The sequence below is a fragment of the Balaenoptera ricei genome, chromosome 5 (assembly GCF_028023285.1).
Source record: "Balaenoptera ricei isolate mBalRic1 chromosome 5, mBalRic1.hap2, whole genome shotgun sequence".
NCBI classification, from domain to species: domain Eukaryota; kingdom Metazoa; phylum Chordata; class Mammalia; order Artiodactyla; family Balaenopteridae; genus Balaenoptera; species Balaenoptera ricei.
In genome coordinates this window covers 45,006,086-45,078,013 of record NC_082643.1, presented here as the reverse complement: position 1 = coordinate 45,078,013, position 71,928 = coordinate 45,006,086, and the positions used below count along the sequence as shown (strand labels likewise).

The 71,928-nt window shown below is 40.3% G+C and overlaps 2 protein-coding genes across 7 annotated transcripts; one reads left to right on the top strand and one right to left on the bottom strand.

The window, feature by feature from the left end:
• Window positions 1-27,847: 27,847 nt before the first annotated feature.
• On the bottom strand, window positions 27,848-35,817 carry HNRNPDL (heterogeneous nuclear ribonucleoprotein D like). 6 transcript variants are annotated; one of them, XM_059922764.1, is made up of 8 exons: window positions 34,606-35,814; window positions 33,644-33,812; window positions 33,383-33,544; window positions 32,747-32,878; window positions 31,788-31,958; window positions 31,352-31,444; window positions 30,875-30,979; window positions 28,398-30,193 (listed from the first exon to the last, which is right to left on the bottom strand). In XM_059922764.1, the coding sequence occupies exons 1-8, from the start codon at window positions 35,046-35,048 to the stop codon at window positions 30,152-30,154; spliced, it is 1,317 nt and encodes a 438-aa protein (XP_059778747.1). In that variant the 5' UTR covers window positions 35,049-35,814; the 3' UTR covers window positions 28,398-30,151. The 6 variants fall into 6 exon arrangements, with proteins under 6 accessions (XP_059778752.1, XP_059778747.1, XP_059778748.1 ...); XM_059922765.1 differs by lacking the exon at window positions 30,875-30,979 and adding an exon at window positions 32,485-32,599 and having other exon boundaries at window positions 34,606-35,807; XM_059922766.1 differs by lacking the exon at window positions 28,398-30,193 and adding an exon at window positions 32,485-32,599 and having other exon boundaries at window positions 30,893-30,979; window positions 34,606-35,808.
• ENOPH1 (enolase-phosphatase 1) lies at window positions 35,435-71,272 on the top strand. The gene is made up of 6 exons (XM_059922771.1): window positions 35,435-36,273; window positions 58,631-58,732; window positions 60,180-60,382; window positions 62,492-62,624; window positions 64,542-64,665; window positions 70,156-71,272. Exons 1-6 carry the CDS (start codon window positions 36,190-36,192, stop codon window positions 70,293-70,295), a joined length of 786 nt encoding a protein of 261 aa, XP_059778754.1. The 5' UTR covers window positions 35,435-36,189; the 3' UTR covers window positions 70,296-71,272.
• Window positions 71,273-71,928: the final 656 nt, after the last annotated feature.

The following is a 71,928-nucleotide window of genomic DNA, read 5'->3' as shown; positions in this document are numbered from 1 at the left end:
GTTTGATGAGACAATAGACCATATGTCACTTTCCAACAAGGTACTCCAGGAAGACCACATACCTCTCCATGGGCCACAGCAGGGACCAAGGCTGCCTCTGCACTCTTCCTCAGGAAGTTGCCAAACATCATTCTGTTAACAAACACTTCATTGTAGCCTCCTGTTTGGCAAGCAGCCTGATAGGCCCAGCACAGAATCTAACAGTCTAACCACTCTTCTTTCTGGGTCTAGGAACCAGTACCCTTACACTGTCTACTACTTGTGAAGCTTTTTAATTTTATTTTGTACTATATTCTTATTTTTACTTTAAAGTAGTATTAAAGTACACAAGTAATAAATGAATACAGTTTCACCCTAAACATCCAGACAAACAGAAGAATATAGAGTAGAAAAAGTCCTCTTCACTCTACCACTAACCCACTCCCACTCTCTAAAAATAGACATACGAACTTTAGAGTGGTACCACCATTCTTGAATTTTGCCACTAAGATCTTTTCTGGTAGGTCCTCTCTTTAAACTCTGTTATTCTCCAGAATTTTCTCCTTGGTCCTCTTCTCTTCTTACTACAGATCCCTTGCTTAGTGACTTCATCTGTAGATGAGGTACACTCATAACTTCAAATACTATCTCACTTTGATAACTTTTTTTAATCAGTGTGATTTATGATCACTCAGTGCAGTGTATGATCAGTTTCACAGTGGCCCACAAGCTGCTAGGCTATTCGTCTTTAGAAGCAAACATCTAAATTGATCAAAAAAGAAATTTTGTTTTTAATTTTTGAAAATTGCTCACATCCTTCCACCTTTTTCAGTCTTCACTCTTCTTTACCTATACTGGAAAAGTTTCTTCAGTGACTTCTTGATCTCTCTAACAGAGAATGTTCTAGGATATTTTGTAAATTTTCCCATAATCACAGCTCTGAGCCCAGGTGATTGAATGTCCAAAATCGTGTAAAGAATTGAAAGCTGAAAGGCTGAATGTATAAGATAAATTTATTTATTTGCCACATAAAAGTAGCAGATTTTTTTAGATTCATGTCCTATTTCAATACCTTTGCACCATGAGAACTGTAAAAGCAATTCCATCAAACTATTTTTCTTTATTTGAATTTTTATTGAGATAATTTTAGATTCACATGCAATTGTAAGAAATAACATAGAAGGATCCCATGTACATTTCAACAATTTTCCTCCAATGACAACATTTTGCAAAACTACAATATAAATTAGAACCAGGAAATTGCCATGAATACAATCCACAGATCTTCACATTTCCTCAGTTTTACTCTGTGTACGTTAGCAGTCCCCAACCTTTTTGGCACCAGGGACTGGTTTCGTGGAAGACAATTTTTCCACGGATCGGGGTGGGGGGATGGTTTCAGGATGATTCAAGCGCATTACATTTATTGTGCACTTTATTTCTATTATTATTACATTGTAATATATAATGAAATAATTATAAAACTCACCATAATGCAGAATCCAGTGGGAGCCCTGAGCTTGTTTTCCTGCAACTAGATGGTCCCATCTGAGGGTGCTGGGAGACAGTGACACCCGAAGTGTGTTGCTTGTGTCCAGTCTACTCTGGAATCTCGTTTTGGTTGCTGTCACTACAGAAAACCCTGCTTCACAAGGATAGGATGTTGGAAATGGAAGCAGGCTTTTCAGTGCTTTTGTGGCAATCTCTGGATATTCCTCCATGACTTTAGTCCAGAACGTATGGAGATTTGAAGTTGTCTCAAACATACTTTTAAGGCCACTGTCATTTGCGATCTCAAGCAGTTGATTCTCTTTTAGCATGGACAAAGTCGATTCACCTGGCTTATTCACAAATGGGTCCCGGGTCCATTCCTTCCCAGTTCGGGGGTCTTTTGTGGTTGGGAAGTAATGCTCAAACTCTTTTGAAAGCTGAGATAGGGGATCATGCACCAGCTGGGAGAAAGAAGGCCCTGGCTCAGTCTCTTTCAAAATCTCTGCCAATGTTTGAAACATGTCAAAATTCCCAGTGTTCACTCGTCGCCCCCATAATTCCAGTTTGGCTTTGAATGCAGCCACTTTATCTGCAGACTTGAACACAGTTGTCGTTTTCCCCTGAAGTGACAGACTGAGTTCGTTGAAAGGTTGAATATGTCACACAAGTAAGCAAGTTTTGCGACCCATTCTGTGTCACTGAAATGTGCGACCAGTGGTGACTGTTTTTCTAAAGAAATCTCTGGAGTGGCTCTTGTAACTCAAAAACTCTGGCCAGTGATCTTCCTTTAGAAAGCCATCTCACTTCTGTGTATAAGAGAAGATGTGTTGCTCTGTGTCCATCTCCTCACAGAGCTGCACAAACAGACATGAGTTAAGGGCGTGTACTTTACTGTGGTTGATAATTTTAATCACATCCTGCAAAACGTTGTTAAGTTCAGATGACATTTTTCAGCTAGCCAGCATTTCTCTATGGATGACAAAGTGCGTAGACTCACATTCTGAAGCAACCTCTTTGACCTGAGTAGTGAAACCAGAAAGTCGTGCAGTCGTGGCAGCCGCTCTGTCCGTGCATATACCAACACAAAATGACCAGTTCAGTTTTCCTGATACGTAATCATTCAAAGACTTGAATAGTTCTGCAGCTGTGGTGTTGGTTCACAACAAAAGTGCACATAACATATTCTCATGCACATCCTCCTGAAAAATATATCGAAGAAAACCAAGCGTTGTTGCCTTGTTGTCAACATCGGTAGACTCGTCAACCTGGATTGTGTACCATGGTGACTCAGTAATCCTCTCTAACAATTGTGCCTCAATATCCTCTGCTATTTCATCAGTTCGTCCAGTTATGGAGCTAGACGAAAGAGGAACGTGTGCCACCTTTTGAACTGCAGCCTCTCCTAAAGGTTCATGACAAATGTCCTTAGCAGCAGGCAGGATCAACTCTTCACCAATGGTAAAGGGCTTCTTAGCTTTAGCAATGCGGTTAGCCACCAAGAATGATGCTCTCAGTGCAGACACATTTGATGAAGTGGTGGCCTTCAATAATTGCTTCTGTCCTTCGTGTTCACAGCTTTTTCTTTTGAAACACTCCAAAGACTTGTCTTTTAATGCAGGGTGATTGGTCTCCATGTGGTGAAGTAGTTTTGAAGGTTTCATGGCTTCGTTGGATAGCCAGTCACCACATATTATACAAAGCAGGCTTGGAGAATGTGAATCACCTGTTGCAATGAACCCGTAATTTAAGTAGGACTCTTGGTATTTTCCTTTAAATGCAGCTTTCTTTCTTTCTTTAGATTTTATTTATTTATTTATTTATTTATTTATTTATTTATTTATTTATTTTTGGCTGCATTGGGTCCTTTGTTGCTGCACGCGGGCTTGGCTGCATTGGGTCCTTTGTTGCTGCACGCGGGCTTTCTCTAGTTGCTGTTAGCAGGGTTTACTCTTCGTTGTGGTGCGGGAGCTTGGCTTCTCTTGCGGAGCGCGGGCTCTAGGCACACAGGCTTCAGTAGTTGTGGCTCGCGGGCTCTAGAGCGCAGGCTCAGTAGCTGTGGTGCTCCGGCTTAGTTGCTCCACGACATGTGGGATCTTCCCAGACCAGAGCTCAAACCCGTGTCCCCTGCGTTGGCAGGCCGATTCTTAACCACTGCGCCACCAGGGAAGCCCCCTAAATGCAGCTTTCTTTCTGTTGGCAGTCTTAGAGTCTTCTGCTGTCTCATCATTGGTTCTTTCCCCCTTTTCAAAGAGGCTCTCCAGAGATGTTTGTTTTTTACTCATTTTGGCTAGGGTTAGCTTGTGGGCTTACCAAAACTGTGACTGAGACAAGTGCGTAGTTGGGGAAAGACGCGCAGATGGAAGTGGTAAATAAAATAATGGGCGGGCCACGCGCAGACTAAAATAAGTGTCGGATTCTGACTTAAAGCCTGCCACCAGACGCAGCTGTACAATTGAAGTACATCAACTCACTTGCCACTATAAAGCCTGCCACCAAATGCAGCTTAATTGTCACTTGCCACTCACAGATAGGGTTTGTTTTTTTTTTAAAGTTTGTGCCCCAATTTTTAAAAAATTTTTAATTAATTAATTTATTTTTGGCTGTGTTGGGTCTTCGTTTCTGTGCGAGGGCTTTCTCCAGTTGCGGCAAGCAGGGGCCACTCTTCATCACGGTGCGGGGGCCTCTCACTATCGCGGCCTCTCTTGTTGCGGAGCACAGGCTCCAGACGCACAGGCTCAGTAGTTGTGGCTCACGGGCTCAGTTGCTCTGCGGCATGTGGGCTCTTCCCAGACCAGGGCTCGAACCCGTGTCCCCTGCATTGGCAGGCAGATTCTCAACCACTGCGCCACCAGGGAAGCCCACTGATAGGGTTTTGATATGAGTCTGCAAGCAATTGATTTATTATGGTCTCTGTGCAGTCAAACCTCTCTGCTAATGATAATCTGTATTTGCAGCTTCTCCCCAGCGCTCGCATCACCGCCTCAGCTCCACCTCAGATCATCAGGCATTAGATTCTCATAAGGAGCACGCAACCTAGATCCCTTGCATGCTGGGTTCACAGTACGATTCACACTCCTAGGAGCATCTAATGCTGCCGCTGATCTGGCAGGAGGCGGAGCTCAGGCGGTAGTACGAGCGATGGGAAGCGGGCGTAAATACAGATGAAGCTTCGCCCAATCACTCGCTGCTCGCCTCCTGCTGTGCGGCCCGGTTCCTAACGGGCCATGGACAGGTACTGGTGGTGTATCCACCACCATGGTAAAGAGTTCCAGCACCTCGTGCTAATCCCTGACCCCCAAATCACCATGCTGTTCTCCATTTCTAAATTTTATCATTTCAAAATATTACATAAAGGAATAACACTGTCTGTAACCTTTTGGGATTGGTTATTTTTCACTCAGTATAATGCTCTGGAGTTCCATCCCCAGGTTGTGGCGTGTATCAGTAGCTTATTCCTTTTTATTTTTGCATGGTATCCCATGATATGAATGGACGACAGTTTGTTTAAGCCATTCAGCTGTTGAAGTACATCTGAGCAGTTTCCAGTTTGGGGCTATTACAAGTAAAGCTGCTATGAACATCCATGTACAGGTTTTTGTATGAACATAAATGTTCATTTCTTTAGAATAAATGCTCAAAAGTGTAATTGCTGGGTCGAACAGTACTTGCATGTTTTGTTTTATGAAAAACTGCCAAAATGTTTTCAGGGTGGCTGTACCATTTTATATTCTCACCAACACTGTCTGATGATGTACTTTTTCTGCATCCTCACCAGTATTTGGTATTATCACTATTTTTTATTTCGGCCATTCTGATAGGTGTGTAGTGATATCTCATTGTGGTTTTAATTTGCATTTCCTGAGGATTAGTGATGTCATACAACTTTTCATGTGATTATTTGCCATCTGCATATTTCACCTGTTTCGGTGAAATGTCTATGCATGTTTACAGGGAAAATACTCCTTGTGTTTTTCCTCTGCTCTACTACTACTACACTCACATTTAAACACTCCACAACAGTTCTGACACCAAGCCTAATGGAACAAAACTCTGTTTCCTCTTTTACTTACATTCACAACACTTCTGTGACCAGAGGTGTGTGAGTTTTCCCTCAACACCAAGCAATCCTCAGATCCTCCTGACACCAGATGGGTGTCCTACAATTTAACTCAATTCTGACACTGTCTACCTGGAGGTAGCTTCAAATCCACAGGTTAAGGGTTCAGACCCACAGGACTGCCCCCGCCTCCCCCACTTCAGATGCCAACTACAAGTGCAGGTCTTTACCTCTCTTCTGACCAACCGGCTGTAAATCAGTTTCCCACAACTCCCTCTTCAGGTTCCATTAAGCCGCTAGGGCGGCTCACAGAACTCAGGATAACAGTTTACTTACTAGATCACCAGTGTATTATAAAAGGACACAGCTCAGGAAAACCAGATAGAAGAGATGTGTAGGACAATGAGGGAAGGGGCACAGAGCTTCCATACCCTCTCTGAATGTATCACTCTCCCAGTGTCTCTATGTTTTCACCAACCCAGAACCTCCCCAAACCTTGTCCTTTTGTGTTTTTATGGAGGCCTTCTCTTGTAGGCATGATGGATTAAAGTATCAATCATTTATGATAAATTCAACCTCCAGCCCCTCTCCCCTCCTTGGAGATCAGGCCGTGGGCAAAAGTTCCAACCCTCTAATCACATGGTTGTTTCCCCTGACAACCAGCTCCCATCACGTGGTTATCTAGGGGCTTTCCAAAAAAAAAAAATCACCTTATTCACACAGGTGGGTAAAAGGGAGTTTTTATGAATAACAAAAGATACACAGTTCACCTTTATTGTTCTAAAGCTATTTCAGAAACTGAGGACAAAATAGTAATTATTATAACAAAAGATGCCCCTATTACTCTAATCACTTAGGATATTATAAGGGTTTTGGGAATCATGTGTCAGAAAGGGACAAATATGTATTTAGTATTATAAGTCACAATATCATGATGTCTTTTATGACATATTCTAATTTAATTTTTTTTTTTTTTTTTTTGGCCATGCCACGTGGCTTGCAGGATCTCAGTTCTGCAACCAGGGATTGGACTTGGGCCACGGCAGTGAAAGTGCAAAGTCCTAACCACTGGACCACCAGGGAACTCCCTAGTTCTTTATTTTTTATGACTGAACTGTGGTCTTTATAGTCTTTATATATTCTAAATACTAGTCCTTTTTCTTTTGTGTGGCTTGCAAATATTTTTGGATCCATTGGATCCTTCATACATGCTGTATGCTGTGTATGAAGGTCAAAGACAGAAATCTATGAGAAATTCACTCTGTAATCACAGATTTGGAGTGTCCCAAACCAACCCACCTCTCTCTCTTTCTCTCTCTCTCTCTCTCCCTCTCTCTCCCTCACACACACACATCACACTTTAAACATCTCTCTTTTTGTATTTTTTATTATTTACATTAATATGGCTTTTCATAAAGTTTTCTAAATATAGACCCAAGTTTACCATTGTAAACTTGACACTTTATTCTGCTATGTCCTGCTTTTCTTGTCTGTCAATAGAAGAGTTGAAATAGCTGGCAAAATTTTTTTAAATATGTCTATTTCTGATTAAATTTATTTAAGTTTAATGTTGTTTGCTATTTTTCAAACAGTATCAGTAAAAGCAGTGGGTTCTTTTTTTTTTTTTTTCGCCAAACCATGTGGCTTGTGAGATCTTAGTTCCCCAACCAGGGACTGAACCCAGGCCCTGGTAGTGAAAGAAAAGAGTCCTAACCACTTGGACAGGCAGCAGGGAATCCCCTAAAAGTAGTGGGTTCTGAACTACCAATCAAAAGTACAGCTCTGCACTATTTACAATAGCCAGGTCATGGAAGCAACCTAAATGCCCATCGACAGACGAATGGACAAAAGTTGTGGTACATATATACAATGGAATATTACTCAGCCATAAAAAGGAACGAAATTGAGTCATTTGTTGAGACGTGGATGGATCTAGAGACTGTCATACAGAGTGAAGTAAGTCAGAAAGAGAAAAACAAATATCGTATATTAACACATGTATGTGGAACCTAGAAAAATGGTACAGATGAGCCAGTTTGCAGGGCAGAAGTTGAGACACAGATGTAGAGAACAGACATATGGACACCAAGGGGGGAAAACTGCGGTGAGGTGGGGATGGTGGTGTGCTGAATTGGGCGATTGGGATTGACATGTATACACTGATGTGTATAAAAGTGATGACTAATAAGAACCTGCAGTATAAAAAAACAAACAAAACAACTAATACTAGAGTTTCATTGGGTTATTTGTATGGAAATATGTTAATATAAATGTTTCAGACATTACATGAAATCTCTAAAAATCTTATATGTTCTGGTATAATGTTATAAGTCATAATTCTAGTTATTACTTTAAAATGCATATCTCAGAAATAACTAAATTTCCTTGTCAATTGCATTATTATGAACTTTCATCAAATCTTTAACCGTGGTCATTTTTAAGTCTTTTGTCATTTACAGACAGTTCTGGGTGTACTCTGATGCTTTTGCAAATATGTTGCTATAAAAGGGTTTCATCTTCAAGGAATTCATGGAAAAGACTCTGACAAGTACAGGTTTCTGGTAACTGATTGTACTGCTGAACTGAATGAATAAGCATTTTCAGAACTCTAATGAAAAACTGATGAACTCATAAAAGTGCTAACAAAAGATCAAGATGAAAAAAAAAATTAATTACATGGGACTGAGTGAACTGATGAGGATGATTATAATTTTTGTGACTTTCTGTTTGAATTAAAAAAAAAAACTCCCACAAGGACTCAGAGGCAAAGAATATACAAATCAATTTTCACTGCAAAGTAAAGGAGCTGTTACAGTGGAGGATTACTGGACTGAGTGTCAATATTATGACATAGTATGAGTGTGTTTCGTGTTTGGTAATTGCAATCATTGTTGCTTTTGTTGTGGTCATCCATTTACAATGCTTGGTGTCAGTCTATTTATCTCTTGTAAAAATAAAATACAGTGTGTGTGTGTGTGTGAAAAATAAAAAGTAGAGCTCTGCATATATATGTATATATTTTTAATGCAGTTTATTTCTATATTTTGGCTGCACCACGCGGCTTACAGGATCAGTTCCCCAACCAGGGACTGACCCTGGGCAGTGACAAGGAAAGCCCAGAATCCTAACCACTAGGCCACCAGGGAACTCCCATTTGCTTTTATATTTTTAACTTTCCTGGTCTTGTTTCCATCATCTGAAAAAATTAGGGTTGGAATAGTTTATTTCTGGAGTCGCTGAAGAGAAAAAAAATGTTTGGAATATCTATCAAATATGACTTGATAAGTTTATCTTATCAAAATCTTTTCAGGAAAAACCCCAAACAAAATGAATAGAAATCATGTGGCCCAGGAATTTCCTTGTTAGATATCTACCTTGTGTACTGAAATACAATTCAGATGAACCACTCAGAATTAGTGTTAGACTCCGAAGGTTAAAAGCACAAGCCCTAACAAGACTGCCTGAACTTCCGACACCAGATGCAAGTTCAAAGGTCCTCAGGCCACTCAATCTTCTGACTTACTGGATACAAACTCAGGAGTGCTCGGTGTCCAGAGCACGTGGGCTCTGTAGTTTCAGGCACACGGGCTCTCTTGTTGAGGCGTGCGAGCTCAATAGTTGTGGCACGCGGGCTTAGTTGCCCCGTGGCCTGTGGCATCTTAATTCCCCGACCAGGGATCGAACCTGTGTACCCTGCATTGGAAGGTGGATTATTTACCGCTGGGCCAACAGGGAAGTCCCAACAAAATGATTTTTTTCTGGTCAATTCACCTTTAAGATTTCTCAAGAGAGGGGGGGAAGAGAGAGGAGACAGAAGGAAAAAAAAGTGAAAGGGAACCAGCTTTAGACAAATATAAAACTATCATTGGAGAAAGCCTAATAATCTTTCTGCTGCAAGGAGAGGAAAAATATTTAGATTTACAGAAACCCATTTCAAAACACATGCACACATACACACACACACACACACACACACACACACGAGTCCTTTTAACTGGTTTAAACAGTAACTCAGACTCTTGACAATTTTATCAAGTCACAGAATAAAACAGCCAATATTTATTAATCCCCTCAGAATGGAAATTAAGGATGTTTGAGGAGGGAGGGAGTTTTTCTTTAAACTAAATGATCTTTCACACAAATAAGATAGACAATCCCCTCAAGAGACTTTTGAGGGTTTTTTAATATTCATTTATTTATTGGGTTGGGCCAGGTCTTAGTTGCTGCATGCGGGATCTAGTTCCCTGACCAGGGATCGAACCCGAGTCCCCTGTATTGGGAGCGCGGAGTCTTAACTACTGCGCCACCAGGGAAGTTCCAAGAGAGGGTTGTTTTTTCCTTTTTCTTTTTCATTCTAAGGTGTCTCTAGAATGAACAATCTTATTTATGTCAAAGTTCTTCAGAGTAGCCAGTACAATTCCAAACCATCTACTATGAAGCTATGTCAGGAAGTAGTGCAAGTTTATTAGCGGGCAACCCATGAGAAGTTGGCTGATAGTTGGTCAAAAATGAAAATAGCACTTATAAGCATTTTAGGCCCTAACCCCAAGGATTAGGTGCCTTGCCTACTTACTCAAGAAACCAGCAAGACTCTGAAGGCCAAAGAGATAATAAAAGTCCAGATTCAGCACAAAAGCCGCACAATCAAGGACAGAGAGGCCTCAGCAGGGGAAACTCAAGGGGTCTCAGATGTGCATATTGTTACTGAGTCGAGATCCTGGTTCGTGGCAGCGAAGAGCTTAGCCATACCTCGATGGCAATTGTTTTAGTCCAATCAGCCAAAGACCATCAGGGACAAACCTGTATTCGAATACACATGTTGAAACAAGAGGGACTGCACACTGGAGAAACTATGGGGTGTCTCACTGAACAGAGGAAAAGATAAGAGTTACAGGATTGGAGGGAATGCTGACATGTAGGTGAAATTTAAATGAAATTCAAATGTTTTAATAGGATCAAAACAAAGAAGTGTTGTATGTAAAGGTGGCAACATCAGATCTGGCCTGCCAAATTGAACAGGCTCTTGTTTCCTTGGAAACTACAAAGCTGTTTTTTTTTTAAATTTTTTGGCTGCGTTGGGTCTTCGTTGCTGCGCGTGGCCTTTCTCTAGTTGCCTCGAGCGTGGGCTACTCTTCGTTGTGGTGCGCGGGCTTCTCATTGCGGTGGCTTCTCTTGTTGCGGAGCATGGGCTCTAGGCACGTGGGCTCAGTAGCTGTGGCTCTCGGGCTCTAGAGCGCAGGCTCAGTAGTTGTGGCGCACGGGCTTAGTTGCTCCGTGGCATGTGGGATCTTCCTGGACCAGGGCTCAAACACATGTCCTGGCAGACTCTTAACTACTGCACCACCAGGGAAGCCCACTTCCATTGTTTCTATTCAGAAGTCAGCAATAAGCCTTACTACACCTTTGGAAATAATGCTTCTCTCCCCAGCTGCCGGTTATCTTACTCTCTTATTAGTTATTTTTCATACTTTTAAGTGGAAATTTCAAACATGCACTAAATTAGAAATAATCGTATTATGAATTCATGTACCCACTACACAATTAAAAAATTATCAGTGTCATTCCAAACTTGTTTTATTCTACCTCTTTCTTTTTATGCTGTAAATACCATATACCATATCATTTTAGCATAAATATTTTTGTATGTATCTCTAACAGGTAAGAACTTTCTTTAAAAGATAACTAAATACCATTGTGATGTCCATGTTTAAATTTCCCTTAATGTGTTTAAAAACTGTCGTGTCAGAGTTGATAGTTCAAATCTGTTTTCAGTAAAGGTGTATACTTTGTATTGGATTGATGTACCTTTTTTTAGTCACAACTTTAAAGAGATATAATTCACATAACATAAAATTCATTTTTTAAATGTACAATTTAGTGGTTTGTAGGAAGTTTACAGAGCTGTGTAGTCATCACAACTTTAGAATTTTTTCTTCAAAAAAGGAATCTCATACACATCAGCAGTCATTTCCTACTGTGTCTTCTTCTAGCCCCTGGGCAAGTATTAATCTATTTTCTGTCTTTATGGATTTACATATTTTGGACATTTCATATAACTGGGCATATAATGTCATATAACTGGGCATATAATATCATATAGCATTTTCATATATAATATTTATATAACATGTGACCTTTTGTGTCTAGCTACTTTCACTTGGCATGTTTTCAAATATCATCCATGTTGTATTCTGTGTCAGTACTTTATTACTTTTGTGGCTAAATAATATTCTATTGCACAGATATACAACATTTTGTTTATCCATTCATCAGTTGTTGAACCTTTGGATTGTTTCCATTTTTCAGCTATTATAAATAATATTGCTATGAACATTTGTGTACAAGTTTTTGTGTGGACATGTTTTCATTTTTCTTGGTATTTACCTAAGAGTAAAATTGCTGGGTCATAAGGTAACTCTATGTTTAACTTTTTGAGGAAATGTCACATTGTTTTCTAAAGTGGCGCCACAATTTTACATTCCAACCAGCAAAGTGTGAGGATTTATTTCTCCACGTTCTCACCAAAACTTGTTATTGTCTGTCTTTTTGATTTGGCCATACTAGTATGTTCAAAGCAGTATCTCATTGCACTTTTGATATTTGCATTTCCCTAATGACCACTGATAATCAGCATCTTTTCATGTACTTTTTTTTTTTTTTTTTGGCCACTCTGGGTGACTTGCAGGATCTTAGTTCCCTGACCAAGGATTGAACCCAGGCCCTTGGCAATGGATGCATGGAGTCCTAACCACTGGACCACCAGGGAATTCCCTCATGTACCTTTTGACCATTTGTATATCTTTTTTGGAGAAATGTCTATTTGGATTCTTTGCCCATTTTATAATTTGTCTTCTTTTGTCTTTTTGTCTTTTTTTTTTCTTAGATGTGTTTCTTTTATATTCTAGTTACAAGTCTTTCATCAGATATATGTTTTCCAATATTTTCTCCCATTCTGTGGATTGTCTTCACTTACTTGATGGTGTACTTCGAAGCACAAATGTTTTTAATTTTGATGAAATCCAATTTATCTGTTTTTTTGTTTTTTGTTTTTTTTTTTGCACTTGTGCTTTTGGAAAACATTGCCTAATCCAAGATGGTAAAGATTTACTCCAATGCTTCTATATTTTCTTCTAAGAATTTTAGTTTTAGCTATTACATTTAGATCTTTCACCATTTGCATATTTGCATACAATTTTTGTATATGTTATGAAGTAGGTGTCCAACTTCATTTTTTTGCATGTAGATATCAAATTGTCCCAATACTGTTTGTTGAAAATTCTACTCTTTCCCCATTGCATTGTGTTGGCAACCTTATCAAAACTCAATTGATCATAAATTTAATAATTTATTTCTGGACACTCAACTCTATACCATGGATCTATGTCTATCTTTATGCCAGTACAACACTGCCCTGATTACTGCAGCTTGGAGGAAATTTTGAAATCAGGAAGTGTGAATCCTCCAACTTTCTTCTTTTTTCCCCAAGATAGTTGGGCTATTCTGGGTCCCTTAAATTTCCAGAAAAATTTTAAGCTCAGCTTGCCAATATCTGCAAAATGTCCAGCTGAAATTTTGATAGTGATTACATTAAATTTCTAGATCAGTTTGGAGACTATTGCCATTTTAATGATATTAAGCCAAATCCATGAACATGGGCTATATTTCCATTTATTTAAGTCTTCTTTCATTACTTTCATCAATGTCTTATAGTTAGCTATTTACAAGTCTTACATTTCTTTTGTTAAATTTATTCCTAAGCATTTCATTCTGTTTTGATGCTATTGCAAAAAGAATGTTGTCTTAATTTCAGTTTTGGATTGTTCATTGCTAGTGAATAGAAATAAAATTGATTTTTGTACATTGATCTTGTATCCTGCAACCCTGCTGAACTAATTTATTCTAATATTTTTGTGGATTTTCCATATACAAGATCATGTCATCTGCAAATATAGTTTTATTGATACTTCTTCCTTTTCAACCTGGATAAATTTTATTTCCCTTTCTTGCCTAGCTGGCCTGGCTAGAATCTTCAGTACAAGATTGAATAGGAGTAACAAGAGCTGACATCCTTGTCTAGTACTTCATCTCAGGTGGAAAGCATTCAGTCTCTTACCATTAAGTATGATATTAGCTATGGGGTGTTTTAGACAGTATCAGGTTGAGGAAGTTCCCCTCTAAATTAGCCTGCTTAGGCTGCCATAACAAAATACTATAGACTGGGTGGTTTAAACATTAGGCATTTAGGGACTTCCCTGGCGGTCCAGTGGGTAAGACTCTGTGCCTCTGATGTAGGGGGCCCGGGTTAGATCCCTGGTCAGGGAACTAGATCCCGCATGCATTCTGCAACTAAGAGTCCACATGCCATAACTAAGAAGTCTGCATGCCACAACTAAAAGATCTTGTATGCTGCAACGAAGTTCTTGTGTGCCCCAACTAAGATGTGGTGCAGCCAAAATAAATAAATAAATATTAAAAAAACAAACAATAGGCATTTATTTTCTCATATTTCTGGAGGCTAGAAACCTAAGATCAAGGTGCCAGCAGGATTGGGTTCTGGTGAGGCCTCTTTTCCTGGCTCCCAGGTGACCTCCTTCTTGCTGTGTCCTGACATGGCCATTTCTGTGTTTGTGTGTGTGTGTGTGTGTGTGTGTGTGTGTGTGCATTTAGAAGGAGGGAGAGATTGATCTCTGGTGTCTCTTCCTTTTCTTATAAAGACATCAGATTAGGGTACTACCCTATGACTTCATTTAACATTAGTTACCTCCTTAAAGGCCCTATTTCCAAATACAGTCACATTGGGTGTTAGGGCTTCAACATGAAAATTTTTTTGGTGGGAGGGGACACAATTTAGTCCATAACACCTATTATTCCTAGTTTGTTTAATTTTTTTTTTTAATCATGAAAGTGTATTGGATTTTGTCAAGTGCTTTTTCTGGTGCATTGAGGTTATTATCTAGTTTTTGTTCTTTTGTATATTAATAAGGTACGTTACATTGGGATTGATTTTTAGCTGTTAAACCAACCTTACATTCCTGGGATAAATCCCACTTAGTCATAGTGTATAATCCTTTTTACATGTTACTGGGTTCTGTTTCCTAGGGTTTTGATTTTTTTTTTCTTTTTGAAAGAATGTGTGTGGGGAATTCCCTGGCATTCCAGTGGTTAGGACTCCATGCTGTCACTGCTGAGGGCCCGGATTCAATCCCTGGTCAGGAAACCAAGAGCCCACAAGCTGCGTGGTGTGGCCAAAAAACAAACAAACAAAACAAACAAAAAACCCCATAAAATAAAGAATGTGTGTGTATATATTTATAAGAATTATTGGTCTGTAGTTTTCTTGTTATATCTTTGTCAGGTTTTGATATCAGGGTAATATTGGCCTCATAGAATGAGTTAGAACGTGTTCCCTTCTCTTTTGTTTTTTGGAAGATTTTGTGAAGTATTAGTGTTAATTCTTTAAATGTTTGGTAAAATTCACCAGTGAAGCCTATAGTTCTAGGGTTTTCTTCATGGAAAGTTGTTTTTTTAAATTATTAATTCAATGGCTTTACTTGTTCAGTTTTTCTATTTCCTCTTGAGGTAGTTTCAGTAGTTTTTGTCTTTCCAGGAATTTGCCTGTTTCAACTAGGTTATCTAATTTGTTCATCGTATTCCCTCATTGGGAAGTTACAATGTCACAAAGCTTACTGTTCTGAGATTCAGTCATTAAAAAAAAAAAAAAAAAGCTCCTTGGACTGTTGCAAAACTTTATTTCCAGAGTTATGAAAAAGTTGATTTTCACAATTTTTTGCCATTGTTCTCATTCCTTTTATGGAGTCGTGAAATTTTGGATGTCCTCACTCTGCTATTCTGGCACTTATTCTGATTAATTCATCTATTATATATCCATTCCTCACTCTCTTGAGGTTTTTTTTTTTGAGCTAAAAATGAATTTAATAAAGACTATTTTAGTACCTTAGCCTCTCCAGGAGAGTTGGAAAGCCACACTTGGGAACTCTCATCCAGGAACCATTTCCAAAATCACACCGCAGAACTGGCTCCATAAAGCCACCCTGTTTCTACTGCTGCTTCTCCAGCTATCCACAGATCCTGCTGCTTTCAACACTGACGCCATCAATGCTAGTTACTGGATGCTGCCGCTAGAACATCACTGCTCCTTTGGAAAAGTAGCTACCACCATGGCTGCCACCTGCCCTAGCATTGATTCCACTAAATCAATTTGATTCACTAGTGTTTGTCTCAAAGTCTAATGTAGGAGAATTCTGATTGATAGAGCTGTGGTCATATATCTGTGCTCTGGCTGTAAGAGAGGCTGGGTAAGTTGATTTTTAAAATATTACGTTGGGTGGTACTCTTTGCTTCTTACCAAGACTCGTATGATGGGAATTCCCCAAACATGGGACGGTAGTCTCCATTTTCCATAAAATACTTGCTATGTCATAATTAAAGAAAGAATAGTGATTTGCACTTTAAATGCTGGCTTACCATAATACATGTTGCTTACCATAAGTCTTTAATCTTAAACCACCTCCACTCCCCACTTATTTCATGTCATTTATTTTTTGAAGAAGTGGGACATTCTAATAGTTGAATTTTCCACATTCTAGATTTGGATTGTTGCATCCTCATGGTAGTTTAACATATGCCTCTGTTTCTTGTATTTCCTGCTTACCTGTGGTTGGATATCTAGATTTAGCTCCTTTTAAGATTTTGTGTTTGTGGTTGAATATTTTGGTTTCACCATGATGTATCTTTGTAAAGATTTCTCTGTATTTTTCCTACTTGCAGTTTGTTGGTATATTGAATCTGTAGATTGTCTTCCATCGCTTCTGAAAAAATTTCAGCCCTTATCTCTTCAAATATTGTCTCTTATTCTGCCTCTTCTTCTAAACCTCCAGTTAAACATGTTATATCTACCCACTGTATCCTATATGTCACTGGTTCTCTATGGCAATTTTCATGTTTTTATCTTTTCATGATACATTTTGGATAGTTTCTTCTCATTTTTCTTTCAGTTCTGCAATTCTTAAGTTGTGTCCAGTCTGTTGTTAGACCCACCTATCTTTTGTTTTTAATTTCATTTATTGTATTGTTTTATTTGTATAAGTTCTGTTTGATTCTTTATCAGATCTGCTATGTTGCTTTTATAGTTTCCTCTTCCCTGGATATATTTTCAAGCTTATATATTATTTCAACATAATAAGCATGGGGACTTCCCTGGTGGCACAGTGGTTAATAATCCACCTGCCAATGCAGGGGACAGGGGTTCGATCCCTGGTCCGGGAAGATCCCACATGCCATGGAGTAATTAAGCTGAGAGCTACAACTACTGAAGCCTTCGTGCCTAAAGCCCGTGCTCCACAACAAGAGAAGCCACCGCAATGAGAAGCCCGCACACCGCAACGAAGAGTGGCCCCTGCTCGCCGCAACTAGAGAAAGCCTGTGTGCAGCAACAAAGACCCAAGGCAGCCAAAAAAAACCCCCAAAACATAATAAGCATGGAGGCCTGATATCTCCTGGAACCGTTCATCGTGTGTGTTGATGCTCACTTGTGCTGGCTCTAATTTATTTATGTGCTGGTCATCATGTTTTAAAAAATATCTGTAGAAACAATCAGAAACCTAAGATGAAATAATGATTTTCATTTGATTCTTCCAGGCACTTGAGGCCCTTTACCTTTCTAGGACTATCTTAACCTAAATTCTGAGATTGAAGTTGCCTTAACCGCCCAGGTGAGGAATCTGGGTTATCTCTTGTCTTGAGAATGTAGCCCTTTGGAAGACCTTAGTTTAATGGAGTAATGAGGTATGAGAGTCTCTGCCTGGGGTTGGACCTACGTTTTTGGCTTCTGTGCTCTTTGTCCAGTAAGGCCATTAAACCCAGCTAGGTTTGCTTCTCCAGGTTTTGACCTTCTCTTAGATTTTTTTTTTTAATTAATTAATTTATTTATTTATTTTTGGCTGTGTTGGGTCTTTGTTTCTGTGCGAAGGCTTTCTCCAGTTGCGGCAAGCGGGGGCCACTCTTCATCGCGGTGCGCGGGCCTCTCACTATCGCGGCCTCTCTTGTTGCGGAGCACAGGCTCCAGACGCGCAGGCTCAGTAATTGTGGCTCACGGGCCTAGTTGCTCCGTGGCATGTGGGATCTTTCCAGACCAGGGCTCGAACCCGTGTCCCCTGCATTGGCAGGCAGATTCTCAACCACTGCGCCACCAGGGAAGCCCCTTCGCTTAGACTTTAGCCAGGTAAATTTCTCATTATCTTTTAAACTCTTTCAGTTCTTTTAAGAAGATTTTAAATAATCTTTCATCCTGCTTAATTTTCTTCAGAAGGATTGGTTTGAATTATTTAGGCCATAGTTGCTGAATGCAGAGGCAAGTAAATATTTTTTGAAAAATTATACAGGAATACCTCATTTTATTGCACTTCACTTTATTGTGCTTCCCACATGTTAGTTTTTTTACAAATTGATAGTCTGTGGCAACCCTGACTTAAGCAAGTCTATTGGCACCATTTTTCCAATAGCATTTGTTCACTTTATGTCTCTGCAACACATTTTGGTAATTCTCAAAATATATCAAACTTTTAAGTTATTTGTTATGGTGATCTGTAATCAGTGATCTTTGATTTGCTACTGTAATTTTTTGGGGCACCGTGAACCATGCCCATTTAAGAAGGCAAACTTAATCGATAAATGTGTGTGTTCTGACTGCTCCGCTGTCTCTCTCCCTCTCCTCAGGCCTTTTTACTCCTTGAGACACAACAATATTGAAATTAGGCTAATTAATAACTACAATTGTCTCTCAGTTTTCAGGTGAAAGAGTCACATATGTCTCACTTTAAATCAAAAGCTAAACATGATTAAGCTTAGTGAGGAAGGCATGTCCAAAGCTGAGATAGGCTGAAAGCTGGGCCTCTTGCACCAGATAGTTGGCCAAGTTGTGAATGCAACAGAAAAGTTCTTGAAGGAAATTAAAAGTGCTCCTCCAGTGAACATATGAATGATAAAGTGAAACAGCCTTATTGCTGATATGGAGAAAGTTTTAGTGGTCTGGATAGATGATCAAACCAGCCACAACATTCTCTCAAGCCAAAGCCTAATCCAGAGCAAGGCCCTAACTTCCTTCAATTCTATGAAGGCTGAGAGAGGTGAGGAAGCCACAGCAGAAAAGTTTGAAGCTAGCAGAGGCTGGTTCTTGAGGCTTAAGAAAAGAAGCCCTCTCCAAAACATAAAAGTGCAAGGTGAAGCAGCAAGTGCTGATGTAGAAGCTGCAGCAAGTTATCCAGAAGATCTAGCTAAGGTAATTAATGAAGGTGGCTACAGTAAACAACAGATTTTCAGTGTGGATGAAACAGCCTTCTATTGGAAGACGCCATCTAGGCTTTCATAACTAGAGAGAAGTTAACGCCTGGATTCAAAGCTACTAAGGACAGGCTGACTCTCTTGTTAGGGGCTAATGCAGTTGGTGACTTGACGTTGAAGCCAATGCTCATTTCCCATTCCAAAAATTCTAGGGCCCTTAAAAATTATGCTAAATCTACTCCACTTGTGCTCTATAAGTGGCACAAAGCCTGGAGGACAGCACATCTGTTTACAACATGGTTTGCTGAATATTTTATTTTAAGCCCACTTTGAGAACTACTCCTCAGAAAAAAAGATTCCTTTGAAAATATTACTGCTCATTGAAAATGTGCCTGGCCACCCAAGAGCTCTGATGGAGATATACAATGAGATTTATGTTATTTTCATGCCTGCTAACACAATGCCCATTCTGCAGCCCATGGATCAAGGAATAATTTTGACTGTCAAGTCTTATCAAAGAAATACATTTCATAAGGCTATAGCTGCCATACATTGTGATTCCTTTGATGCATCTGGGCAAAGTCAACTGAAAACCTTCTGGAAAGGATCCACCATTCTAGATGCCATTAGGAACATTTGTGATTTGCGAGAAGAGGTCAAAATATCAAATACCAGTTTGGAAGAAGTTGATTCCAACTCTCATGCATGACTTTGGGGGGTTCAAGACTTCAGTTGGGAGATGTGGTGGAAATGGCAAGAGATTTAGAATTAGAAGTGAAGTCTGTTATTTGTTTCTATGTGTCTGAATTGCTGCAATCTCATGATAAAACTTAAACGGATGAGGAATTGCTTCTTATGGATGAGCAAAGAAAGTGGTTTCTTGAGATGGAACCTACTCCTGTTGAAGATTCTGTGAAGATTGCCGAAATGACAACAAAGAATTTATTTTTAAAATTTTATTATTATTATTTTTTATTGGAGTATAGTTGCTTTACAATGTTGTGTTAGTTTCTGCTGTACAATGAAGTGAATCAGCTATATGTATAAATACATCCCCTCCCTCTTGGACCTCCCTCCCACCCCCACCTCCATCCCACCCATCTAGGTCATCACAGAGCACCGAGCTGAGCTCCCTGTGCTATACAGCAGGTTCCCACTAGCTAGCTATTTTAACATGGCAGTGTATAAATGTTAATCCCAGTTTTGTTCCTTTTTATGGCTGAGCAATATTCCACTGTATATGTGTACCACATCTTCTTTATCCATTCATCTGTAGATGGACATTTAGGTTGTTTCCATGTCCTGGGTATTGTAAATAGTGCTGCAATGAACACTGGGGTACACATGTCTTTTTGAATTATGGTTTTCTTAGGGTATATGCCCAGTAGTGGGACTGCTGGGTCATATGGTAGTTCTATTTTTAGTTTTTTAAGGAACCTCCATACTCTTCTCCATAGTGGCTGTATCAATTCACATTCTCACCCACAGTGCAAGAGGTTTCCCTTTTCTCCATACCCTCTCCAGCATTTATTGTTTGTAGATTTTTTTGTTGATGGCCATTCTGACTGGTGTGAGGTGATACTTCAGTGTAGTCTTGATTTGCATTTCTCTAGTAATTAGTGATGTTAAGCATCTTTTCATATTACTTGTGATTGGTCTGTTTATATTTTCTAATTCTTCCTCATTCAGTCTTGGAAAGTTGTACCTTTCTAAGAATCTGTCCATTTCTTCCAGGTTGTCTATTTTATTGGCATATGATTGCTTGTAGTAGTCTCTTATGATCCTTTATATTGCTGCAATGTCATTGTAATTTCTCCTTTTTCATTTATAATTCTATTGATTTGAATCCTCTCCCTTTTTTCTTGATGAGTCTGGCTAAAGGTGTATCAATTTTGTTTATCTTCTCAAAGAACCAACTTTTAGTTTTATTAATCTTTGCTATTGTTTTCTTCATTTCTATTTCATTTATTTCTGCTCTCATCTTTATGATTTCTTTCCTTCTACTAACTTTTTGGTTTTTTGTTCTTCTTTCTCTAGTTGCTTTAGGTGTAAGGTTAAATTGTTCATTTGAGATTTTTCTTGTTTCTTGAGGGGAGATAGAATTGCTATAAACTTCCCTCTTAGAACTGCTTTTGCTACATCCCATAGGTTTTGGGTTGTCATGTTTTTGTTGTTATTTGTTTCTATGTATTTTTAAAATTTCCTCTTTGACTTCTTCAGTGATCTCTTGGTTATTTAGTATCATATTGTTTAGCCTCCATGTGTTTGTGTTTTTTTTTCCTGTAATTGATTTCTAATCTCATAGCATTGTGGTTGGAAAATATGCTGGATACAATTTCAATTTTTAAAAATTTTCTGAGGCTTGATTTGTGACCCAAGATGTGATTTATCCTGGAGAATGCTCTGTGTGCACTTGAGAAGAAAATGTATTCTGCTGCTTTTGGGCAGAACGTCTTATGAATATCAATTAAATCTATCTGGTTTATTGTGTCATTTAAAGCTTGTGTTTCTTTACTTATTTTCTGTCTGGATGATCTGTCCATTGGTGTAAGTGGGGTGTTAAAGTCCCCCCACTATTATTGTGTTACTGTCGATTTCCCCTTTTATGGCTGTTAGCATTTGCTTGATGTACTGAGGTGCTCCTGTTGTATCTTCTTCTTGGATTGATCCCTTGATCATTATGTAGTGTCCTTCCTTATCTCTTATAAGTCTTTATTTTAAAGTTTATTTTATCTGATATGAGTATTGCTACTCCAGCTTTCTTTTGATTTCCATTTGCATGGTATATCTTTTCCCATCCACTCACTTTCAGTCTGTATGTGTCCCTAGGTCTGAAATGGGTCTCTTGTGGACAGCACATATATGGGTCTTGCTTTTGTATCCATTTATCCAGTCTTTTGGTTGGAGCATTTAATCCATTTACATTCAAGGTAATTATCAATATGTATGTTCCTATTACCATTTTCTCAATTGTTTTGGGTTTGTTTTTGTGGGTCTTTTTCCTCTTTTGTGTTTCCCGCCTAGAGAAGTTCCTTTAGCATTTGCTATAAAGCTGGTCTGGTGGAGCTGAATTCTCTTAGCTTTTGCTTGTCAGTAAAGCTTTTGATTTCTCTGTTGAATCTGAATGAGATCCTTGCTGGGTAGAGTAATCTTGGTTGTAGGTTTTTCCCTTTCATCACTTTAAATATACCATGCCATTCCCTTCTGGCCTGCAGAGTTTCTGCTGAAAAATCAGCTGTTAACCTTATGGGGATTCTCTTGTATGTTATTTGTTGCTTTTCCCTTGCTGCTTTTAACATTTTTTCTTTATATTTAATTTTTGTTAGTTTGATTAATATGTGTCTTGGTGTGTTTCTCCTTGGGTTTATCCTGTATGGGACTCTCTGCACTTCCTGGACTTGGGTGGCTCTTTCCTTTCCCATGTTAGGGAAGTTCCCAACTATAATCTCTTCAAATATTTTCTCAGACCTTTTCTCTTTCTCTTCTTCTTCTGGGACCCCTATATTTTGAATGTTGGTGTGTTTAATGTTGTCCCAGAAATCTCTGAGCCTGTCCTCATTTCTTTTTGTTCTGTCTTCTTTATTCTTCTCGGCAGTTATTCCCACCATTCTATCTTCCAGCTCACTTAACTATTCTTCTGCCTCAGTTATTCTGCTATTGATTCTTTCTAGTGTATTTTTCATTTCAGTTATTGTTTTGTTCATCACTGTTTGTTTGTTCTTTAGTTCTTCTAGGTCTTTGTTAAACATTTCTTGTATTTTCTCAATCCTTGCCTCCATTCTATTTCTGAGATTTTGGATCATCTTTACTATCATTACTCTGAATTCTTTTTAAGGTAGGTTTCCTATTTCCTCCTCATTTATTTGGTCTTGCAGGGTTTTACCTTGCTCTTCCATCTGTAACATATTTTTTTGTCATCTCATTTGTTTTGATGGGTGGGGCTGTGTTCCTGTCTTACTGGCTGTTTGGCCTGAGGCGTCCAGTACTGGAGTTTACAGGCACTTGGGTAGAGCTGGGTCTTGGTGCTGAGATGAGGACCTTGGGAGACCTCGCTCCATTTGATATTCCCTGGGGTCTGAGGTTCTGTTAGTCCAGTGGTTTGGACTCAGTGCTCCCACCACAGGAGCTCAGGCCTGACCCCCAGCCTGGGAACCATGGTTCTGCAAGCCATGTGGTGTGGAAAAAAGAAAAAGAGAGCAGAACAATAACAAAGAATAAAAAATAAAATTAGAAAAATAAAAAATACATTAGAAAAAATAAAAATACAAATGAAATGACAACAAGGCAAAACAGAACCACAACAGCAAAAAAAAAAAAAAAAAGGCCAGAAGAAGCCTTGGGGGTGGGTTTTAGGTGGGGGGGACGGGGCCTAGGCTCAGGACCCTCGTGGCCAGGAAAGGCCTTGTGGGGTTGGGGTTATGGCTTAGGCTCAGCCTAGACAGTGGGGGCCCTGGAGAGCGGAGGTAGAGGCCTGGGACCCCAGCAGGCTTGCCGGGCCCGAGCAGTCAGGGGAGATGCTAGCTGTGTTCCCCTGATCCCCCAATCCCCCGGTCTCTCTCTGTCCCCACTGATCCCTGCACCATGGGTGGGCTCCCCCTCTTGGCATGGAACCCCTCTCCTCCCCCAGCCGCCCCTCACAGGTGCCGGTCCCCTGCCGCCTCCACTTTCTCTCCCCCCTCCTTCCCTGCCACGTCCCACCTGGTTGTGTGGGTACTTTTCCTGTCCGTTTAGGTGTCCGAGGTCCCCCACCAGAACCTGGGAGGTGCCCTAGTCGTGTCAAGAATTTAGAATATTACATAAACGTAGTTGGTAAAGCAGTTGCAGAGTTTGAGAGGGTTGACTCCAATTCTGAAAGAAGTTCTACTGAGCAGAGTAAAGTGCTATCAAACAGCCTTGCATGCTACAGAGAAATCCTTCATGAAAGAAGAGACAATCGATGTGGCAGACCTCCTTGCTGTCTTATTCAAGAGACTGCCTCAGCCACCCCACCTTCAGCAACCACCACCCTGATCAGTCAGCAGCATCAACATCAGGGCAAGACCCCCCCCAGCCGGCAAAAAGATTATGGCTCACTGAAGGCTCAGATGACGGTTAGCATTATTTAGCAATAAACTATTTTTTAATTAAGGTGTATACATTTTTTTTAGACATAATGCTATTGCATACTTAATAGACTACAGTATAGTGAAAGCATAACCTATATGTACCGGGAAACAAAAAAAATTTGTGTGACTCACCTTATTGCTTTATTGCGATGGTCTGGAACTTTACCTGCAATATTTTTAAAGTATGCCTGTATGCCTTTTCTTATTAGGTATATACATACACCTGAATACTCTTACACTATATGTAGGAATGCACTAATGCATGGCAATGTAAATATGTAATGCAAATTTAAAAAACAGGGCATGATCTTAGCAGTGATTTATGGAGTAATTCTGAGAACCTTTGACATCTTCATGTAATGTTTTTCCTTTCTTATGCAATAAATGGAGTTAATAAACTGTGACCGTTGTTCTTAATCAAGTTATACTAAGAGTCTGCATACCGGGCTTCCCTGGTGGCGCAGTGGTTGAGAATCCGCCTGCCAATGCAGGGGACACGGGTTCGAGCCCTGGTCTGGGAGGATCCCACAGGCCGCGGAGCGGCTGGGCCCGTGAGCCATAATTACTGAGCCTGCGCGTCTGGAGCCTGTGCTCCGCAACAAGAGAGGCCGCGATAGTGAGAGGCCCACGCACCGCGATGAAGAGTGGCCCCCGCTTGCCACAACTAGAGAAAGCCCTCGCACAGAAACGAAGACCCAACACAGCCATAAATAAATAAATGAAAATTAAAAAAATAAAAAAGATATCTTATTAAAAAAAAAAAAAAAAAAGAGTCTGCATAACTTTCCCAGGAGAATTGTCAAGAGAACAGTAGTTAATGCCTGTATATTTCCTGGTTAAGAGTGTCTGCTTGATTTTTTCTATTAAAGGCAGAGAGAGAAATTTGCTCCTTGGTCTTTAATGAAGTAAGAGAAGAATGATTTCATTTCACCAAGTGGCAAATATTTAACACCAGGAGAATTTTAAAAAATTCAAGTTAAAGAAAATACAAAACCAAAACCCTACCATGGTAGTACCATGAATCTTGGCTTTGGGTTGGTAAAAAATCCCTGTACCTGCCACCAACACCAAGACCCTCCTCTCCTGGGGTCTGGGATATATGGGAAAAACAAACATATAAACAAACAAAAACACCAAACTCTACCATCAGTGAATTGGAAATGGAATGTTATGTCTGAATGTTATTATCTTGGATGGAGAATCAAGGGAAAATAAAAACCCTTTTGCTATGTCTATATCTTGGTGTTCTAAAGCATCATGTTAATAGCAATTAAAATAACTTTAATTAAAGGAAAAAGTGAAGAGAATTTCCTGGCGGTCCAGTAGTTAGAGGACTCCTTGCTTTCACTGCAGAGGGCCCTGGTTCAATCCCTGGTGGTCGGGGAATTAAGATCCCACAAGCTGGGTGAGAGGCGACGATAGGTCAAAGTGGAGTTATTCTTAGTTATGACAGGCTCTAAGTCCTATTTTTACATGGATTGTAACTAACGAATAAATACATGAAAAAATAGACATATTTTAAATGAGATCAAAGGTGTAATTTGGGGCTCTTTATTTCTGATGAAGTCATTCAAATGCATAATTAAAAAATTATATCCATAAAAATATTTTAAAAATCACTTTTTTTCCAGATTATGAAAGTAACACACACTCAAAAATGCCTTTTGTTTTTCCTTATCTCCAAATGATGTGCTAGGTATAGTTCTAAACTCCTAGGAAGAAGTAATAAAAATTCTTGGACTTTTTTTCTGTATTTTAAGTCATATAGAAATCACACATTAAAAAAAATCTGTACAAGCTAATGAAAATATTCTTAGATTTTAGCTGGCATCATTAAGTTGATGGTACAATGCTGATTATCACTGTAGACGTCCTGATTGACAGGTATATGCCTTTGATTAATAGAAATGTCACTACATAATGAGAGCAATATATGTAACGTGTACAGCCATTCAAAACATACAGTTTATGGGGAGAAAATACTTAAAGGGTTTCCTGGTAATGAAAAATACTGGAAGTACCCTAAAATATTTTAGTCCCCACTGTCACACCCTCCCTTCACCCCTCTGCCTGTATGGTGGTCTAAAGAACTTTTATGTCCCATACGTCTCATGGTTCAAGGGTAACCAAAGTAATCACCCAATTCCATAGGACAGGGAATTCCCTGGTGGTCCAGTGGCTGAGACTCCACGCTCCCAATGCAGGGGGCCCGGGTTCGATCCGGGGTCAGGGAACTAGATCTCACACGCTGCAACTAAAAGATCCTGCAAGCCACAACTAAAACGAAGAAACCCATATGCTGCAACGAAGATCCCGCATGCTGCAACTAAGACCCGGCACAGCCAATTAAATAAAATAAATACCATAGAAAGGCTGTCTCATGGGAATGAGTACTTGCTCCAGATTATCTAGGCTCCAGTTTCATCAGAGGAAAAAGAATGAATCAATTGTTTCTTGTTTTTTAATACTTATTTGGTTGTACTGGGTCTTAGCTGCGGCAGGTGGGCTCCTTAGTTGCAGCAGGCATGTGGGATCTAGTTCCCTGACTAGGGATCAAACCCGGGCACCCTGCATCGGGAGCTCGCAGTCTTAACCACTGCACCACCAGCGAAGTCCCAAGAATGAATGAATTGTAATAAAATGCTACTTTCCTACAAAAGACTTCAGCACTCACAAATTAAAGACTGCTGACCAATCTTAATGCTTAGAGATCCCTCCCAGAAGTGGTAAACACTGAATCTAGTCCTCAGAGATGCTAAGAGTCCAAAACGTAATGAGTTACTTCCAATTAGCTAACTTCCTCGACTTGAAATATCAGGGGATTAATTATGGTTTTCCAGAAGTCCTTTTATGGGGTTGGCCCTTCCTGTCTCATCAATAAAACAATCACCCTATGGAAGTGTTCACCAGCCAGCACACAAATTTGAGAACATTTGAAGAAAACTCCCTTTGGGCAACCGCATCAATGAAAGCAAATTCAATAAATTTTGGAAATTCCCTGACAGTCCTGTGGTTAGGACTTGGTGCTTTTTACTGCCGGGGGGCCGGGTTTGATTCTTGGTGGGGGAACTAAGACCCCGCAAACTGCATGGTGTGGCCTAAATGAATGAATTCTTATCAATCTTTCACCATAAAAGCCAACTTCAAGTTCTTTAAACTAGATAGCTTTCAAAGTAGTTTATCACTTCCTTGAGACTACATTTATGTATAGACATGAATTTTTTTGTCTATAAAGAAAACTCAGTCAGATTCTCAAAAGGAGATAACCATTGGAACAGTATGAGAAAACCTGTCTGCAGTACACTGCTTCTCACATATTTATAACACATGCTGGTCTTTGATAAACCAAAATCTTAAGCATTCTGTTATTTGAAATTTTTAATTTTAACAAATCAGAGACTGTTGAATATCCCTTCCCCAACCACACTGAGATCACGATATACCTCCTCAAATGGGGGTACTCCTCTTGTATGAGTAGATCAAAGAATAAAGTCAGGAATTAAACTGCCACTTAAAGTAACAATCTTTAGGATGTTCAGCATTACCCTCTAATCCATAGAATACCACTGTATTCTTTCCTACAGTTTATAAAACACAGTGGTTAAGTCAAAGTGTCAACTTTTTTCTATTCAACCAAAACTCACTGAAATCCCACATCTGACTATTTCAAGACAAAGAAAAATATAAAACCTCAACCAATCCTAAAGAACAGCCCACATTTTTCTGGCAATACACTTTTGAATGACTTTACATGAAAACAAAGTTGTACTGCTTTTGCTCAGAAAGTTGAGACCACAGTAGATAGCAATTCTATTAAATTGGAAAGTTTGAGAGATTTTTACAGAATGACATTTCCTGACTTCGCTTAACACTAGGAGCAATTCAAATGGTAGAAATGCACATACACACAACATCCGTAACTAAAAATTGCAGTTTATATAAAATGACATTTAAAAATTCAATGATAATTGCAGTGTCCTTGAATCACCTTTTTAAATCAGTGAAACGTAGTATCCTGTGGTGGACATCCTATCAAATACTTGCAACCTATAGCAATTAATTTCTCAGGTTTCTTTGTATTGAAATTTATAAGATTAGCAAAAGGGTCCAGTTACTGTCACCATTATGAAAAAGATGCATGGAAGAGAATGAAATAAATGCTCTGCTTATCCATGTTAGTATCCCAATGACATTTTAACTCTTAATCCCTAATCTTGTAAATGCAGCCATCAGATTACAGAATACTAACGTGTTAATCAACAAAACTGCTAATTAGGTTTCTTTCAAGGTTAAGTAGCAACACATAGAACTTGCTCAAAACAACTCAGGAAGCATATTTAAGAATATACAGGTTAATTATGTTTGTTAAGTACTTCAGTTTTTCTAAAAGATCTCAGACAATAATCTCTAGACGTAGTGTATTTCTTCAAAGTCATATATATCAAGACTTGACTGAAGAGTTTGGATTTTGTTTAAAAAGCCTTTATTCATTTTTGATCAGGGAAAGGACAATCTCAATGTCAACTTGTCACCTAATCATAAATTTGAACTTACAGGATTCACTGCCCTAAAGACACTGCACCTGACTTTTACATAACTTAAAATGAAAATCTCCTTTCTGTTCCCTAAGGTTGCATGTTGAAAGAATCAAACAATCCCTTGCAATAGCCAGCACTGGTACTTGGCCTAGGTGTAAGGTCAAATAGCAAAACAGGAGCAAAACGCCAAAAGCATTGTAACTTGATAGCCCAGCAAGTACAAACATCATCGGAACAAAGAAAGTTGCAGGCACCAAATAAAACAAGGCAGGTTCATTAGCATAAAAAAATTTACACTTGGTTGAAGGTGAGGTCAATTTTCCACATGTGAACATGTATGCCAATCCTAATGGCTAGCATGGAACCACAGAAACAAAAACAAAAACCTTAAATTCAACAACTACACTGAATGTAAAATTCAAAACTTGAATGTACCCAGGACATCCTCCAAAATCTAGAGCTAAAGCTGTTTTTTTTTTAATGCACCAGAAGATCTGTTGTAATGACGTGACTTGGTCACACTTAGATTTGCATTTACATAAGATTTAAGGGATACCTTTCCCCACTATTCCTTTTACGTTTGAACATGGATATGCTTAACTATTCAGCTCATGCACTAACTGCGCTAAAAATGATGAAACTTACTACCATGATTTTTTCTAAGAACTCACATCACATAACAGTTAACACCCAATACAGCTTCCTAAAAATGCCCCAACAGAAAACATTTTGTTCAGTTTGGTGCTTGCTGTGACATAATACCAACAGAATAGTATACAATTAATTTACTCATCCACTACGTCGAATATTTTAATCTAACTTTTGTTCAAACTTTAGTAACTTCATACCTATTTGCCAAAATCCTTGTGTTAAATGTAACTACATCTGATATTCTTAAACTGTGGCTCCTATAACACAGTTCAAGTGTTTTTTCCCCTGGGTATATTTAGACAGTTAAATCAAGAAAACAAAGTTATGGTATTATGATTAGCCAAAGCTCTTTTCTAGCAGACCACTGAATACAGCAAGTCATAACAAATGCCTTTCCAGAGACAAGAACAAAGCAAAATATTTTCTATCCATAAAAGGAGCTACCAGCATGCTTTGTGCCATTAAAAAATTACTTTTCAAAATATAACCAGAAGACTTACGGTCTACTAGAAAGCTTCCACTCATCACAACACTATAACTATGCCACAGAAACTTTCATGACAAAGTCTCCAGATATAGAGAGAAAACAACATGACTTAAAGGTACGTGGAAGCCTCAGTTAACAGGGAAATGAAGCCTTAGAACACAGAACACATCTAACAAAAGAGAACAGAGCAGACACTGTAGCTGGCTCTTCGTAAAGGACCAGGTTCTCCCTATGGATCAACACTCCCTACAAAGTAAACTGTGCCTTAATTATTGCTTATTTAAAATTACACTTTTACAGAGCTATTTAGTACCTGACGCAGAAAAACAATCACAGAAGGAAGCATTTATTTGAGGTTTAACATGAAATCATACAAATAAAATTTGTATAAACACAAATCCACGTCGAGTCATAACACAGATAGCAAAAGACAAGGTAAAAACAAAAACTAATTGGCGGCTATATACAGTTGGACACAGTTGTGTCTTGTACACTAGAAAGTCTTTTACAAAATAATCATCTTAGATCAACAGAAGACCAATCTTCACTGTCGTCCTGCAAGATGGGTTACTTTAGCAATCTCTTCCTAAAAACAAAAACAAAATGGCAATTAGATTTGTGAAACTCTGACAAGCTTTCAAAGGTCCACTTTCATGAATTGTTTTAAGTTCTCACTTTATTCTTTTCTTCAATAATTAAAGATCACATGCAAATTCATTGGCAAAACGCAGTTTGGGTAATTAATAAATTCACCCTGGAGTTCCCAAATGATATTAAAGTAAAATTTACTTAGAAAATCTGGGAATGCAGTCTTCCCATATTCACAGGTTGAACTGTGCTAGGTTCAAGGTCTACTAGAAACATCTCTAGTAAGCCACGTAAAATGCTATTACAAACATGCATTTCTAATAGGCTTGTATTGCAAGAAAACAAATTTCTGTGTGCATATGATCTTTAATTTATATCCCAGATTTTAAAGTTCTTGTTTTGGTTTGTAGATTTCACTATTAGCTATAAAAAGAAAAAGCAAGCATTAAATCTTAAAGAATGAACACTTAAAATGAGGCTCCACAATTGAAATACAACACTAAACAGAAGACCAAAATGATTAAGCTGTAAAAAGGCATTTATGTACTTTAACTCCTGTAAAAAACCATTTAAGTTAAGTTTAGACACTTAATCTTCAAAAAGATTAAAAAAGAAGCCAAAGTCTGAAGTTTTCCACTTTAATCTTTACGCTGGTACATGAAGTTGGAAGAGACCATACCACAGGACAGCGTTTTCTGGTGTATGCCTTGCGCTCTGCCCGCAACGTGCGACCCCCAGAGATAGACGTGGTCAGGGTGACACACGGCCTGCAATGAAGTTCCCGCTGGCGGGTACAAACAAGGTATAATGTCAGAGTTAGAAGACAACATTCCTGTTTTCCTTAAGTTGTACCCATTTCAGTACTTTACCTGTTAATAGTTCTAAAAAAGTTTAATTATTCCTCTAGACCACCTGGTACACAAAGCAAACAGAAAAACTCTTAAGTTTTTCTGTAATACTAAAGAAAGTGAGATAAAACTTTAAAGTTAAAGATCTATAGACACTTTAGGCAAAACAGGTTCATAAAGCAAGTAAAAAGTTAACAATTTAGTAAAAACAGGCTACATGATATTTTGTTTTCACTTATTTTTCATTTGTCTATTGATCTTTAAATTAAATTAGAATTTCCACTGGTGTCTTGAACTCTTATACACACCTGTTTTCTCCAACGTCCCCTTTTAGTATGGCTGGTAATTATTTTGGTGATTGCCACCCCCTCGAGATGCCTTGCCGTAAGTGCTCTGTTGGCCTATTTTGAAAAAACAAAAAATTATGCTTAGCTTTTAATGAAATGGTTTCACTATATATTTAAAAACTATTAAATATGCAAAATCCTCCATGGCAATTAAAATAACCAGATATTTAAAAAACTCATTATAAACTAGTCACATATCACGTTCTAGAATGTTTGTAATGACTGAAATCTCTATATCAGTATAAGCCCCTATGACTATTAAATGTCTCAAAAATTTAACTCCACAAACAGTTCAAGAAATAGAAAACACCCACACACAGAGTCTCAGAATGGGACTGTACTTTAAACACTGAATTTTAGTACCATTGGTTTATGAAATTAAGTTAAATATTCTTACCACTGTAGTCTGTATATCCCTGTCCATATCCATAGTTCCCATAGTTATACCCAGTATAATCATAGCCGCCATAGCCACTATAGTTTTGATCACCACCATAGGCACTATTGTAATTTCCATATCCTTGATCATAATAGTTATTAAATCCTTGGTTCCAGTTTTGGCCCTGACCTGAAACAATGCACAATGATTGTTAGGAAACAACTTCTGACCCCCAATCCTAACATAAAATGATGCGTTCCTGTCCCTCACTCTGCAAATCTTAAAAAGGCAGAATGGATACCTATATTGCTATCTGACCAAAAAAGTATTATTACAGTTGGCATAAAAAAGGGGGCAGAAAGTCCAATTGTGCCAGTATCAGGCTTCCTAAATTCAATGAAAAATCAGGACAAAGGAGAAGACAGAGTGTTTATCTTTAAAACAAGGACTCCTGCCCTAGAAAACCTATCACGCCAAAGTGTTCCATGTAATCTTAATTACGTTTAATGGTGTTTTTTCCCAGCAGCAATGACACTGTCAGAGTGGCCATTTTTTGAAGAGGTGAAACCAATAAAAACAAAAGCCCACCCACACTAAGCTGAGCAGTTTCCATGTTGTAACAGTTTAAATTTGGCTTTACTTTCCTATGGGCTTATTCATATTTAGCAGTTTATAGCTTACAGCATTGAGTCATTTTCCAGGAATTAAGTCTCACCTCGGCCACGACCCCTAGTACCACCTCGTCCACCAGCTACAGCACCTCTTCCTCCTTTTTGTTGTTGCTGTTGCTGCCTATATACCTCTTTGGGTTGTGCAACTTTGATTTCACACTAAAAACAAAATTTAAAAAGCAAACAGAACTGTTACCAATATTCTAATGTCAAGCCATTTCTTCTCTTCTCAAAACAGGTTGAGAAATTTCACTTTAAGAGAGAAAAAAGCATACTGTTCATTTACTATAATCAAAATGGCTTTACCTTCCCAGAACCAATTTGATGATATCTGCTTTCTAACAATTTCTTTACTGGCTCTTCATCTGTATACGTAATAAAACAAAATCCTCTTCTTTCATTTGTTTTTGTATCCATGGGAAGTTCAATATTTTCAATCTGAAATCAAGATACACACTCAAGGTCACCCACTAATGGTAAAAAGCTACCAAGATGTTTTAGAATACCACAAGTCCTTTTCAAGCTTCAACATGTCATTCTAACGAAATAACTTCTGTATAAACTACTGCTTTATTATCCACATCAAACTAAAGTAATTTGTTTCATCTATGGAGCATTGAGAAGGGAGAGTAAAACCTTATTTAATACCATTTCTTACCCCACAGATGCCACTAGTTAATAAATCCAAACCCTAACCACAGCAAAGCATCCATCTTTTTGCTGAATTAGTTTCCATTAAACACTAGTTTCCATTAAATTAGACACTAGTTTCCATTATAACACAGAAAGCACTGATTAAGGTACAGTGACTGGAAGGGACTTGCAATAATTTAATCCCACCCTCATCCAACATTGAGCTTGCTCTGTAAGAACTGGGCCAGGGATAAACATTATATAAACATATCAAATGAAAATACACGTAAACGTAAAAGCAGAGCGCACCTCTCCAAAGGCTCCAAAATATTCTTTAATTTGTTCTTCTGAAGTATCTGGGCTCAATCCACCCACAAAAACCTTTTTAGGGGGTTCCTTCCCTTTTAAAGCTTTGGCTCTTTTAGGGTCTATCAATTTGCCATCCAGCTTGTGTTCTTTCATTTCCAAAACCTAGAAGACAGATTTATTTAATCTGACAACATACAAGCAACCCTCTGAACAATTTGCAAGAAACACACAAAAGCACCACAATGCGAAACATGTTCCTACCTTATCAACACTAGCAGCATCTTTGAAAAGCACAAATCCAAATCCTCTTGATCTTCCAGTGACTGGATCTGTTTTAATTGTGCAGTCTACAACTTCCCCAAATCGAGACAAATATTCAGTCAGATCTTTCTTGCTTGTATCCCAGCTCAAGCCTCCAATAAACATTTTACTAGAAATAAAAGTTGTTTTTTTAAGGTTAGCAACAACTACAACGATTACCTAAAATCCTGAAATTACGGTTACGAAATAAAACTATAAAATAAGCACAGGAAAATACATCCTGATGTACAAATAATTTAACCCGTTTACAGACACACACGAACAAAAGACCACAAAAATCCCCAAGTTCCTCACTTATTCAAAACGGTGGACACCTTGCTCTCCTCACTGCACAATGCTAAGTTTAAACGAGGCTAACAATACATGGTAAAGATTGTTCCCGACTAGAAAATCCAACTTTCTAAACGGATCCCACACAACTTAGGCTCACCGTCTTCCTCAGCTATCAAGCCAACGTTCCACCTAAAGAACTCATCATCACTCGTACTGGGGATCTGGGTACCAGTCGCCTACAGGTTCCCAAAATCCTCCCGCTGAAAACTGCGCGGAACCGTAACACAGACACAATGAAGAGGCGGCTGCAGCTCCAGCATGGGACACAGCGAGGCCGGCCCCTCCCCCTCGGGCCCCACGCGCGCCTGCGCACTCGGGACACAGACGCCGCCGCCCTCCGCCTCCAACCCCTCTGCCCTTCCCCCACCTTCCGCGGGCCTCTCGAGTCACCGCCCCCCCCCCCCCCCCCCGTCTCCTACTTTCCTCTTCCCTCCAACCTACTGGGGCCCAGCGGGCACGCGGGGAATCGACTTGGGGAAAGAACACGGGCAGCGCGCAGCCCCCGAGGGACGAAGGGGCGCATGCGGCGCGCTGGGGGAGGGGGGGGGAAGAAGAGAAGCGTGCGGTACCCGTCATCCTGCTGATTCTTGCTCGCGTTGATCTTGGATCCCTCTGCGAATTCCTCTATGTTGCTATACTCGTTCATGTCTTCCATAGCGGCTGAGTTGTCGGCCGGGAGGCGCTGGCGCGCAATCCGTGTCGCGGAAGCAGCGGCGGCAGAACGTTGTATGGAGCTGGATTTAAAATGGCGGCGGAAGAGATCCGGGCGCCGCCTGCGCCCTCCCTTTATAGCCGCCCCGCCCGCCAATCGGGAGGGCTGCTGGGCGGTGACGTGGCGCTGGGCCCGGCGCGTCCCCTGCCGGGCGGAGCTGGGAGCAAGCGAAGGGAGGAGCGGGGCGAGCTGCCGCGGCGCCCTCGGCCGCCAATGGGAGAGGCTGCGGGAGGCTAAAGTAGCGGGAGCGGAGGGGAACAATGGCGGCGGCACATGGGAAAGCCGGGGCGGGACCTCCATCGCGGCCCTTCCGCTGAGGAGCGAGGTCGCGGGTGAGGGGACGCGGGCTTGGGAAAAGAGCGTCAGAAGAGAAAAACGAAGGGGCGAAAAGTCCTGGGCCAAAAATCCCGAGCAGCGTCACAGCCCCTCTTGCCTTGAGAGCCTTTGTCTCTGGCGTCCGGTCCAGCCCACTCCCAGCAAAGAGCCGTCAACCCCGCCTTTTTCCGCCCTCGGTCCCCCAGTGCGGAGCTGCTGCTATCGATTGGCACCGGGGCCGCGCTGCTCCGGAAAAAGGCGGACTGCGCCCAGCGCGGGTGACTGAGGCGGCGAGCGCGCCCTGCCGTCCGGCGCGCGCACGCGTGTTTTGTCCTCGAGCTGGCTGGACGCAGCCGAACAGGAAGCGGGCGCGCGGCGGCCCCTCCGGAAAACTGCGCGGCGCGGGCGCCTCTTCCGCTGCCGCTACAGGCGCGCGGGCCGAGGGGGCGCGGCGGGCCTCTCTAACCGATCGGCCGGAAACGGGGCCAACGCAGTCAGGCTGACCGGGATCCAAACGGCCTCTTTCGCTGGCTGACGGGAGGAGGGGCGCGCGCCCGGTCGGATTACTGTAAAAATGCAAAAGCGGAGGCAGTGGGCGGGGAGGGGGCTAGGTGCCGTAGAGGGCAAGGGGCACTCACATCCCCGGCGCGCCACTCGCGGGGCTCCCGTCTGCACGTGCCCCGGACCTCTCCCGCTCGCTCAACCAGTCTGCGGAGAGCGCGCGCCCGCGCACCGGGCTCCCGCGTTCGCTTCTTTGTTCCCGCCCACGCGAGGCCCATTTTGACGGATCGGGTTAGAGGCCCTCTAGCGGCCAATCGACGTCGGCGCCATTACCTCTCCCCGCCCCATCGGAACCTCGCGAGGACCGCCCCCTTTCCCTGCCCACGTGGTCTAGGCCTGGCGGCCCGGGCAGCTTGCGAGTTCGAGGTCCCTGTGCTGCGGGTTTCTCTATTTTCAGGGGCGCCGACGTGTCCTCTCCGCCTTGCGCGTCAGGCTGAGCGCGGTTGTGCGCTCCGGGACTCTTTTCGGGGCTGTCGGAAGCCCAGCAGATTGCTGGGCGCAGCCGGCACCGCCCTCCGCCCTCCCTACCAGTAGGCCAATTCTCGTAGTAGCAGCCGGTGGGGAAATGGTTGTGCTTTCGGTGCCCGCCGAAGTCACTGTGATCCTGTTAGATATCGAAGGTACCACAACCCCGATTGCTTTCGTGAAGGTGAGGGGCGGAAGGGAGCGGGGAAGTTACTTGTGCTTTAAAACAAAAATTTTAAACTATTGCAGACCTTGCACTAGAGACACGAGGCGTGGGAGAAACGGTGGGGCTTTGCAGCGGCTCAGGGATGGGAGGAGGTAGTCTGCGGCGGATTGCGGGGATGCTTTTCCTCACCATCTTCACCTTCCCGCGTCCCTGCCCTCGGTTATTTGCAGGTGGGAAGGGATGGAGGTGGTGGTGAAGAAGGGCCGAGGAGGGCAGGTCTGCCGCGGCAAGGTGAAGCGTTGTGGGCGCCGCCCGCCGGTCAGGTGTGCGCCCCGTCGCCCAGCTGGTGAGCTTCCGCCTTGTGCCGGGTTGGACGTGGCGAGGCGGCGGCCGCGATCTAGTGGTCCTTGAGGCGTCTAGTCGTAAAATGGGAAGGCTGAAGGGTGAAGATGACTTTTCAGGTACCCCTGGTGATAGGCGGTAATGGTTGCTCTTGGCCCTTTCCCACTCCTGCTGTTAGTGGCCGAAATGCACAGTGTATGTTACTGGACTAGGCTAGCAAACGTCTAGATTCCGTTCATTTTCTTCAAAAAACCATGGAAGCTTAAAGTTCTTACGCAAAGCCTTCCTCCTAGGATGTCAGTGCTAACCAACACTTGTCTACACCTAGTTCACAAACTTAAAACTTTGCATTAGAGCAGGTTCCTTTTTTTATATATACTGTACTTGCCAGGATAAGTAAATATCAAATATTAATATAATTTTTTAAAGAATTCCTCGGGCCTCGTCTTCTCTTTATTTGACTTCTAGAGGTTTAAGATAAAAGTATTCTCTAGAAGTGCTTGTGTGCAGTAATAAACAGAGAAAGGAGGGAAAGTACAAAGTAGGAAAAATAATAACTGCTTTCTTGTAGTTTTCAAAGAAAAAAAGAATTCCTCGTCTTTGTGGTTTATAGTTTACAAGTCACTATCTCCATTCTGGCTTTCTCTTGCTTGCCACTGTTATCAGGAGACCAGGGATAATGACAGGACAGGTAGTTGTTATATGGCATATGTAGCGTTCTTGGAAAGTTGATTTAGGGAGTAAGATACCTCATGCAAATCAATTTTGTAACAAAACATTGTGTCTCTTTCACCTTTTTTACCCACTATGTCTTATGTAAGATGACATGAGCCACTTCTTGGAGTCTTTGTTTGTGAAAGACTTATCCTGAGACCTTTCTGAGAATAAACATGCCTTGATGATCTAAATAGATTTTTTTGTTTTTGTTTCGTTTCTTTGGTTTTGTTTTTCCTTTTGGCCACGCTGCGCGGCTTGCGGAATCTTAGTTCCCCGACCAGGGATCGAACCCAGACCCCTGCAGTGGAAGCGTGGAGCCCTAACCACTGGACCGCCAGGGAATTCCCAAATAGATTTTTTTTTGGATTTGACACCAGACTGCCAAAAAATGATTCGGGGGTCTTGTTTAAACGGTAGTTTCTTGTGCCTTGTTCTATAATCTGTTATTATTTTTATTAATATTAATCTATTACAATATAATCGTCTGTTTGTTATACACTAATTTATCAAAACCAGTGTTTCTGAAAGTATGTTCAGAAGAACATTAGGTTTGTGTGGCTGTTTATAGTAATTATGCAGAAAAGGTTTCCATTATTAAATCCAGTTTGGGGAAATGTTCTGTATGTATTCAACCAGGTTTCTTTATTGCACGCCTTCTCAGAGCCTTTATATCATGCACACACTTGCACACACACACGCATTGTGAGCCTTCAAGAGACTAGCATGTCACAAATTTACTTGAACCAGAAAAACTTTTAGCAGAGTATCTCTATCTTTTTGAACACGTTTTAAAGAGATGCTAAGTTATATCCTTCTTGGACCTCTGAGCATGGAGCTGGGAGTTGGGAGATGTTTGTTCTACTTGGGCTTTATTGGTCACATTAGGTGTGTGAACTTGTAGCCCTCCTTCCTGTGGAATGGTGTAAGGAAACATTGAGTAATGTATACCTGCAACTTGTATACTTGACTCATCCTCAAAAACTTGGTGAGGTGTGTGCACTGTTTGCATTTTACTAATAGGAAACTAAGGCTCTGAAAAATTGAACAGTATGCCTGGGATTTGAAACCAAATTGTCTGACTCAACAACTCTTACTCTTTCCATTATTGCACTCGATCTCTGAAATGGGAACCACAGTGCTCGTTCCATTTTCTTTGCCTGGCCCTGTGGGTGTTAAATGACACAACTGGTATGAGAGCACTTTAATCAGTAAGAAGTACCATAAAAGTATATGGCAGCAAATTTCAATATACACCACCTCTAGGTGGTAGGTATAAGAGTGAGCCCTTGGAACAGAATAACTATAGTTGAGTCTCACTTTATCTGGGGGGTTGCTTCTACAGTCAGCGTACACTGTGAAAGTTGAGTATTTTCAAAAATTGCCCTTGAATTACCCTTAGGAAGTCAGTTCTCTTTGGAGATTGATTCTGTCTTTCAGTAAGTCATATGCAGCCATTTTTCCTTCAGGGTTGAAACGTATCCCTGCTTCTTCCTTTGGGTATCAGAGGAAGTTGGTTTGGGATTAGGTGATGTAGATGAAAAATATATTGTGTCAAACTTTAGCCTCACAATGAACCATTCATGCTGTAAGAGACCCTGAGGAACTGAGGCTGTCCAAGGACACAGAACACCTTCATTGAGTAGAATGGCAGACAGATTGCCAGCACTGGTTATGTTTTTTTTTTCCCTTTCTCTCTCTCTCTCTTTCTCTTTTTTTTTTTTTTGCTGAGCACTTAGAGTTGAATGTGTATATGATGCAACTTAACTATATAAGATGACACTGACAGTCCTGGATATCTTATGGGATTCCATTGAATCCTCCCAGTTTGGGTGCTCTGAGGACAGGCTGTTGCTCTATCAGGGCATGCCTTCAGCCTTTGGGCTCCTGGCAACAATAAACAATGTTTTTACTTCCTGCTATTATGTCTTATTTTCTTTGGTCCAATTTCTAGAGAGGGAAGGGTTCCTAGCTTGGATCATCTAGTCCATGTCACAACCAGCTAATTAATTTCTCATATGAATCAACTGATGCCTGGAGGGATGTCTTTGTGAGGATCATCACAATGTGTTGGGGACAGAGCAGCAATAGATGGTTCCCGGTGCATGTGAGTCCTCAAAGCCACCAGCCCACTGCAGGACGTGTGCCTCTGGAGTTTCTTTTCTTTTCAAGCGCTAACTTTGATTCTCTACAGTGGTGATCTCCCAACATTTTTTGGTCATGTACATCATCAGCAGAATTGGAGCAGGCACTACCAATAGAATTTATTGTGTACACATATTACTGTACTATTATTAAGTTGTAAAGTAAATTGGAATTTAAAGATGAGATTTAAATGATAAGTGTAAATGAATGTTATTGCATTCACTTCCCTTCTCCCCTTGAATCATCTTGCGTGCACCTCACAGAGCCACTGCTTCATCTTTGTCCGTGTGATGTGATATTCATTTTCTGACTTTGTGCAGTGTATTATAACAGTGTTTTTAGTCTGTAAGCTATGAAATAACACCATTACCAGTCCTTATGGTTATCCTGTCAAGAACCTTCAACTATTGTTCTTGAGTTGGAGAAAATGGTGTCTTGTTTCTGAAAATGCTCTATAATTTGGTGCCTTTCCTGCCATTACATGTCAAGTTAGTACATGTAACAACAGTTGCGGCAGTTATGTTCTGTGAAGTTACCGTGAATGCCATCTCAGCAAACACTGAATCATTGCCCCTAGGGAAAATGCAGGGTTTGGTTCCTGTGAGCCTCTGGTCACGGCATATTTGTCAACTGATCAGTACATAACCTTGTTTTCTGTGTGTTTCTGTTTGCCTTATTTAATATATATCGTTGATCCATTAACATTGAACTCACTGCCAGTAGCGCTATAGCTTATGCTTTAGCGAAGCTTATGTAACACATGTGTTTTCTCTGTAAGGCAGCTTTCTTGCCTTTAGGAACACCAGACAGCACTTTGCTTGGGGACCATTTTAAACTGCACACCCACCAACAAAAAGCACACAATGTGAAAAATGTGGCGCTAAGTAGACCTTGAAAAGGATACTTGTTTAAAATATGAGAAGGTTAAATAAGAAGGCAAAGCATCACATACTGGGAACGTGTGCATCTGGTTTTTCACAGTCTTAGCTGTTCTGCTCGTGTATGTACCTGTCCTCAAAAAATTGGGAAAGTGCAGTGAGTAATGATTTTGGGGTTACAAATAAATTTTAGTGAGTAGGAGAATTTGCAAATACAGAATTTTTAAATAATGAGGATTGGCTTCGTAGAGTAGTGTTTATAAGGATGGGCTTGGAGACTGTGCAAGTCTTGATTAGCATTCTGGCTTTTCCCTAGATGATTTATGGAAAGTTAGTTAATGTCTCTGAGTCTAGGTACATATTCCCTCAGCTGTACTTTGGGGATATCAACCTCATAAGGCTACTGTGAACATTTAATGAATGTTTAGCCCTTGAAAAAACTTTATAAAAATAAATATATTTCCATCATTATTTCATCCACCATCTCAACAAATCTTGTCAGGGAGTAGTGGGCAGGGGTGAGGGCATGTTTTTCACTTATGCCTTAGGAAAACTTTTTGTGCTTGGAAATAAAATCTTTGTAATAATTAAGAACCTCTCATTAACTGAAAGTATGAATCTGATTAGAATATTTGTCCCTAAAATATAGTAAGTGGGTCATGGTGATTACCCTTGCCAATGGCTCTTTATATCTGTGCTTCTCAAACTTGAATGTGTTTACAGATCATCTAGAGATCTGTCTAAAATGTAGTTTCTGATTCAGAATATCTGGAATGGAACTTTATTTTTTCATTTTTAATGACATTTATTGTTTTCTTTCTAATTTTACAAGCAATATATGTTCATTGCAGACAATTAGAAATACGTAAACGCATAAAGTAAAAATTAACAATCACCCATAATCTCCACCCCCCCAGAGATAACCATTGTTTGCATTTTGATGCATTTCCTCCCAGTGTCTACATATTTTTTTTAATGAAAGTATAATTGACCTACAATATTATGTTAGTTCCAGGTGCACAACATAGTGATTAGATATTTCTATACATTACAAAATGATCACCATGGTATGTCTAGTTACCATCTGTCACCATACAAAGATATTACAATATAATTGACTATATTCCTCATGCTATACATTTCATCCTCATTTATTTTGTAACTGGAAGTTTGTACCTCTTAATCTCCCTCACCTATTTCACTAATCCCCCAACCCCCTCCCCTCTGGCAACCACCTATTTCTTCTCTGTATCTATGACTCTGTTCTGTTTTGTTATGTTTGTTCATTTGTTTTTTTAGATATGTGAAATCAGATGGTATTCGTCTTTCTCTGCCTGACTTACTTCATTTAGCATAATACCCTCTAGGTCCATCCATTTCACAAATGGCAAGATTTCATTCTTTTTTATGGCTGAATAATGTGGAATGGAACTTGATGCTGAATTTCGAACAGGTTCCCAGGTGATACTGTGGTCCATGGACTGAACTCTACTTAGGCTTTTTTTTTTTTTTTTAATAAATCTATTTTATTTATTTATGCTTTGGCTGTGTTGGGTCTTCGTTGCTGCACACGGGCTTTCTCTAGTTGTGGCGAGCGGGGGCTACTCTTTGTTGCGGTGCACGGGCTTCTCATTGTGGTGGCTTCTCTTGTTGCAGAGCACGGGCTCTAGGCGCATGGGCTTCAGTAGTTGTGGCACATGGACTCAGTAGTTGTGGCTCTCGGGCCCTGGAGTGCAGGCTCAGTAGTTGTGGCGCACGGGCTTAGTTGCTCCACGGCATGTGGGATCTTCCCAGACCAGGGATCGAACCCGTGTCCCCTGCATTGGCAGGGGGATTCTTAACCACTGTGCCACCAGGGAAGTCTCTGTAGTTAGGCTTTATACAAATTCGTAAGTTCTACCTGTGCCGAGGTCTGTTAGCGCTCCTCTTTTCCAATGGCTCAGAGGAGGTGATAGAGCAGACCAAGGGTGTAGGTGAATTAGGGGAGGTCTGTCATCATTAACAGAACCAAAACCTCTCAAAAGTCAAGTAAATTGACAAAGGAGAGCAAGATGATGAAATAAGCTGGTAGACAACAAAGCATTAAGCAAGTGGCCACTTCCCCAGCTTTTGCAAATTGTCTTCCAGAAACTGAACTGTAAAAACAATTTTCTTAATAATAGAAATAGAAAGGAGTTATGTGTACTTACAGGGAAGCAGGATAACAGGCCTGAAAATTCCTGACAGATCTCCAAAATTCCTCTGCGGCTCCCTCTTCTCCCTCACTACCACCATCTTATGTCGTTTTCTAGATAATTTGTTAGTAGAAACATTTCACTGAATGTCTGTACAACGGGGACCTGAAGAATAAGGCTTTAAGTGTCCTGGCAGACGGGCAGGTGAGTAGTGCCTTGCTTTAACCTGCTGTATTAGTTCCTGTGGCTGCTGTAACTAATTGCCGTAAGCTTAGTGGTTTAAAACAGTACAGATTTATCATCTTACAGTTCTGGAGGGTCACAACTCTGAAATAGGTCTCAGTGAGCTAAAAGGAAGGTGTTGGCATGGTGTGTCCCTTCTGGAGACTAGGGGAAAACTCTTCCTTGCTATTCCAGCTTCTAGAGGCTACCCACATTCCCTGGCTCTTGGCCCCTTCCTCTGTCTTTAAAGCCAGCAGTGTAGCATCTTCAGACTGATCCTTCACTCTCTGACTTTGACACTCCTACTTGCCTCTGTCACTTGCAAGGACTTTGATTATATCGGGCCCAACCAGGTAATCCAGGGTAATCTCCCCATCTTGAGATCCTTAATTTAAATCATGTCTGCAAAGACCCTTTTGCCGAGTAAAGTAACATAGGTTTTGGTGATTAGGAACATGTACATTTGAGGGTAGGCGGCAGTTTCCTCTCTACCACACTTGGCTAGCACCAACATTTCTGACTAATAGATCCCTTTACAGGTTCTTGGCTACATCAGAGTTCGGCTTTATAGTAGCTCCAATTTTGTTTTGAAATTTATTATTTATGGTACTGGATAGGATCTATAAATTTTTTAAAAAATTGACAGTTTTTTTTTTTTTTTTTAAAGATTGTGTTTCTCTTAAGGATTGTGGTGGTGTGGAGGTTGGTAAATACAGTGTTTAAGGGACTGGAGTTTTACCTTAAAGAACAAGATATTTGGCAAGGTTTGAACAAGACTAAGGGAAAAGAAGAGATCTCAAACTGAATGTTCTATGTTAGAAAATATGAATTAAGCAGACAAATCCTTGATCCTATAAATAATATTTATTTGAAGTAGCAGATACTCATTTAATTGAAAATCAAAATGATAAAGATATTCATTCAATTAACAACAGAATAATGTTTGTATGCTTTTCTGACATTTGTTTAATGAATTTCTTTGGACTCTCTTGACATTTTATGTTAAAGCACTTTTAGAAATAGCTAATACATTCTTCATTGTTTAACAATACTTGTAATTTACTCTTTTATGTTCTCATATTCTAACAATATATTTTGGAAGATAATAGTCAGGAAATGTTGAAATTGACATTTTTTTCTCATGAAAATGGTTATGTTAATTTTATGGTCTTTCTAAGAAGAGAGCTTGTGTTGTCTGATAGTATCTCCCAACTTTAGTTAAATATCCATTTGGTAAGTTTTATCATTCTGCTCTCAGTATGAAACGGCTAGACGACTACCCACAAGAAACAGCAACCAGGAGCTTGCTTCCACCTGTGCTGTTTATTATTGGTGCTAGTAACTGTAACTGTGTCATTTTCCCTGGCTTCATTCAGTCTAGGGATTTAGGCTTCTTCATCTTCAAGAATGGGTTAGTAGGATCTGTCATGCTTATAAGGTAGTGATGAAGATTGAGATAGAGTGCAAAAACCTTTGAAAAATATAAAGCCCTGTAGAAACACTGATTATAATGCAGGAAATATCAGACTGTTTGGTGGAGACAGAAAGCGCTTATGAAGGGTCAGTGTGGAAAAGGGGGAAGTAACATTTACTGAAACCCACTGTGATTACCTCCGCCTCTGCTCCTTATGGCCCTGGCCAGAAATAAGTTAAGAACGAGATACAGAACTTGGCTAACCTCAGAGAACTTGAGGAGGCACTGGAATGGCAGGACTGCCTTGATAAGTAGCTGTTGATGGGTTGATGAACATTCCCCAAACCTTCCCAGTTGCTCAGGATTCCTAAAGGGAGATATACCCATGGTGGTATGTGAGAGGAATTTTGTTGATTCAACTTGAGACAAGGGGAGGAGCCTTTGGAGAATCACTGTATTGGGTCTGAGTATATCATGAGGTGGATTAGAAAACACCTCCGGCCTTAATTTCTGGTCTCTTATTTGTCTACCGCCTTCCATATCATGGCACTTGCATAATCTTTCCAGCCTAATCAATCTTCCCTTCCTTTCACTCACATTTATTTGAATACCTATCATGTGCCAGGCTCAGCTAGGCAACCAAAATCCTTAAAGCTGCTGCTGCCACCCGTAAGGAACCTTGTAAGGAAGACAGGTACATGAACAGGTTGTCTTTGCACCATCAGAATCCTTTGTGGTTTCCTGTTGGCTCAAAGATAGTTTCAACTCCTCAACTTCAGTGAATTGGGTTTTCCAACTTTCTATTCCTCTGTTCCTTTACACTTTTTTTTTATAGCTGAACATGCCCATTTGGGTCATGCCACACTTTCATGCCACCACCATTCCTCCAGCTTGGGATGTCATACTTTTTCCTCTCCAAGTGCAGGTTGGTTCCATGTACTTATTAATTTAAAACATATTTATCGCGTTAGGTTATGGGAATACACAGGTAAGACCTGCTTCTGCTTTCAAAGGACTTCTGTTTAAGCAGGAATTTCAAAATCCTCTCTCTCCCTCCTTTGCAGGGCCATGTATTTGCCACTGTAGCAGATGCTGCCTGTGGTGGTGTCTGTGTGTGCTGTCTTCCAGCAATGCGGAGAGCTCCTTCAGGGCAGAAGGCAGAGCCTGGCATAGTACTTGCACATAAGGCATTCAGCAAATGCTTGTTGATGGTGATATGATGCATTCTAGAATGGGCCTGGGAGGGGTGGGTATTGCTTCTCCCACTTCTGCTATCCTTGCTATTTCAGATTTCCTCAAGGTGATACTTTATCTTATTTGCACAGTATGCAATTTAACTGATGTATATCTAGAGTCTCATTAGAATAGTCATTGACCCAAGATTTCTAAAACCTCTGAGTTTTAGAGAAAGAAATCAGTTAACAATGGAAATTAAAAACCATAAAAAAATTTTGATTAACAATTAAATTTAAGTATTTAAAGAGCTAAATACATTATTCTGTGGAAACTTGTATCTGTTAATGTGAGGATAGAGGAAAGTGTTTTTTCCCCAAAATTTTTCCTCAAAAATTAATTCACACTTGTTATGAATTGCAAACATTACAGAAGAGTATAGTGTAGAGAATGAATGCCCTTTCTGCTCCTACCACCCAGCAATAGTCATTAAGAGTTTGGTGAATATTCCTCCTGATTTTTTTCCCTATGCATACAGTAAAGTCACTTAGATCCTTGAAAGGAATGTAGTCACACTGACCCCCAAACAGGTACCAATTCTAATAAATAACCCCTGTTTTGAAAATACATAGATAGGCCTTCATCTCGCTCAGATAAACTTTTAAAGGATAAAAAAAAAAAGTATTCTTTTTACAGTAAAAGCTTATTTTTGTATAAAACTTTAGATTTTCACACTTATTAACTCACTTAATTTTCAAAATTGGTTTCGGTGGAGGTAGCGGTCATAAGAGGGGTGGAAGCCAACCCACCCTGATCCTCTTGCATCTGGTTCTCCATCACCTTTATGCATTGTGTGGAAAGTTGGTAGCTCTGTCCTCAGAGGCCCTACTGGAAACTCATTGGACCCTTCCCAGGGGACTCCATTTCAGAACCATGGATTTCTTTTCAAACACAGAATTCTTTAATACAGAAAAGGGTTCTTTGTCTTCTGGGTATGTACGTGAGCGGTTCATTTCTTAACTTGATTTTCTTTTCAATGATTCATTATGTGACCTTCTAACAAGTTCCTTTTCTTAAGTCTAAAAAGTGTGGAGCTGATCCCTTTACTGAGTAGAGAGAGACTAGCACATGTGGTGTGGAAACTAGTGGTAATCCTGGCAGTGGGACCTGGGTGGGACTTCAGAGAGGAGCTCGTGGTTAGATTGGCGTTTGGCAGCTAACCTGGTGTGCTCCGAGAGGCTGGCTGACTCCTGCCCTGGGCCTTGTGTGGGTCCAGTAAGCTAATTCGATCCCTTCTCCTGGGATGATCAGGTTCTGGGGATCTGACTCTTCAAACTTAAAAAAAAAGACCTGTTTGATAAACTATAACCATAGTTTCTTAATTTATACTTAACCTTTATGTGCCTTTGTGAAATGGAGGAAATAAGGGCACTTGTTTCATAGAGCTATTATGAGGATTGAAATGACATAATTCAGGCCATTCATTAATCAATTCATTGAGTAAATTTGGAGTGCCTTGGGAACAGTGGCAGGTGGTGAGAAGTGATAAGATTCTGGATGTATTTTGTAGGTAGGGCTGACTCATTTGCTGATGAATCAGTTGGATGTGGCATGTGAGAGAAAAAGGAGTAAAACACGACTCTAAGGCTTTTGGCCTGAGCATCTTGGCAGGATGGAGCTGCCACTTACTGAGATGGGGGAGATGTGGGAGGAGTAGGATTAAGGGCTAGAAGCAAGAGTTTGGTTTCAGACATCCAAGTGGAGATCTGGGGTAGGCAGCTGGAAAAAATCAGTCTGGAGTTCAGGGAAGAGGTCCAGGCTAAAGCTATGGATTTGGGGGTCATCAGCAACAGATGGTATTTAAAATCATGGATTAGATGAGATCACTAAGGATTGACTGTAGAATGAGAAGTGCCTGGAATAGTGAGGGCTTAGTCAGTGTTGGCAGTTATTCCCACTATTACTACGATTACTCGTATTATTCCTACTTATTAGAACTGTTACAGAACTGCCAGGTGAACCAGAATCTCTCATTCTTTTTAGTACAAATCTCTTTGAGAAAAGTGGTATTAGAAGTTTCTATAGAGAATATAATATCATGATCCAGGGATTTGGGTGATCCTAATGAGTTGTGCTCCCCGAAGTCATTCACCCACAGAGCTGGATAGGCTCAGACATTAGAATTCAATAGACCTGGGTTTGAGTCTTGGCTTTACTTTGTACCAGCAGTGAAACCTTTTTTTTTTTTTTTTTTTTGACAATAAAATGATTTTATTTTATCAAGCAATATTCTGTTAAAATAAAACAGCATTCAAGGAATTTAATGTAACCCAGTAATATACTTCATATTAGCATTCATCCTCAATATTAAAACATGTGGCATTATTTTACAGTCTTCAAATACACATCATAGTCACTTAATCTGTCATGTCTTATTAGAATCTGCTTTCAAAAGCGGTGTTGTTCCTAATAGGAAATATAATATTGATTATACGATGATAAAATAAGCCAGCTGTAGTGGGCTGAATGATAGCCCCCCAAAAGATTTCTATTTCCTAATCCCTGGAACCTATGAATGTTAACTTACTGGAAAAAAGGAGTATTGACAGAGATGGAGAAATCACCCTTGGTTATCTGGTGAGCCCTAAGTTCAATGCCAAGTGTCCTATAAGAGACACAGGGAAGATAGATGCACAGAGAAGGAGGAGGCAGTGTGAGCACAAAGTCAGAGATCGGAGCGATGCAGCTACAAGACCAGAAAACGGAAGCGGCGAGGAATGGAACCTCTCCTAGAGTCTTTGAAGGGAATCAGGCCCTGTCAACATTATGATTTCAGATTTTTGGCCCCCAGAACTGCAAGAGAATAAACATCTGTTGTTTTCCGCCTCACAGTTTGAAGTCATTTGTTACAGCAGCCATAAGAAACTAATACAACACTATTTAAAAGGTGCTTTTTTCAAGTTTAATTATTTTTAAACAATATGAATGATAAATAAAAACTTTAAAGAGATTTTTTTTTTCATGGGCAAACTACGTACATTTATTTCATTGGATTTTTGATTTTTCAGATCAACCTCTTTACTTCTATTAAATAGCATCATGATTAAAAAAGTACAATAGACTAAGATGCAATCTGGAAGACGAACATATAAAAAGGAAAATAGAGATCACCATATCTTAACCATTCGGTAATTGCTCAACAGTTTAGTGTATTTTGTTCCAGTATATGTATTCTACATATATATTTTCTGAAGTTGACACTATTCAGTATAGAGTGAAACCTTTTTGAACCTCAGCTTCTTCATCTATTCAAAGGGGTCACCTTGCACAGATGATAGGTGGATTCAAGGAAGTAAATGTCAGTTCCTTCCCTGTCTTCTCTGCTCATAGGGACTAGGACTCCATCCTAGAGCCTGTCAGGGTTCCCTCTATGCAACTCATGAGATACTAATATTCTTTCTGTCTCTGTGCTTTTTAAAACCTTATCCCAACTACTAGCCCCTTGTAATGATAACCTTCCTTTGTGAGATGTGATTCATTGCAATTAATTAGATTATAGTTTATCTTTCCTTAATTACAGTTTAATCTTCCTAATGGGATTTAGAAGATACTTGTCTTATGAGCAACACATTTTATTAATTCTTTTTGAATGCAGATGATGAAATCTAATGTTCATTCCTAAAGGCTTCAGCTTTCAAAGGGGAACGGTTATGTCTCTGCTTACCCTCTGAAAATAGGGACAGCAAAGTTATAATTTCTGAGCCCCTGTGGCCCTTTGTAGCAGTCAGAGCACTGAAACTTCTTTTGGTAGTTCCTAGTGTGGTCTTCAGGAAGGATATTTAAGGAGTAATTCTAATACCACAACTGCTGAAGCACTCTGATGGATGGCATGAGCCACTCCAAGAAGTAGTGAATTTTGCATTGTTAGAAGTGTTCAAACAGGTACAGATTTCCAGTTATAAAACAAATAAGTCATGGAGATGTAATATACAGCACAGTGACTAGAGTTAATGATACTGTATTGTATATCTGAAGGTTGCAAAGAGAGTCAATCTTAAAAGTTCTCATCACAAGAGAAAAACTTTGTTTTAACTGTGTTGTGATTGATGTCAACTAGACTTATTGTGATCATTTCACAATATATACAAATACTGAACCAATATGTTGTACACCTGAGACAAATATAGTGTTATATGTCAGTTATATCTCAATTTAAAAAAAGACTATATTAATTAAACTTAAAAGCTTCTGCACAGCAAAGGAAACCATAAACAAAATGAAAAAACAACCCACAGAATGGGAGGAAATATTTGCAAATGAAGCTACCAACAAGGGATTAATCTCCAAAATATACAAACAGCTCATGCACCTCTATGTCAAAAAAAAAAAACAAAAAACAACCCAATCAAAAAATGGGCAGAAGATCTAAATAGACATTTCTCCAAAGAAGACATATAGGTGGCCGAAAAAAGCACATGAAAAGATGCTCAGCATCACTAATTATCAGAGAAATGCAAATCAGAGCTACAATGAGGTATCACCTCACACTAGTCAGAATGGCCATCATCAAAAAGTCTACAGGGCATTCCCTGGCAGTCCAGTGGTTAGGACCCTGCGCTTCCACTGCAGGGGGGATGGGTTCGATCCCTGGTCGGGGAACTAAGATCCAACGTGCTGTGTGGCACAGCCAAAAAAAAAAGAAAAAAAAAAGAAGTCTACAAACAATAAATGTTAGAGAGGGTGTGGAGAAAAGGGAACCCTCCTACACTGTTGGTGGGAATGTAAATTGGTACAACCATTATGGAGAACAGTGTGGAGGTTCCTTAAAAAACTAAAAATAGAACTACCATATGATCCAGTAATCCCACTCCTGGGCATATATCCGGAGGAAACTCTTTTGAAAAGATACATGCACCCCAATGTTCATAGCAGCACTATTTACAATAGCCAAGACATGGAAGCAACCTAAATGTCCATCAACAGATGAATGGATAAAAAAGATGTGGTACTATGGAGAACAGTATGGAGGTTCCTTAAAAAACTAAAAATAGAACTACCATACGACCCAGCAATCCCACTACTGGGCATATACCCTGAGAAAACCATAATTCAGAAAGAGTCATGTACCAAAATGTTATTGCAGCACTATTTACAATAGCCAGGACATGGAAGCAACCTAAGTGTCCATTGACAGATGAATGGATAAAGAAGATGTGGCACATATATACAATGGAATATTACTCAGCCATAAAAAGATATGAAATTGAGTTATTTGTAGTGAGGTGGATGGAGTTAGAGTCTGTCATACAGAGTGAAGTAAGTCAGAAAGAGAAAAACAAATACAGTATGCTAACACATATATATGGAATCTAAGGGAAAAAAAAAAAGAGGTCATGAAGAACCTAGTGGCAAGATGGGAATAAAGACACAGACCTACTAGAGAATGGACTTGAGGATATGGGGAGGGGGAAGGGTAAGATGTGACAAAGTGAGAGAGTGTCATGGACATATGTACACTACCAAACGTAAAATAGATAGCTAGTGGGAAGCAGCCGCATAGCACAGGGAGATCAGCTCTGTGCTTTGTGACCACCTAGAGGGGTGGGATAGGGAGGGTGGGAGGGAGGGAGATGCAAGAGGGAAGAGATATGGGAACATATGTATATGTATAACTGATTCATTTTGTTATAAAGCAGAAACTAACACACCATTGTAAAGCAATTATACTCCAATAAAGATGTTTAAAAAAAAAAAAAGATGTGGTATATATATGCAATAGAATATTACCCAGCCATAAAATAGAGTGAAATAATGCCATTTGCAGCAACATGGATGGACCTGGAGATGATTATACTAAGTGAAGTAAGTCAGACAGAGAAAGACATCATATAATTATCACTTATATGTGGAATCTAAAAAATGAACTTATTTACAAAACAGAAATAGAGTCACAGATGTAGAAAACAAACTTATGGTTACCAGCGGGGGAAGGTGGGGAAGGGATAAATTGCGAGATTGAGATTGACATATACACACTACTGTACATAAAGTAGATAACTAATAAGGACCTATTGTATAGCACAGGGGACTCTACTTAATACTCTGTAATGGCCTATATGGGGAAAGAATCTAAAAAAAAGTGGTTATATGTATATGTATAACTGATTCACTTTGCTGTACAGGAGAAACTAACACAACACTGTAAATCAACTATACTACAATAAAATTTTTTTTTAAATCTTAAAAATAAAGACTATACACTTTCATTGTAGAAATAGATATGTCAAAAAAAAAAGGGGGGGTTTTTTCCCCTAGGTATCTCATGACCCAGAGAAAACCTTTGTAAACCTTTATGTCCATATTCTCTTAGATTTTGTTTTATCCGTTAGACATTTCCGAAAATACGATTATGCTCTATTTTTTATTTCTTATTTAGAGAATGTGATTTGTTCTTTTTTTTTTAAAATCAATCAATTAATTAATTTTGGCTGCGCTGGGTCTTCATTGCGGCGTGCGGGCTTAGTTGCAGTACGTGGGATCTTAGTTCCCCAACCTGGGATCGAACCTGGGCCCCCTGAATCAGGGGCGTGGAGTCTTAACCACTGGACCACCAGGGAAGTCCCAAGAATTGTGATTTGTTCTTAAGATCCATCAAGCTACTTGATTTTCCTTTGCTTTTTTAAAAAATTAATTAATTAATTTTTGGCTGCGTTGGGTCTTCGTTGCTGCGCGTGGGCTTTCTCTAGTTGCAGCGAGCACGGGCTTCTCATTGTGGTAGCTTCTCTTGTTGTGGAGCACAGGCTCTAGGCACACGGGCTTCAGTAGTTGTGGTGCATGGGCTCAGTAGTTGCGGCTCACTGGCTCAGTTGCTCCGTGGCATGTGGGATCTTCCCGGACCAGGGATCGAACCCATGTCCCCTGCATTGGCAGGTGGATTCTTAACCACTGTGCCACCAGGGAAGTCCCTTCCTTTGCTTTTTATCCTCTGAGATTAATACAGGAATAATAGCCCACCAGTATTGCCTTTGTGTTGTTTAATTTTCTGGCTGGAAAAATATTAAGTTCTCAAATACTATAAATCATTTGCACTGTGTGGTTCCTTTGGAAGCCTTTTAAAATAGTTTCTTTAAATAGCTGTAGTATTACCCATTACTTTTTTATTACCCATTTTCTTCAAAGGAGACTTGAGTAAATATTATAGCAACAATTTTATCTTTATTGATTCTATGACATTTTCATTAAAACAGCCACTTGACCATAAACAAATCCATATTTGGACTTCTGAACATTTATGAGGCAACTTCTTTCATTAGATCGTCAGAAATATTGTAGCCCTAATGGAGCTTTTTCAGAATGCTATCGTTGAGCTGTGTAGAATAATATAAATTTCTGCTTGCACAGTATCCCATCTAACGTTTAGTGGAATTTAATCCTAGTCCCCTGAAAGACAAGTACTCTCATTTAGTTCTGTAGCCTTTTGTTATATGTACTACTGTAACAACCCCGTAGGTGACTGGTGAACTAAAAATATTTGCACGCTTATAGAATCCTGGGTTTATTGTAACATTTTTACATACTATAGAATTCTGAAATTATCTATAAATGGATTATAACTATATCTGAAGTTAAAATATTTATCATCACAGTTATTTCTGGAATTAATTTTAAAGCCTGAAAATTTTCAATGGGCAGGTTTGGGCAATAAGTACTAACTTTAAAAAGTCTATTTTTAGAGCATTCTTATCTGGTATCATAGTACGTATCAGGCTATGATATAATTATTGGCTTTTAAAAATAAGCAACTTGAAGGCATTTTATTTGTTTTGCATGATAGATGCTCAATAAGTATGTTGAAAGAATGGATGAAATCTTCACAATTTAGTTATTTGCCCCATGTACTTTCATGTTATGCAGTAACACTTGTGCACTAAAATAGACTGTTCGATCTGCTAGCATGCCAATTCCAGTTATACTAAGTTCAAGCTTCATTGCCTGCCTTTGTGTATTAGTGCAGAGGGGAGTTTTATGGATAGAGGAAAGAGGCAAATTGGATGACCAGGAGTTCTAAAGTAATTTCTAATTTCTAAAGCTTTTCCTAAAAGTTTAGAATTGTTTGAAATCTTGACCTTTTATTTCTGTGCGTTCTCTGAGGAGAGGGTCTCTGGTTTATAACTCTGTTATCAGAAATGTCTGGCACTCAATAGGTCCTCAGTAAATGTTGAATGAATGAGTTGGTTGTCGTTGTGATTTATCCTCTGGGGACTTCTCTGCAATTGTTTATCACTAAATTGGCGTAAAGGTGATCCTTGCCCAGTTTAAATGTTTGTGCTGGAGTATGTAATTAGTGGTAAGGTACTGGATGCTTTCATCTGATTATCTCTAATGACTGCAGTGACTTTGCGTGGTATTGTCATTGCCGTTTAGCAGATGAGAAAACAGGCTCAAAGAGGATAAGCTACTTGAACACAGCTAGTAGAAGACAGAGGTAGGACCCCAGCCTGGCATGCTGCCTGTAGTCTGTCCTCTTTAATTGCTCTCCCACAGATATTAAGGACCTGGGCTCTCAGGATTAACAGGCTCTGCATGAATTGTTCTTGGTACCAATAAAGCTGGATATAGGAAATTCGACTTTGTGAAGCACAAAGTAAATAATACAGCACTGCATGCGTTTAGGAATTTTTTGAGTACTTTAGCTCTTCAGTTACTGGGTGGCCCTGGATCTGACCAAAAGTTTTCCCTGGGGAATATTCCAGTTGCTTAGGAGTTGGGGAGTAATGGAGGCTGGACGCTGGAGGAGAAGGACCAAATGAGAAAGGTGTAGGATGAGGGATCAAAGTTGGCTTGTTTGTTTTTTAATTGTAACCCATTTAAAACGAGCAAGGATAAAGATTAATGTAATGACTATGCACCGACCACAAAGCTAATTAAACCTTCATATTATGTTTGTTTCAGATCTTAAAGAAATAGAACATTACAGCTATAACCGAGGCCCTGAGCACATCCCATTTTGTATTAGAGTTTTACTCATATGTTAGAGTTTATATTCATGTTGATAAATATAATTTTAGTACATTCATTTTTAACTGCTATGTAATGTTTTAGAGTATGAATATACCCGTTTATTCTCTAGCTGATGACAATTTAGGTTGTTTCCAATTATTTTGCAGCATACCCAGTGGGACAGTAAACTTTTTTTTTACTTTCTTCTCTGCACATGTGTGTCTGCCTAGGAGAAGGAGCGCTGTGTGTGTGCGCCTTCGGTTCTGCTGCATCTTCTCAGATAGCACTCTCAAGTGGGGGCGGGTTTGCAGTCCTGCCACAGTGCATGAGTGCAGGAGAGATGCTAAGTGGGAGAAAGCAAGGAATGAGGAGGGGCATGCTGAGAAAACCGAGTATTTCAAGAAAATCAGAAGTATATCAGCCCAGTAAAAGCAATCTCTTGCAGAAAAGGAAAGCTGTCAATCTTAGCTCTTCATTTTCCTTCTTTAAGGTCAAAAATGAGTTTTTTATTGAGCTTAAACAAAGCTTTTGTGTCAAGTATGCTGAAAATTTTGCCTGATCACACTGTTCTGAATCTGCTGAGTGATCCATTACTTACTGGAATGCACCATGAGAACAAGCAAAATTGAATGACTTCTTTATTTTTACTGAGGCAGGTGAAAATTTGAAAAACGTATTGTGAGGAGAGGTAAACACTTCAGTCCTACCATTTTAAAAAAATCCATGATATCTTTCTTGTGTTGTATATTTTCATTTGGGAGTGCAGTTTAAGTTGAACTTAGAGTTGGGTCTTCTGAAGTGTTAAAAAATTCTAATTATGGAGCCTAAGCCTTTATTCCAGTCAGGGAAATTCTACGCACACTAAAAAACATGGTTTTATTCATAATGATCTATTAACTATGTCCTAACCAAGTCATCCCTCAGGCCTGTTAGCAGGAAATAAAATAAAAAGTTTTCTGTCAGCTTCCTCTTTTTTTTTTTTTTTTTAATTGAAGAATCGCTGACTTAAAATATTCAATTAGTTTCAGGTATACAACATAGTGATTTGATATTTTTATACACTACAAAATGATCACCAGGATAAGTCTAGTTTCCATCTGTGACCGGACAAAGTTATTACAGTATTATTGACTATATTCCCTATGCTGTACATTGCATCCCTATGACTTATTTATTTTATAACTGGAAGTTTGTACCTCTTAACCCCCTTCACCTATTTGGCCCATCCCCCCCACCCCCTCCCCTCTGCCAGCTTCTTTCTTCTCTCTTTGCCCTTGTTCACTCTCTGGTAGTAGTAGTTAAGAAAATCTTATGATGCAGAAGCTTGTAATAAGGAGGAAGCGGAAAGGGAAGAGAGGGAGAAGACACAGATCAGTGGTTTTCAGCGCAAAGCTGGGTAGTGGGCTGCTACTGGTTAGTACTAATCAGAAGAAGCCAGGTGTGCCGTTTGGCACAAATGACCCTGCGGTAGCACATGCTGGTGCTTCGTGAATTGGAGCCCATTCTTATTTTTACATTTGGTGAGCCCTCTCTGCAGGGAGGAGGATTGCTTGTCTCCAGGGCCTTTTGCACACTACGGGAGTCTTTCCCTACCCACACTGTTCTCTCTGTGTGGAACATTCTCTCTGCTAGTCTTCTCCAGGTTAGTCCTTTCCACCTTTGGTGGTTCTCAGACTTCTTATTCTCAGGATTCCTTTACACGCTTAAAAATTTCTGAGGACCCAAAGAACTTTTGTTTATGTGGATTATATATATATATATATTTTTTTTTTTTTTAATAAATTTATTTATTTATTTTTGGCAGCATTGGATCTTCGTTGCTGCGCACGGGCTTTCTCTAGTTGCGGCGAGTGGGGGCTACTCTTTGTTGTGGTACGCGGGCTTCTCATTGCGGTGGCTTCTCGTTGCGGAGCTTGGGCTCTAAGCATGAGGGCTTCAGTAGTTGTGGCACACGGGCTCAGTAGTTGTGGCTCGCGGGCTCTAGAGCACAGGCTCAGTAGTCGTGATGCACGGGCTTAGTTGCTCCGCGGCATGTGAGATCTTCCTGGATCAGGGCTCAAACCCGTGTCTCCTGCATTGGCAGGCAGGTTCTTAACCACTGCGCCACCAGGGAAGCCCTATGTGGGTTATATTGACCAACATTTACCACATTAGCAATTAAAACTGAGAAATTTAAAAATATTTATTCATTTTAAACAATAAACCCTATTACTTTGTTAACATTAATAAATAATATATTTTTATGAAGAATATTTTGTTTGTTTTGGAAAACATGGTTAGAAGACTGTTTTAGACAATGTTTTACATAGGAAGATGGCTGGATTCTCATATCTGCATTGGGTCTGTTGTGATATCACACCTGTGTAGCCTTTGGAAAACTAATGTACACTCCTGAAAGAATGAAAGTGAAAAAGGCAAATAACATCTTAGTATTTTTTTGAAAATAGTTTGACCTCGTGGAGCCCTCTAAAAGGGTCTCAGGACCTCAGGGGTCCTGAATCTCACTTTCAGAATCATTGCTTTAGATCTCAGTTCTGTTGTCACTTCTCCAGCAAAGCCTTCCCTGACCTCCCTCACTAGGTCAAACTTTCCTATTTTATGCCCTAGTAGTACTATGTACCTCTTGTCTGTACCATTTATTAAAGTACCACCTTAACTTTAATGTCTGTTTCTGCTACTTGGCTCCTTGAGATTAGGGATCACGTATGGGTTTTGCTCACAATTACATCCTCAGCCCTTGCCACAAGGGCCTGCCCTGTACTGGGCATTTGGTGCATATTTGAATAAATAAATGAGTGAATCAATTTAAATAAACAGACTTCTTGGATTCCACTTGATTATAGACTTTCCCTTAAAATGTAAGTCCTTCTCTGAATTGTATACCTGGTGTCTATATTCATAGCATATATTTATTTTCTGTTTTTTCAGACTGATTATTGCTAAGACTGTTGCAGGGCCGTTACGCCCTGGATCTGTGCACCATTCTGCTTATACTCTGTCTCACCCCTTGCACCACGTTACAATTCTTTGTTTACCTTCCATCCCCCATCCTCCCCCACTAGATTCTTCAGAAGCTTTTTGAGAAAAGGGATTGTGACTTGTTTATCTTTTCAATCCCCTTCTCCATGCCGCATTAGCATATCTTAGTATATAGTAGACACTAATATCTTCCTGAATGTGTCAAATTGGATTTGAAAAGATACATACACTACAATTGCAAGTAAATGTAAAAATTTTGACCTAAGAAAAATCATGTTCCCAATGCATGGATTACTGACAGGTTATTTATTTCTGAATTGTTTTGCACATCAGAATACATAGGGTAATTCTGTAGGTATTCTGATTTTCAAGAAAGAATCCTGGTGATCAGGTGTTTTTTAAAAACATTTGTGGACTTCCCTGGTGGCTCAGTGGTTAAGAATCCGCTTGCCAATGCAGGGGACACGGGTTCGAGCCCTGGTCCAGGAAGATCCCACATGCCGCCGAGCAACAAAACCCATGTGCCACAACTACTGAGCCTGTGCTCTAGATCCTGTGAGCCACGACTACTGAGCCCGCATGCCACAACTACGGAAGCCCGCGCGCCTAGAGCCCGTGCTCCGCAGCGAGAGAAGCCACCACAATGAGAAGCCCACGCACCGCAACGAAGAGTAGCCCCCGGTCACCGCAACTAGAGAAAGCCCACACGCAGTAGCAAAGACCCAACACAGCCAAAAATAAAGAAATTAATTACTTAATTTAAAAAACAACAACAACAACAAAAACATTTGTCATACGTGGACATCATTCTGTCAGCAGATATTTGAGTTACGTGCATGTCGCAAGTACTGTGGTGTGCAGTGGGGATGTAGCTGTGAGCAGGGTGTACTTGATCCCAACCCTCAAGGATGTATAGTCTAGCCATCTGGTTTGAGTCAGCAAACTTTTTCTGTAAAGGACTGAATACTAAATGTTGAGACTTTGAGGGCTATATGGTCTTGGTTACAAGTACTCAGCTCTGCATTGTGGCCCCAAAGTGGCCATAGACACCCTGTAAACAAATGAGTGTGGACACATTCCAATAAAACTTCATTTACAAAAATGGGAGAAGATTGGATTTAGCCCACGGGCTGTAGGTGCTGACTCTTGATCTAGTTCGTTTGTTTCTCAGTCTCCGTCCAACTCCTATATCCAGAGCACCAATTTTCATATTTTCAATGAAATTTTCGTTGTCTTATTTGCTAGAATTAGCTAAGGTGAGATTGTTGAAGAACTTGATCTCATGCAAACCACTAAAGCTAATTCTTGTTTTTTTCTTTTGCGCTTTTATCCAGGACATTTTATTTCCTTACATCAAAGAAAATGTTAAAGAGTATCTGCAGACACATTGGGAAGAAGAGGAGTGCCAGCAAGATGTCAATCTTTTGAGGAAACAGGTTGGGATATTTCTATTCCATTGCTTCTACATTCCCAAGGGTGTTAGAACTGAGGATGCCTAAAGACTTAGAATGTTTTCTGAGCATATTTTAAAATAAGCGCTCTGGATTCACAGGGCACGGATGTTGTAGTGACTTGCCTGCTTAGGAGCTCACAGTACATAATTAAAAGGCCAGAAATAATGACATAAATGGCAGTTTGTTGTCTCTACAATTGCCTCTTTCTGGAGCTATTTCAGTTGCATAAAATATCATGTATTTATAAAACTAAGTCATTTGTGGGTATAAGGCAAGAGGGTCTTGTGCCATCTCATCACATTTTTCATTAATGTCTCCAAGTGATAACACCTCATTTCCTCATTCCCCACTCTCTCCTCCTCATGGCGTGAGCCATTGCTGCCCCTTCACAGAGTCCCTGGGCCCTCACACACCTCTCTCCCCAGCTCACATTCAGCCCAGCCTTCATACCCGCCTTCGCCTTCGTTACGTGTGCTTTGTTCTGCTTTGATCCCCGGCTTTCAGCCTTTCTCCTTCCACACTGTGTGCTGTGGAACTCCCGATCTGTTGTTTTTCTTATTCAAATTGCTTCATTGGCAAAGGTCTTACGTGCTGTGCAGAGCTAACTCTCTGGCTCTTTTTGAGTTAATTTTCTACATTGGACAATGTGGAAGGAAAGCTTTGTGTAAATTCTGTAATGTTAAGAGTTAGGATTGGAAAGAGAGTCATATCCTTTGAGGCGTGGGGCATTTGAGTTTGTTGAATTTTCTAGATAGCTCAGGGTTAGTCTGAAACACTCCCTTCTTTACCTTTTTTTGTTGTCTCAACGCCTGTTGTTGAAACATACATACATATTCCCTCATTGTAGCGTGTAAATCATTGAGTCTTTAGGGATTGGACATACGCCTTGTCACAGGCTAAACAGCTTCTAAATAGCTATTAGGGTTTTGCAGGATGTGGGAGATTGCAGGAGACTGAATGTAAACCAACCCCAGACATTGCTTCACTAGCTTCTTTTCATTGAATTCCAGGCATAAACTAATTTCACTGAGATTTTCTTTATTTCTTCCTCAGTTAGTTATAGTACCGAGAAAATGATCCGATTTAATTGAAGTCCTGGTTTGTTGATCCTAGTAAGTGAATCAACAAACCAGGTCTTATTATAACATTTTATCATTTTGTGCTATCTCTTTTCTCACACACAACACGCCTCTTGGTTTAAGTTTCAGCTTTAGTGATACAGGAAGGGGGTTGTAAATTTATTAATTATAATCCAGTTTTTTTTAGGAATCATTCATATCAGTCCCAAAGCGTAGGATACTTTAATTTTTAACAGGGCTCGGTGCTAATGGTAGTTGGAGAAAGTTGGTCTGCTAGTTTTCAGGTATCATTTAAAGGATCTTTTTAAAAATGAGTAAGAAACAAATTTTGTGTTGTTTCTGATTTAAAGGCTGAAGAGGACTCCCACCTGGATGGGGCTGTCCCGATCCCAGCAGCATCCGGGAATGGGGCAGATGACCTGCCGCGGGTGATCCAGGCCGTGGTGGATAACGTGTGCTGGCAGATGTCTCTGGACCGGAAGACCACGGCGCTGAAACAGCTTCAGGGCCACATGTGGAGGGCGGCATTCAAAGCTGGGAGCATGAAAGCAGAGTATGTAGCTCCTCAAGTGACTCTAAACACTTCACTAGCCACCAAAGCAAATACATTTTCCACTAGTCCTCTCTCTCCAGTGTAAGTTGCGTGATTTGCAAAGTAGGTAAGATCAACATTCTTTTTATTCCAACAAGGGAGTGTTCTATTTTGTTTTGTTTTTTCAAAGCTGGGATAAAGCATTTCATCCAGATAAATCCCCCAGGCCCGTGTCTGGCTTTGTGTGATGGTTGGAGACTTTTAACCCAAGTCTAAAACAGCTTCCTAGATGTAAATCAGCTATACTCCAATTAAAAAACAAACAAAAACCCCACACACAAAACAACCAGCTTCTTAGAAAATGGCGACTTCCTTGAACTAAGTCATGTCTGATCCTTGGCGTATGAGTGACAGCACGGTTGGGCTGCTTCCCAGGATTGTTAGTTAGATTACCTGCTTTCTGCTCTGTTAGAGAAGTAGGAATGCTATAAAATTATGCACCCCGTCACCGTGGGGTTACTCAGTGTCAGCAGTGCCACTCTGTTCTGTGCTCTTACAGCAGCTTCCAGACCTCGGAGTCTTGATTGTGGGCTTCCTAAGAGCACTCCTGCCGAAGGAGACTCATGAGTCCCATATTGCTATATTAAGAAATCTTAATAAGTTGCTGCCACTAAGGATTTCAGGGCATTGCCTGATGTAAACCCTAAGATCCAAGACTGTTACTAGCTGCCTGTATTTCTTTTGTTTTTCTGTCAACCGAGATGCCATTCCTTTATGTACTTTACAAGGGGCTTCCACCTTTTAAGGATGCTTTAGAATTTCAGGATAAGCCAGTGATGTGGAAATAAATATCAGTTAGTTCACTTGGTAAAACACTCAAAGTAGTGGAGTCAGGAGATGGTGCTCACAGGAGTTAGCCCATCCTTCTCCTGGTCTTAGTTCCTTAATTATAAAACCAAGGACTTGAAATAAATCATCTTTGACTTCTCAGCCCTGCTTTGGAGCAATAACAATCTGCAAATTCAACATAGACTAATCCTGTCTCTGAGTGCAAAGTAACATACAAAGTAACTCACAGTTACTGCTGGTTTTGAACTAGTAGCTAATCCCTTTTCTTCAATTTGTTCAATATTGTTTCATCCAGAAGACTTCTCTGACATTTTCCAGTTAATCTTTTATAGATGACTGGTTCCACATCCCAAGTTTCTTGTACTTCTCTTTTCACCCGTCTCCTGTGATGTTGTCCACTGTAGAACTGGTGAACAAGACTGTCGAGAATCATTGCTGATTAGCTAATGTGAAATGGTACATGTCTGTTAACTGATTTGTTACATAATTTTTTTCTGTATAGTAAAACCTAAGGTTTTCTTAGTTCTCAAGAAATGTAGTTCTGTTTTCTAGCTAATCAAAGATTAATAGCTTTGAGCCTCCAAACATTTTTTTAATTGTTTGGGTGTAGATCTTTCTAAAAGCATTTCCATGCTCTCTTAAGGCACACTGGACATAATTGAACCTTTTCTCATCATGAATTATATCAAAGGCACACAACAGTACACTAGTATTGTTGTTTGCTTTTTTGAATTTCTTGGGAATTCAAAAAATCCCTTTCTCAGGGAACTGTGTTCAATATCTTGTGATAAACTATAATGGAAAAGAATCTGAAAAAGAATATATATATATATATTTATATATTTATATATATATTTATATATATATATTTTTATATATATATATTTATATATATATATATATATAAATATATATATGACTGAATCACTTTCCTGTACACCAGAAACTAACACAACATTGTAAATCAACTATACTTCAATTTTTAAAAAAAATCCCTTTCTTATTTTATCTCTTTATCTGTAATCACTTTTTACTGTCCTTAGTGTGGCTGTCTGTCAAAAACTCTTCTCCCCTCGACCTAAATGACTGCTTCTAATCTACTGTGACCCTGGAACTCTGGGGACACGCTCATTAGATCTGCAGGAGTTCACAGTCTCATGGAGGTGCTTTTCCTGGCGACCATTTGGACACAAATAGAGAAACTTGTGGCAGCTATCTGACTGGTTTTCATTTGGCTGGGTAACGTGTTCCTTCATTTCAACTTGGTGGTCTTCTCTCTAGGTTCTTTGAAGATGTGGTTCCAGCAGTCAGGAAATGGAGAGAGGCTGGAATGAAGGTGTATATCTATTCTTCAGGGAGTGTAGAGGCACAGAAACTGTTATTTGGGCATTCTACAGAGGGAGATATTCTTGAGGTAGGTTACCCGATTACTTTGTTTTTTTGACACCATCAAAACATAAAACAGTGAATGTGAGTGCTACAGTTATAAGCTAAGCAGCATTCAGATAATTGCATTTACATATGCTATGCAGGTTGTAAAAAAGGAGTGGAAAAACTGGGGAATACATTGTGGAAGGGTGAAATGTAGCTGTGGTACCAATCTTTGCATCAGAGGTTCTTAAACTTTGCTGTGCATAAGGATCACCTGGGGAGTTTGTTAAAAATGTAGATTCCCTGGGCCCCGTTTCCTGGCAAATCTATATCGGCAGGTCTGGGCTACGGTTGGGAATCTGCGTTTTCAAACATCTACCCTAAGTGATTCTGATGACAGTAGTATTAGAACCATATATATATATCTCTCACAGATAAATAAGACCTAAGCTAGCTTGTAAATCAGCTATCTTGTCAGTATTAGAAAATCATCAACCCAAAGGAAAGGAAACTAATGGCTTCTTTTGGTTGTTTAAAGTATCAGGTAAGATGTGAAAGAGTGGCACATGCCACTATCCCTCACAAAAGGGCACACAGACTTCCTGAATGCAGGAGAGTACATGGTGGATTCATTTGTTTCTGGTACTTTGGAGAGAGACAGATTTTATTTTAGCAGAATCAGCATTCTTCTGTAAGAGAACTGGGCATGTTATTACACGGTGATTACTTAAGGCCTCCTATTAACAGTTCTTGTACCTGAGAAAAGTCCTGCTAGCTTTTCTGTCCCACAGTCCCTACGTCCCCTGGAGACAGGGTAGTCATTGGAAAAAGGGACTACATTTAGGACTTTAAAAAGAAATGCTGACTAACTGAATACAGGCTGAAATTAGTGATACACAATAGTTTACTCAGCCAACTATTTTTTTAAAATAAATATTTATTGACCCTCTACCATGTGCAGAGAACACTTTGACTTTGGAGATTGTCATAGTCTCATTTTTACTTTCCTGCTTTTCATCTTAGTTCTAAGTCAAATATTAAATCAGTAGTAAAACCCTTTAATTGCTTGTTAACTATTCTCCTCTGAATACAGATATAAGCTTCTTTTCTGCTCTCTCTGATGAAATAGACAATAAGGTGATAGTAGACAGGACACAGGATAGTAGTTCAGTAATAAAACTTTATCCTACACTTTCTTAGTGTGAGGCAGACTTGAGAGAGAAAGAAAATATGCAAAACAATTCTTAACTTTAAAAATCACAATATTAATATTACCTTAATTTATCTTTGTTAGGCTTATTTTTAGTTTGTGAAAAGTTCTGAAAATATTCAAAAGATCACATCGTAATAGCTGATCCTAAATGTGAACTTATTTTAATGACTGTTGGTTAAATTAGTAAGTTATGTATTTGACCCCAGTTATTTCTAAGATGTCAAGGGTATATACGAGCTCTTGGGTAGAATTTTAAAATGTTTTAATTAGAAAATGAAGGTTTCTTGAAAGTAAAGTAATAGCTTACTAATTAGGCAGGTTAGAGAAATCTGGTCATTCTGGGATCAAAAGGACAAAGTTGAGAACCTTTCATCGGGTGAAACCCAGTCTAATAAGTAGTTTGAGTGAATATAGTGTTTTAAGGACAGGGAGTAGGGCATATATATTTTAAAAGATTTTGGATATAAAATTAATGCTAATGAAAGAAAACCAAGATTATAAAATGATCTTATATACATTGCATTGGTAGTGTTCTTTTTCCAAATGTTTATTTCTATAAAACCTTGGTTTATATTTACTTTTTGTAGCTTCCATAAAGTCCTCTATGAAGTAGACTTACAGGGAATATTTGTTGAGTGGTTGAAGTCGCTATGATTGTCGAGTAGTTCAGAGAACAGGGATGGGAGACAGAGGGGCTGGGTTACATGTGTGTTTGTAGCATCGTTCTTTCCCCCTCTCTGTGTCCAGCTTGTGGACGGTCACTTTGATACCAAGATTGGACACAAAGTGGAGAGTGAGAGTTATCGAAAGATCGCCAGCAGCATTGGGTGCTCCACCAACAACATCTTGTTTCTGACGGACGTTACCCGAGGTGAGTAATCTGACTTCTTGCACTGTACACTCCAGGGTGGGAGCCGAGCCTGGCACTGCAGACGGTTTGCCTTCGTAAAGAAAATTTATGTGGGTAGCCCTGGAAAATGAAGCAGGTTTATAAAAGGAAAGAGTGGACCGGCCAACCCACCTTCCTCTCCATCTACCCATCCTTGGGGGAAGTGGCACTGGAAAGATGAATTCTTCTCCTTTTAACATGAAATGGGGAAACAACAGAGGCAGCCAGCCGTAAGGGTGGGAAGGAGCATGCAGCCAGGGGTATGAGGGTAGGGGCGTGGCTAGTCCAGGACAGTCAAGTCACAGTGGACCTGCATCAAATGTACTTAACAGCAGTGAGATCAGCTCTACACCTTCGGCAAAAAAAAGTGAGAGAGAGAGAGAGAGAGAAGTCTGCAGTTGGAGCGATTTTGCCTCATTGTCCTGCTGACTGATGCGCGCTGCCCCTCGGCGAGGAGGAGCCTCATTTCTCCCTTCCCTCAGATGGGCTCAGTCCCCAGGCGCCCCTCGTGTTGTGAACCTCAGCCTCACTGCACACGGATCTCACGTTTAAAGATCGGCGTCTTTTTTACCCAGCATGGCCCTCTTTATATTATATACAGTGCATTAGCCCGTGCATTATCACTGTAAGGGGTGAATGTATGAAACAGCACATACTCTACTTTATTGGCAATTTAAGTGATTTCGAGAGCAGTTTTGACCAAACGTAAAGCATACGCTCAAGCATCTACCTGTGTGAGAATATGAGTCCTCCAGAGAATTACAGAAGGAACCGGTAGTGAAGAAGGAAGCAAGCAGCAGCAGGCGAAGAGGTTGGGGGGTGCTGGGGGAGGTGGGTGATCTCTGCCCCTGGCTGGCGAGGCTTTCCCACACTCCCCCAGCTGGCTGCAGCCTTTGATCTTGTGGTCATTTTCCTTAGAGTCTGTGCATCTCTCGGGGTCCTACTTTGGTGTATTTGTAATTGCACTTGTGTTGGAGGATAGTTTTACTTATTTGTGTTTCTTCCACTCATCTTGGATCGTAAGTTTTACCCTTCGTTTACCCATAGAACAGGGCTCTGTGTACTGTGCAGCCGATCTGATACACTACATCTATTTCACCAGGCTCAAGAAGGGAATTAGGGAAAAGGGGCGGAGGGCAGGGGCGCTCTCCTATCTGGTGGCTCTGAGGGACCCCTGGGCCCCCGTGGAAGCAGCTTCAGCAGTCTGTAGTTGACATTCCTCCCTCCAGCCCTTCTGTTCGTTGTCGCAGAACTAGAGTCACTCCCACTCACTGGGACTTTTCAGAGATGTCGCCCAAAGGCAAACCCAGGCTGCTGGCAAAGGCATCTTATCTGTGCTAGTGTGTGTGAGTATATTCTTTGTCTGCTGCTTTGGTTTATCATGTTAGGTACGATCTGTAGGCATATAAGCAAATATATACTAATTTGTGAAGCAGTTTAAAAAAAAAAATCTTAACCAGCATAGGTCACCTAATGCCTTCAAGAAGTCATAATGTGTTTTCCAGAGAAAGAGTGGTAGACAGGCTTAATTTTACCTGACGTACAGTTGACATTCAGTAACCGCCAATATCTTTGTTAAATTTCAATCCTCGGTGAATCTAGACTGGAATTTTTGATCTAGGGAGATGGTAGCAAATCACAGCCGTTTGTTGTTTTTGAGTTTTGAAAGCTCAGTAGATTTAGCGGGGACCTGCCCCTGCTGCACGTCCTGGTTTGGGTCAGCCTCAAAGTGCAAGGGTTCTACAAACTGTCATCTTATTTTTCTGCATCCTGGAAAGCTTTGCATTTGCGTGTCTAACTGCACTGAAGGTGAGAGACAGACGCGTGGACACACAGCTTCAAGGTTCACTGTGTAACCAGCTGGCCAGGCTACACCTATGTACCAGAAGCCATTTCACCTGGCCTCTGCTTTGAACTGTCAGCATACTGTAAATATTTGCCTGTCATATTTCTGTGTATAAACCATTTACTGATTCAAAGCTACATTTTACCCTCTTCCTTGAATGGCTTTTTGGGGCTTTGAGTGGTGGGCTGGGGAGGTCGCTTTGCTATCTGTGTAGATAAAGGTGTGAGGAATGATAATTTGAAGACCTTTTGCTTTGTTTTGCTCCTTATGCAAAGGAAATAGGCCTCTTTCTGGTGAGTTTAGCTGGTTTAACCTGTGAATTGCTTTTCTTTAATCATTCACATAAACAGGACTGTTGGAGATGAAAATCCATGGTTTGCCCTATATTTAACTCCGCTAACATTTTTTTTTTATAAATTTATTTATTTATTTATTTAATTTATTTTTGGCTGTGTTGGGTCTTCGTTTCTGTGCAAGGGCTTTCTCTAGTTGTGGTGAGTGGGGGCCACTCTACTCTTCATCACGGTGCGTGGGCCTCTCACTGTCACGGCCTCTCTTGTTGCGGAGCACAGGCTCCAGACGCGCAGGCTCAGTAGTTGTGGCGCACGGGCCTAGTTGCTCCACGGCATGTGGGATCTTCCCAGACCAGGGCTCGAACCCGTGTCCCCTACATCGGCAGGCAGATTCTCAACCACTGCGCCACCAGGGAAGCCCCTCCGCTAGCATTTTGAACGGTGAGTGTCTGCAGGCTTAGAATTAGAGATCTGCTTTGTGGCCGGAGCTCCCCACAAAGTCAGCCTGTCCCAAGCATTCTGGGATTGAATGCATGATTCAGCCTGTGATCCCTAGACCCTCACCTTATTCTCTGCTTTTTGGTTACCGCTAATAATTGTAACCCCTGCCCGAAGACCACTTACAGTTTCTTCGTATTCTTGTCTTTAGCCACATTTTTTTTCTAGTTGCCATCATAGTACATCTATAATTTCAAGTCTTTCTCTTTTCACCTAAGCCATATCCTTAGGTTGCAGTCCTAGAAATTATTCCTATTCTCTTTAGAGACTAGAGGTAATCTCCAAGTTGTCTCTCCCTTGAGTCCTCTGCAAGGAGGTTTTATTCCTGCCCCTCATCTTCTGCCAGCCCCACTCCTGCTTGGGCAGTAGGACCAGACCTGGGCTCACCTGTAGCTGGGACAGGGCCAGGCACCTGGCTGCCTGCCTTGCTCTTTTCTATTGTCTCTGATCCTGTGTTTTAGTAGCACGTGTCCAGACTTCCATTGCCAAGGCAGAGTGGAAGACTAAGTTGATATCCCAAATAATACTCAAATATAAAAGAGAGAACTGAAAGACTTTTTCCCTTTGGAGGAAAAGAAAAAAGAGGTCCAGGGTTTGAAGTCAACAAGTATTATTAGATAAGTGTCTCAATAATACATGAAAAGAGCAAATAGATGCTTAAGGACAAAAACTTGCCCCGTGGTGATCTTGGTAAGAGGCTGAATGTGGAACGGTCCCTAACTAGTAAGTCCCACATGGATCGTGATGACTCAGCTTGGTTGAGATCCTGGGTTCCTGGTCCAGAGGACTGTGCTTGAGGCACCCAGGCTGGGAACTTGGGGTGTGTGGAAGGCAGTGCCTTTGCTGCTGGAGTGAATGGCATCTGCAGAATTTGCCTGAGGAGGGGATTGTGGAGCACTGTTTTTGCTCTGGGAGGTGACAGTCCTTTCATAGGAGGTGGGTAGGTGGAAGAGACAGCTCTGCCCCATTTACTCTTTCTTAGTACTGCTGCCCTTTAATTAATGCATTCCGTTGCTCTGGCTGTTTTCCACAGGTTGAGAAACTACTGGGGTTTCTTATTACACCAGGTCTGAATTGCAAAGAATGTGTTTCAGATTCTTCCCCAGTTTTGCTCTATCTGCCCACGTATGCCCCATCTCTGTGACCACAGACCTGTGTCCTGTGTCCATCCTCCTACTGTTTGCACATGTACTTTATGTCTGCCTACAATTCCTCCTCTCTTGCCAGTTTTCCTTCCTTGAAATTTCTGATCAAAACTTACTCTCTGTGCAGAGGAGTCATTTGTTAAGTTGCAGGTCCTAATTCAGTAGTTGCACATTGGGGAACCTGGCATTCTGTATTTGTAACAAGCTTCCATGTGATTTCCACACTGCTGGTCCAGGGACTACACTCAGAGCAGCAATGCTCTAGAGCAGGAGTTGGCAAAATTGTTTGGTAAAGCAGGGGTCCCCAACCCCCTGTTAGGAGGCGGGCCGCACAGCAGGAGGCGAGCGGTGGGCGAGCGAGCTAAGCGTCATCTACCGCCCCCCATCGCTCCCATTACCGCCTGAACCGTCCCCCCGCCACTACCCCGGTCCGTGGAAAAATTGTCATCCATGAAATCAGTCCCTGGTGCCAAAAAGGTTGGGGACCACTGCTGTAAAGGACCAGATAGTAACTATTCAACTCTGGTCCTTGTAATGCAAAAGCAGCCACAGATAGTACATAAGTGAGTGTGTGTGACTGTGTTCCAATAAGACCATGTTTACAAAAACAGGCGGCGGGCCATAATTTGCTGACCCTCGTTCTAGAGCACAGACCACAGAGTCTGACACACGATTTCAAATTTCAGCTGTACCACTTGCTAGCTCTCAGTTTCTGTGTCTGTAGAATGGAGATAGTAATACTAACAACCTCAGGGTTGTTGTGAAGATTTAGTTGGGAATGGAAGTTCCAGGAAAGCAGGAACTTTGTTTTGTTCACATATCTCTGGTCCTAGAATAGTACCTGGCACATAGTAGGTGCTAAATTAATACAAGGTATTAGCTATTATCTTTCAGATGGATACAAAATGAGGAGGGTTACGTAACCCAAGACATATTAAAGATATCCCCTCAAATACATAGCTTACTTAGTTTCATTTGACTAGTCCTGTTTTTACTTCCATGCAATCACTGATCTTAAAACACTCTTAGTCCAATGAGGAGAGAGACAACAGGTAATAGCGTGTCAAATCATATTGTCTTGATAGGACTAAATACAGGGTGTTAGTGGAGCACATAGGATGCTCTAATACAGCTGGTAGTAGCTCTAGAAGATAGAATATTTGAGCTGAATTTTGAAGAGTAGGAATTTGCCAGGCAAGAAAGATGGGCAGTCTAGCCAAGGGTTGTGACATGTTTGGGCCCCAGGTGTGAGAGTAGGTATTTCAGCCTGGTTAGGTCCTGGGATTCCATTTGCCCCATATCTACTTAATTGGTATTATTCCTGACAGCCTATCCTTTGGGAAACAGCTCAGTTCTCTGTAGGACTGATGGGCGGGAATGGAGGAAAGCTGTGGACACGGCTCTGTCTCTGTGCATTCATAAGTACTTAATAAAGCTTAGAAGTCCAGGACACACTATCCTCCTAGTCTGTCAGTACAGTTAGTTACGCATTTGAAAAAAATTTTTATGGAAAAATTAAAAATAATATAAAAGAATAATAAGTCCACCCCCTGTGCTTGTCTTTTAGCTTCCACAGTTATCAAATCTGGACCAGACTTATTTCTTACATTCCCACATCCCTCTGATTATTTTGAAGCAAATCCCAAACATCATGTTCTGCCATTTCTGACACATATTTGGATTTTCGCAGAGGCCAGCGCTGCTGAGGAAGCTGACGTGCACGTAGCTGTGGTGGTGAGACCTGGCAACGCGGGGTTAACAGATGATGAGAAGACTTACTTCAGCCTCATCACGTCCTTCAGTGAACTGTACCTGCCTTCCTCAGCCTAGAGGAGGAGTTCCAAGGAAGACCAAACTGTCTTCACAGAGTTTTCCCTGTAGTCTAGTTTTATTCTAATGGTAAAAGTAACTTACTTAAAAAATGCATATATACACATACATAAGGTATGTAAGTGTGTGTATGTTCAAATTACCTTTCACAAGCACGTAAGTGGGGAAAAGAATCTCAGTTCAGTGAAAAGGAAACTTATTTAAAGATGATGCTTTATATGTAGAAATTGTTTGAAACCACAGCTCTATAACCATTATTGAGGGCGAAATATAGTTGATAGAAGAAATTACTACTATACAGGTCAAATGTGTTATGTTTATCAAGTCATGTACCAAAATAGAAAGGTAGGTATGAGAAGTTACTCAGAAGCCTGGTTATTTTAAAAACTAGAAGTATTTCAAAGACATTCCTAGTAATAATCTACTCCCCTTTTAAATTGTGAGTTAGAATATTACAGCAACTGAATTTCAAGCTATTAACCTCCCTATTTACAAATGACAAAGCTATCTGTTTCTGCTCCGAAAGAGAGCAAAGTTGGGAAAGGAAACTCATCTGAGTCTTGATTAATCATATATCTGTTACTTAAGAAACTTGCTAATCATTGTGGTACCCGCAGCAAGCAGTTGCCTTACCAGTGAAAAAGATGCACTAATGTAACAGCTAAAATAGAAATGTGCTTCCTAATGTTTAACAAAACAGTCCTAATCCTGACAGTTATCATAGATTTCAGAGTTAACCTTGCTAACTACTTCTTAGCACAGTTTGAGAACATACGTTAATTGCTGTTTACTATTAAAAAACAAAAGGTTTGCTGAAATTTGTCCATAAGACCTAGAAGAGCCCTAATATCTAATATTTTCTTCTGAAATGGATGTGAGAAATGTAAATTTTATAACAGCGTTATTTATCCTAGTTCAGCCTAATAGGATGTCATGTCAATTTCATGTGGTAATTAATAAAAACGTTTTCTTCTTTACTCAGTTGTTTTTTTTAAAAATAAATTTATTTATTATATTTATTTATTTTTGGCTGCGTAGGGTCTTTTGCTGCACGCGGGCTTTCTCTAGTTGCGGCAAGCGGGGTCTACTCTTTGTTGCGGTGTGCAGGCTTCACATTGCGGTGGCCTCTCGTTGCGGCACGTGGGCTTCAGTAGTTGTGGCTCGCGGGCTCAGTAGTTGTGGCTCGAGGGCTCTAGAGCGCAGGCTCGGTAGTTGTGGCGCACGGGCTTAGTTGCTCTGCGGCATGTGGGATCTTCCCGGGCCAGGGATGGAACCTGTGTCCCCTGCGTTGGCAGGCGGATTCTTAACCACCGCTTCACCAGGGAAGTTCCTTCTCTCAGTTTTATGTAGGTTTGCTTACTGCCATAAGCAGAAGAGAAACTGAAGAGAGATTGGACAAATAAGAATTTTAGTTTAATTTTTTGCCTTAACCTTGTGTGTGTTTGTGATATGTGTGAATATGCATGTGTGTGTTTTAATGGAATGCCAGTAGAAAATCACTGACTATCATTTGAGTTATATATACATATATGGCTAACCTTAGTGGTTATTATTTCATTTGGATAGTAAACATTCAAGATATGAGTAGATTTCTTAGATTTTTGAGAACCTTATATTTGAATTATATAAGATA

Bases quoted from the DNA above. Each gene is read 5' to 3' on its own strand.
- HNRNPDL (XM_059922764.1), bottom strand. From the start codon at position 35,048: ATGGAGGTCCCGCCCCGGCTTTCCCATGTGCCGCCGCCATTGTTCCCC. The intron at 33,545-33,643 runs GTAGGAACATGT...TCTGTCTTCTAG, and splicing joins ATGCTGCTAGTGTTGATAAG to GTTTTGGAAATGAAAGAACA. The intron at 30,194-30,874 runs GTATGGTCTCTT...TTTTGTTTTTAG, and splicing joins CCAGAAAACGCTGTCCTGTG to GAAGAGATTGCTAAAGTAAC.
- ENOPH1 (XM_059922771.1), top strand. From the start codon at position 36,190: ATGGTTGTGCTTTCGGTGCCCGCCGAAGTCACTGTGATCCTGTTAGAT. The intron at 36,274-58,630 runs GTGAGGGGCGGA...GCTTTTATCCAG, and splicing joins CCCCGATTGCTTTCGTGAAG to GACATTTTATTTCCTTACAT. The intron at 60,383-62,491 runs GTATGTAGCTCC...TCTTCTCTCTAG, and splicing joins GCTGGGAGCATGAAAGCAGA to GTTCTTTGAAGATGTGGTTC.